Source organism: Coptis chinensis, chromosome 4 (genome assembly GCF_015680905.1).
Source record: "Coptis chinensis isolate HL-2020 chromosome 4, ASM1568090v1, whole genome shotgun sequence".
In the NCBI taxonomy this organism is placed as follows: domain Eukaryota; kingdom Viridiplantae; phylum Streptophyta; class Magnoliopsida; order Ranunculales; family Ranunculaceae; genus Coptis; species Coptis chinensis.
Window position 1 is genome coordinate 8,829,114 of NC_141459.1, and position 72,089 is coordinate 8,901,202.

At 38.9% G+C, this 72,089-nt stretch overlaps 3 protein-coding genes, 1 long non-coding RNA gene and 1 pseudogene across 6 annotated transcripts; 2 read left to right on the forward strand and 3 right to left on the reverse strand.

The window, feature by feature from the left end:
- Positions 1 to 18,309: 18,309 nt before the first annotated feature.
- Positions 18,310 to 30,797, reverse strand: LOC147501693 (U-box domain-containing protein kinase family protein). Of its 2 annotated transcripts, none has more exons than XM_086606723.1 (9): positions 30,450 to 30,797; positions 30,239 to 30,351; positions 29,914 to 30,044; positions 29,224 to 29,623; positions 28,848 to 28,988; positions 28,221 to 28,751; positions 27,409 to 28,110; positions 18,868 to 19,064; positions 18,310 to 18,720 (listed from the first exon to the last, which is right to left on the reverse strand). In XM_086606723.1, exons 1-8 carry the CDS (start codon positions 30,610 to 30,612, stop codon positions 18,885 to 18,887), a joined length of 2,361 nt encoding a protein of 786 aa, XP_086462849.1. In that variant the 5' UTR covers positions 30,613 to 30,797; the 3' UTR covers positions 18,310 to 18,720; positions 18,868 to 18,884. The 2 variants fall into 2 exon arrangements, with proteins under 2 accessions (XP_086462849.1, XP_086462850.1); XM_086606724.1 differs by having other exon boundaries at positions 28,848 to 28,958; positions 30,450 to 30,764.
- Positions 30,798 to 33,100: 2,303 nt separating this feature from the next.
- On the forward strand, positions 33,101 to 37,267 carry LOC147501694 (VIN3-like protein 2). Of its 2 annotated transcripts, none has more exons than XM_086606725.1 (4): positions 33,101 to 33,375; positions 34,816 to 35,485; positions 35,830 to 36,149; positions 36,220 to 37,267. In XM_086606725.1, exons 1-4 carry the CDS (start codon positions 33,357 to 33,359, stop codon positions 37,059 to 37,061), a joined length of 1,851 nt encoding a protein of 616 aa, XP_086462851.1. In that variant the 5' UTR covers positions 33,101 to 33,356; the 3' UTR covers positions 37,062 to 37,267. The 2 variants fall into 2 exon arrangements, with proteins under 2 accessions (XP_086462851.1, XP_086462852.1); XM_086606726.1 differs by having other exon boundaries at positions 33,215 to 33,375; positions 35,833 to 36,149.
- Positions 37,268 to 48,941: 11,674 nt separating this feature from the next.
- Positions 48,942 to 50,630, reverse strand: LOC147501695 (uncharacterized). The gene is made up of 5 exons (XM_086604373.1): positions 50,486 to 50,630; positions 50,038 to 50,334; positions 49,835 to 49,951; positions 49,311 to 49,622; positions 48,942 to 49,223 (listed from the first exon to the last, which is right to left on the reverse strand). The coding sequence occupies exons 2-5, from the start codon at positions 50,164 to 50,166 to the stop codon at positions 48,942 to 48,944; spliced, it is 840 nt and encodes a 279-aa protein (XP_086460499.1). The 5' UTR covers positions 50,167 to 50,334; positions 50,486 to 50,630.
- A 5,909-nt stretch (positions 50,631 to 56,539) lies between these two features.
- Positions 56,540 to 57,856, reverse strand: LOC147501696 (ubiquitin-ribosomal protein eS31 fusion protein-like; annotated as a pseudogene).
- Positions 57,857 to 66,740: 8,884 nt separating this feature from the next.
- On the forward strand, positions 66,741 to 69,283 carry LOC147501697 (uncharacterized). Its single transcript, XR_015219852.1, has 3 exons — positions 66,741 to 67,164; positions 67,479 to 67,746; positions 68,457 to 69,283. It is a non-coding gene; the product is annotated as an uncharacterized LOC147501697 (long non-coding RNA).
- Positions 69,284 to 72,089: the final 2,806 nt, after the last annotated feature.

Genomic DNA, 72,089 nt, shown 5'->3' on the forward strand with positions numbered 1-72,089 from the left:
TATCACTTTGCGGAAGCGCATCTCGAATGCTCTGTAGTGTTCTAGTGACACTGTGCTGGAAGCGTCTCTGCTCCTGCTAGAAAGATTGCTACTCTTCCCTAATGTTATCACTGAGCTGCCATGATATCTTGTTGTTATGCGCTGGTGGGACGCGTCTTGAGCTTATTTCCTTTGGCCTCCATGGAGGAAGTGAATTCCATTCATGGGCTGGGTGAACACTTGGGTGGCACCTTCAGCGAAGTAGTCCACTCGTTATGTAGGCTGCGCTTGCTCGGCTGCTCTAGCGGCAAGGGGATACCAAAACTTCGGGCCGCAGATGGGCATAGATGGGACCTAAGGTAGCGACCACGACCTCCACTAAAAGCCCAAGACTTCAAAGCCCCGATCTTTACATGATCTTCGTGACCAGTACTGGTAAAGGGGTTGTCGACTTCTTGGGTTTGCAGAGTTGCTCGAAAAGGAAGGAAATGATGCAAAAACCATTCTTCTGCTCTTGAAGAATCCATAAAAGAGGGAGCATCGCCATACCTATATCTGAAGGTTTGGCTGAGCTTAGCAGGTTGTAGGCTGTCCACTGAGATACTGCTAGTTGGTTCTTTCGTAGCGAACTCTAAAACACATAGTGAGACTTGGGGTTTCACCCCTGGAAGAGTCTAAGCCATGAGCATTTCGACTGTCTTGTTATCTGGGGACTATTTCGTCTGAACATAAGCTTTTAGATTGAGGAATCCCTAGAACAACACTCACCACCTCCTTGGTGAGCTCCAGCATTCTGCCATCCTTAACAACCTCGATGCGTTCATTCTCCCCTCTAACCATGAGATTATAGAACGAAAGTGTAAGAGAAGGAGAATAAACCGCTTCTTCCATCACAACCAAAGATTCCCATTCTCTTCTCCTTCTCTTTGCCCTGAAGTGCACTACAAACAGGTTGGAATAGAAGAGGTCTTGAAAATTATGCTCCAGCATGATTTTTAGAACTTGAGCCATTTTAGAGTAGGAATTGATTAAATTGGGGTTGTGATTTGGAATGGGGGTTGAAAATGGAGCAGGTTGTGAAAAAATTAGGTGCTGGTGTGTTGAGGTGAGGTCGCGGTTGCGGTCGCGAGTCGAATAGGGGCGATCGCAAGTTAGTGTGGGCGGTTAAGGTTAGGGATTTTTTTATTGAGAAGATGACTATGGGTAGTCGCGAGTTATATATATGGGTTGATGGCACGTGTGAGGCACATGCCTTTTTAAGAAACTCGAAATTTTTGGCCTAAGCCCACATGAAATAAGGAAATTCCGATTCTATTCTCAGTGCCTTGCCAACTTCAAGAGCCGATCCGCACTTCGTTACTAGTCCGATCTTGACCTGTGAGGTACCAAAACGATTAGCATAAAAAATGCAACGTAACGGTATAGGGTACACTCACATCCAAAGGTGGAAAAGGAACAGATAAATGAAGGAACTTTATAGAAACTGTAGAGAAATATGTACATATAACGGAAATAAAATTTTAATTAATTTTTTTGAGTTTTGAATAAGTTTGACAGAAATTTTAAAAAAGTGGGTCGTTTTAAATAAGATCCCCAAGACTGGAAAGTTTTTTGAAAACTTAAGTCAATCCGAACCAGATGGTTGGATTACTCTCTTTCGATTGTGCTCGATGAGCGGTGGTTTGCACATGAAAACCATAAAAACTTTATGAGGTTGAAGACTGGGGCAAGTTGGTGTTTGACAATTCGAGCACAATCCTTCTCTCTTAGCTCGTCTCTTACATGCATATGAACTCTTACCTAAACCAGGAATGATTTTTGGTATATGTGTTCATATCTTAAGCTGTAGTTCTCTAGAAAGTGCTTGCACACTATCATTGAAGCTGATCCACCTAGTCTTGCTAAGTGGAGGGTTTTTGTTTGCTACAGAAGACATTTTTGAAAAGTCTTTCAGAAACGAGAGAGATCAGAAGGGGAAAAGATTTAAACGAGAGGGGAAATATTTTTAAGAAAGGAAATTTTTGAAATTTTTGGAAACTTTTGAGTATTTTAACGTCAAATTCTCGAGACAAAATAGAGAGGTGAAGGCAAAAAGATAGAATTAAACAGAGAATAGTATCACTTTGGGTTACTCTTTTTTATTATTTATTTTTTTTTCTCATTCAAAATATATCTCTATCCATATAGAGGTTTTGCCAAGAAGATAAAATTATACGTTAACCCAGTATCATTTTGGTTACTCCGAACGAAAGTATAATTTTCATTTTTTATATATTTTGGTTTTGAAAACTATGGAGAGATGTTTTAAGAAACTCGTACTCAAAAGTAGTGATTCTAGATGTTACTATTTTAAAACAAATCATAACAGATATTCTTAGGCAACTTTCGTGTCGGCTCTATGGCGAATCCAATCTAGACAGACGGAGCTTCAGCTACACGAGTTAAGGGATTTACTACGCAAGACATAGAATAACCTGACCCAGGCAAATAGCTCGGTGATATAGGCGACCATTAGTAAGCAAAGTTGATCTCAAACTGCCCCTAGATTGCGTAGTTATAGTGGTTGGTCTGTGTAAAATCCATTGCCCATTTTTGAAAAATCACTTAACTATTGATGTATCGAGAATCTATCATTAATAGCACAAAGAAATCAAACATTTTTGAAAAAGAAAAAAAGATTTGTTTTTGGCTTTTTGGTTTTTATGTTCCTAAATTACTATGACAGAAAAATACAAACTATAAAACTACTAAGAAAAATCACTATGACGAAAGTGATCCTCCCAATAGAAGGTACTAGAAATGAAATTAAGTGATTCTAATTGAGAACCATCCCATGGTTTGTCCTCCCTAGATCTTTCACCTCTTATTTTGCAAGTAGGCAAATCTAGTGAAGAAGACTAGCTCTATTTCTCGATACTCTAGTCTCTCCTCTCCTTCTCTCTAGTCAGCCCTAGTTAAAGCCATTCCAACCAGAGAGAAAGACGAAGCTCGAAACAATTAGAAATCACCCATCAAAGGAAAATGTTTTCAAAATCAAGGGCTCTAGCTGCTAACCATCCCACAGTATAGCATGCCTATGGAAAACGAGACATGCTAAACAACCATGAGAGGCAAACATAAGACACCTTCACTCAATCCTCATCGCCCTCTACTTTGTAGAGGAAATACTACTCAGCGTCAAAGGTGAAGATTGAAAGAAAAATGCTTATGTAAAAACAAAAAACGTAAAAACAGAAAGTAGGTAAATGAAAATAAAGACAAGAATTGTAAATGACAGGAATAGAAAAGATATTCTAAAAAGAAGTGTAAAATAAAAAAATAAAATAAAAATTATATACTTGCTCCATAGGGGTACATTACTCAAACGATGAGTAAAAGTGTAAACGTGGAATGCGCAAGATATCTTGTGGGACTCAAGACTTCGACACTTACATCCACACCCTCTAAATGGAGAGGTCTGGTTACCTTATTGATGTATCCCCTTAAAACAAAAGATGGAATAGAATGGGAAAGGAATACATCTGAAAAGAGGATTCAATCCTCGTAAAATGGGAAAGGATTACCTTGTCCTTGTCTGAATGGGAAATGAATACCTTGTCCTTGTCCTTGTCCTTGTCTGAATACATTTAGTGGTTTGTTGAAACCTGTTGGTGTTTGGTTTTGTGGAATGTTAGTCCATGCGAAGTTTGGATGTTGTCTCCATGGTGCATTTGGTACATTGAAAGCACATACTTCTTCTGGTTGAAGTGATGATAAGTTTGTGATCAAGGGATAGGTGGCATCTAAATAGAAATTGCATGGTGAGGTATTTATGTTCATGACATGCTAAGAAGTTTGGCCTTTTGGTTTGGTTGTGAGGGCATCTATCTTTCTTGTGAGGGTTTTGATTAAGGTCTTGATCTCAGGATTTGATTTCACCTCAAAAACACCACTAGCCTTAGCTGTACTGGGTTGGGCTGTTCTGGAATTATTTATGTCTCCCCAATGGATACTCTTTTTGGCTTGGTTTTCAAGAAAGGTTAAAGCTTTGGTTGCAGCTCTATCCAAAAAATTACCATTACTCATGATGTCGAGGGTTACTTTGTGTTATGGGAGAAGGCCTTTGAAGAAACATTGGACAAAAGTTGATTTTTCTAGTTTATGGTGAGGACATGAATGGATTAGGTCAGAGAATCTATCCCATGCTTTGGAAAATATCTCACTCGGACTCAATGCAAGAACGTATCTTGCTTCCTATCTCTTCTGTTTTCTTCGGCGGAAAGTACTTCTTCATGAAGGAGAACACAACCTTTTCCCATGTATCGAAAGAGTCGACCTTCTGTGAGAGAAGCCAAGCATGACTTTTACCAGCTAGAGTGAAGGGAAACACTCATAGCTTAACCTGATCGTCGGTGACACCCAGATGATGAAAGATATTACATACTTCATGTATCCGGCGTTGATAAGTGCTCAAAAAGTGCAATTTAACCCTCGATTATGCCTCTTGTTTAGCCATCTTAGTGGATTAATAGTGTTTGTAAGTTATGTTTTATGATTCTACAGGTGAAAGAGAGAGTTTTGTGGAATATTAAAGAAAAAAGAGTAAAACGGAGCAATTCAGAGCATTAAGGATCATATGGGAAGCCCGTGGACAATCATGGAGAAGGCCAAGGAATTGAAGCTATTAAAGATGCGACTTGGACCTATTTTAAAGCCTATTTGAAAGCCCAAGGTCAAAAGATTTGTTGCTTAGACCAAAGCCCACAAAAAGAGGACAGAAGGATAGAGCAAAAGAGGGAAAATAGACTTCCGCGTCTGGGACACAAGGATCGTGCGTCCAGACGCAATGCTCGCGTCTGAGACGCAAGGATCATGCGTCCAAACACATGAAACGACACTGTAGCCACTTCCTTCTCAATTTTGGAGACGAAGTTGGACTCTGAAAGAAGTTGATTTGTATTAGGAAACAAATGGCGGTTTGGAATGCTTCTATAACTCATTGTAGTCCCTATAAATAGAGGACCTAAGTGCCTCATGTTTTTTGCCAATTCACTTATATTATTGTCTCCAGAACTTGAGGCAGAGAGAGATTAATAATAAAAGATTCGGTTTTAACTAGTTGAGTCTTAATAAATTAGTCTTTCTAGTCTTATGTTCTTCGACTCTTCTTCTTCTCGTTCTTCGTGTTCTTCCTTCTATATGGAAGACTAATCTTCTCCTTCAAGGGAGGAGATGAAGCTGATGCTTAAGATTTAATTATTCTTCTGGTTCATAGTGTTCTTCAATCAGGTTAGTTCTTTATGTTTTTAGTTATTAGTTTCATTGCCCACACCAAGGGATGGAAATATAGAATAGGATTTATGTTTTGCAATATTAATATCATGCTAGTGTTCTTTACTTTTCTTCTAGTAGTATAGTTCTTTAGAGTTAGGGAAGTATTCTTTGTGTTGCCTTAGAAGGGGTAGCTCAGGGAGTGGCTGCCTAGGGAAAGTATTCTTTGTGTTTGCCTTAAATGGTGATTCATTGAATGGCCGCCCTATTAGGAAGTACTCCTTGATGTTGCTCTCGGTAATACATTGAATGGCTGCCCGAACTTACATAAAAGGAAAGAAGATATTAATAGCATAAACATAGAAACAACCTTAAGTAGAATTAATTGTTAACGATGTTTCATCCAAGAGGGCATTGGCACTCGCTCGATTGCCTAATTGTAGTCTATTTGTAAGAATAACCATGAAGCAGAAGGTCATAGATCAAAAGTATTGGTGGATTCAAATCTTTTGAATTCCCTCTCTTATAAATTCTCAATAGTTTAGTTAATTTAGTTTAGTTTAGCATTAGAATCTAAAATCTCTACAATCATAGTTTTTAATCCCTCAAACCTCCTTTCCAGTCCTGTCCTTCACATAACATACACTTAAAAGTAGAACAATACCCTACTCATCCTTTACTTATTGATGGATAATTAGGTTTTGATACGCTTCTATTTTGTTCAACGACCATCATCCATCTACATCATCCATATACCATCTACACACACAAAAGGAGTGCATGTCAGGCGTAGATGCTCGTACGGTAACTCGTGTTCTAACTCATGAAAGATGGGTAGAAGATTGAACACGTTTGGTGGAATCCTAAAATCGTTTGTAAGCGGTGTGAGTCATATACAAGATGGAGGTCCATCTTGCAACGGTGTGTAAAAGTTGGAGAGAGGCTCTTCAGCTTGCACTACCTCGTCTGCCATCTTATGAGATGGAAGACTAGAAACAGGAGATTGCCTAGGTTGATGAACTCTCCTATGTGAGTATGTTTTATTCTTACTAATACTAGAAGTGCCTAAACGCAGTATCATACACTTTTAGCATGACCCCAAAACTATCATAACATGCGCTAATGGTGCAATGTATGCTCAAGAAATCGAAATTTGTTTTTGCAAGTATGGAGTTTTGAAAACTTTGCTTTTGGTATATATTTTACTATGCCCTGTTCAGAGGAACAGTTAAGTGCAAAACTAGGATTTTGGCTCTACACGCGTTGAGGGAGAAGATCGCTACTTCACTAGATGGTGTGCCACTAAGAATCTCACCCACGGTATTTCTGAGGGAGGGAGTGAGGAAGGTGGTTGGTCCACTGGAATATGGTAGTTTACTACTCTCTTTGTTCATGTTAGATGTTTGTCCTAATGGATGTGACTAAATTAGCTCTGCTTGGTTGATTTTATATTTTTAATTTGGTCTATGTAACACACATTTCATGCAACGTCCGTATTAAAGTGGGTCTTAACCCCACTTTTTGTTCTTTTTGGGCTTGGGTTCAACCTTAGCGTTAAATGTAAAGACGAGACTGAAATGTAAATCACACAATCATCCAAGCATGCTTAGTAACACACAAGTATCCTCTTACACTTTGTAGCGAGGAGGTTTAGACATTACTGCCCAAGGTGTGCGTACACGACCTTTGGGGTGAAGGCGACATCGGTTGGCGCTTAATCTGAGAATCAAGCCCAACCTTTCGAGTTTTACCCTGTTTTAAGTTACAATAAAGGTCCACTTAAAAATCCCACAAGTTGGGTTTTTGACAATTTATACAACTTTGCCTTCAAGGGCCCAAACTTAAAACTAAACTAATATTATATTAATATAATTAACTAGTTTTAGATTAATCTTTTAGATTAACTAGAGTCAAATGGACTTAGAGTGTTGATTACCAAGTTGATCCATAGTGTGTGAGCTATGATTCTCTCCTTGCCTCACACACTTGGACTTCCCAAGGCAATTAAAACTCTAATCCTTTGGTAAGTGTATAACTTAAACCAAGTTTAACTCATGTTCATCATAAGAAATCAATTAAAAACCACTTTTTCTAAAAAAAAATTTGTTTTTGTTTTTATCTTTAACTATTACAAACAAGTTCCACTAATTTATCCTACTCTATTACGCAATTTGGGCTCGGTGTACCACTGTTCATCATAAACCAACCACGCAACCAAAAAATTGGACCCACGTCACTGGAGGTGATTGGGCGGTCGCCCCTTGGCTAGCCTGCAACTTTGAGTTTGTGAAGTTGTAGATTGTAGAAAGTATACTTCAAAGATTTGTAAGAAGTTGAGGTTCATCCTAGATTGTTTAGAGTTGAGAGATTGGGAGTTTAGGGAAGAAAGTAGACTCTTAGTTTAGGACTTGGCTAGTTTAGTGTGAATGAAAATATTGAAAAGCAAGCTGTTGAAGATTGAAATGACTTAAAACATTAAAAGAAAATGATTAAATGAAAGATTGAAACAAGAAGAACAAGGAAATATTGATTGATTGAAATAAACAAGATAAAATAACAAATACAAGAAAATGAAGAACAATAAAGTAAAACTTGAATTGAAAAACAAGACTAGAAAATTAAAGCAAACCAAATGGTTTGGATCCTAATATAACGGATGAGTTCAATCTCCTTTGCTTTTTGATTATATACCCCTCTTTTTGCCAATTACAAATTTGTCCTCATCTATTCTAAACTAGACACCTCACCCCTTTCACTTTTGCTTTTGCTTTATAGGTGTCTTCTTGACCAAGATAGGTTTAAGGATAAGTCTTCATAATTTGAGATAAGGGCATCCATATTTGGTATTCTGATTTGAGTCCTTTGGCTGTTGACTTTGACTGTTAACTTTGACCAATTGACTTGACTTTTTCAGCACTTTTTCATAGCAGCTACTGGTCTTCATAATAAGCGTGGTTAATGCTCATTTTGGTGCTAAGACGCATTTTTTATGATAAGTGGTCTGAAATACTCCTTAACCTGAAAAGGGCAGTAAAAGCTATGAATTGTCTTTTCGTTAAGCATAAGAGGGACTATAATGTATTAATAAAAGGGCAATAAAATGCATATTTAGGAGCTGATCAATTTGGAGGTATCATTGTGTGGTACATGTGCAATAGGTGTTGGTACCAAATCGTTGGGACACCTGTCATCCCACACCCTCCTCCGAAGAATATATGCCCATTGGAAAGAGTCAGTTAGTAGAGGTCCTATCTTAGAATGAATGAAAACTTGTGGCCACAATATTCTTTATATTTAGATGTGGATGGTGACTACGATAGTTATTGGGATCGCATCTCAAGGGGTCCTATATTGCCTGCTAACATGTACAGAGCTGCTAACATAGACTTTGTGAGACATAAAGCTATTAGAAGTGATTTGTGTATCTCATACCCTGTTGAGCCTTACTCTTCATCTCAAGGTCCTTACGAGCCTTTTGTTCTAGCTCATTCCGATCCGGATAACCCATGAAGCTATGACATAGTTACATCTCAGATAATGCATGTCTCCATACCTATACCTCATGTTGATCAAAGTTATTTTCCGAACCTTGTCCTATATTTTGACACTCTAGATGAGGTTTGAATTTGGTTTATATTTTGAAACTTGAATTATATTTGGTTTATAGTGATGATTTTTCTTAAAGTTATTGATTTTTTTTGTAGGCTACACTTAAAAGCGATATCTTTGAGTTCATGACTAATGATGCATGGGATCTGTGATTCAGTTATGACTACAATCGGCGAATACTATCATTATTTGGTGGCGAAATGAAGAGAAGCAAAAGTCACATGATATCGTCGTAGAGTTAGAAGAACATAGTCTAGAAATGACATTCGCGATAATCACGGCGAATAAGTAAATCAAAGAAGAGGCAACCTAGCGAGGGTTCGAGTTGAAATTAGTTTTTTTATTTTTATTTTTATTTTTATGTTTGTATTGATTGATGTTTGTATGGATTATGTTTAATGAATGAATTGAATTATGTTTGTTTAATGAATGAATTTTGGTTAGTTGAATAGATGTGTGGATTGTTGAGTTGTGGAATGAATGGTAATGGATTGTGGAGTGAATGGAATGGAATGGATATGAATTTGTATATGAAAAGAAGAACAAGATTTCTCAATTTTTGCATCTGCCAGGTACAGACGGCAGAGTTTTTGTCGTCCGTCTATTTAATTAAAACGGAAGACAGACGACATATAGTTTCTGCAATCTGTACATAAATAACCAACATACGGGAGAAACTATGTCGTCCGTCTCCCGAAACTTATTATAGTAGCTGCTAGTGAAGGTCTTAATTTTGGCTAGGTTTTTGACTCCTTCCAAATTTAAGACCCTTTTAACAGTCCCATTATAATGACATTTTTGTGGTTGGGGTGCTATATTTGCCTTTAGCAGCCCATATATCTTTCCATTGGACTTGCTCTTACAACATACATATGCAGACTATTCAAAACCTTCTGTTCGGAGCCATAAAGCCGAACAATATATTTTCTGCATATAATAACTTAAGTTATATATCTCTATCACTAACATTATATTAGTTAACAAGTCCAAATTTATGAGTATTGCAGGTTTTGCATTATCGCGATATAAGCTTTTAGCGAAGTTGTACTTCTTTGGTTAATCAAAAATGGAAAAGTTGATGGATGGGATGATCCTCGTTTGCCAACTGTGCGAGGCATTGTATGTAGAGGTGTGAAGATTGAGGCTTTGAAACAATTTATTTCTCAGCGGGTAAGAAGACATTAATCAAGTGTCGATTACGTGCATATTTGTGCATCTTTGAGAACACAAAGCCCACAGTTTGACATGTCTAATTTTCCCTGAAAGGTTGCATAGGTTAAAATATATATTTATGTTAATGTGAAGTTGCGTACTATCTAACTTCGAAGAATTTCTTATTGCATTGTCGTTTAATATCAATTGATAGTTTTCTCAAATTTGTGATTTCCTTGTAACATTTTGCTTTTACTGCGAATATTGTTTACGTTGTGCAACTGCATTGATCTAATTTTCTTTGCACATATCTTCCCGAAGATTACTTCTGACTATGTTGTGTACCTTTATCTTGGATTCATTTATGATATAGGGAATGTCAAAGAAACTCAAGTTCTTGGAGTGGGAGAGACTGTGGGTCATTAATAACAAGTGGATCGATCACTTCTGCCCCAGGCATACTGCCATCCTTGAAGAAAAGCGTGTATTGTCGACCCTAATGAATGGTCCCAATGAATAAGTTGCAAGTCACATTACACGACACGAAACTTATGTTTGGAAATTTGCCCTTCATTATCTCCATTAGTCATTCGTCACTTTTGAGAGAAGGGCAAATTTGGTTATGTTGATCGAGCTGAAGTGGAACTATGAACCTTCTTTTTATTGATAAATTAGAGAGATAGATTTGAGAGAATATTTACTTGATTTATTTCTAATTCTCATACAATGGTTTATATAAAGATTACAAGTTCCTAAGATTGATATCAATCCTTACTATACACGTAAATAGAATAAAAAAATAGAAACAAATAACAAAGATATGTACAATTTTAGAAATAGATGGTGCGAGTATGCTTACTGGAATAGAGGCGCGGGCGCGCTCGAGTTATACGATGTCAGAGCGCAAGCACGCTCTTACTTCTAATACTCCCCCTCAAGTTGGAGAGTGAATGTCAAGAACTCCTAACTTGCAAATTAATCTCAGAAAGGTGTCTTTGCCGAGAGGTTTAGTGAAGGTGTCAGCCACCTAATCTGAGGATGGAACGAACGTAGAAGATAATAACTTGGCATGTATCTTGTCGCGTAAGAAATGGCAGTCCAATTCGATGTGCTTCGTTCATTCATGAAAAATTGGATTTTGAGAGAGATGGAGGGCGGCCTAATTGTCGCAGAACATGTTTAAGTTCATTGGAGAAGGGTGAGAGATGCCTAAGTCATGTAGAAGATAATTCAACCATTGAAGTTCACACGCAAGGGTAGCCATGGAACGATATTCGGCTTCAGCAAAAGAATGGGATACAGTGCTCTGTTTCTTTGTTTTCCAGGATATAAGGCTAGAACCAAGAAAAGTGTAATAACCACTAGTAGAATGACGAGTGACAGGGCAGACAACCCAATCAGAGTCACAGAAGCCAAAGATGTGTAAAGAACTATTAGCGGATAAGAGAATCTCTTTGTTGATCAAACCTTTAAGGTAGAGGAGTATACGATGAGCAACATCTAGATGTGGAGTCCATGGGGATTACATGAAACGGCTAAAATAATTAACAGAATAAGTGATATCTGGACGTGTAACTGTGAGATATAAGAGACGCCCAATCAAGCGATGAAAGACAGTAGGATCCTGAAGTAACGTGTCATCATCGGTATGGCGGTTGATGTTTTGTTCCATAGGGAACTCAGAAATACGACCACCAGTGGTACCACAATCAGACAAAATGTCCAAAAGATATTTGTGCGCTGTGTAAGAAATAATCCTTCTTTGGAACGAGCCACCTCAATACCCAAGAAATATTTAAGATGTCCCAAGTCCTTGATATAGAACTTTGCCTCTAAAACTTGCTTCAAGTTCTGAATGTGAGATGGATTGTGGCCTATGATCAAAATGTTGTCCACATAAACAAGAACAAATGTAAAATTAGAACCACAAATATTAGTGAATAGAGAATAATCAAACTTAGATTGAGTGAAGCCGGAAGTGATAAGAGTGGTAAATAGTTTGGCAAACCATTGCCGAGAAGCCTGCTTGAGTCTATATAAGAACTTATTGAGGCGACAGATCCTGTGCTCTCCCTGTTTGGCGAAGCCAGGAGGTAAGGTCATATAGACAATTTCATCCAAATCGCCTTGGAGAAAGGCATTGTAGACATACAGCTGATGAAGGGACCAATGTCTGATAGCAGCAATGGAGAGAAGTAATCGAACAGTGACTATTTAGCAACGAGTGCAAAAGTGTCATGATAGTCTTGGCTTTCAATCTGATTGTAACCCTTGGCAACAAGACGAGCTTTGTAATGTTTAATAGAACCATCTGAATGATATTTAATCTTGTAAACCCATTTGCAACCAATAGGCTTATGATGAGAGGATAATGGAACAAGAGTCCATGTGTTATTCTGTTCCAAAGTTGTAATTTCAGTAGCCATAGCAGCTCTCCATTCTAGAATTTTGACAGCTTGAGAAAAAGATGTAGGAACAACTGAAGAAGACACTTTAGACAAAAAAGATTTATGACAAGTAGAAAAATTAGTGTCAGAAACATAGAAAGTCATAGGATATGGAGTGGAAGACCGTGTTACCTTAGAGTCCAATTGGATAAGGTTGGCCGAACGATGGACTGTAGGTGTCTTGGTAAGAGTAGAGCAGTGATAATCTTTGATGAGAAGTGGTGGGGGGTTTCACACTCTAGTAGATTGAGGTGAGGTAGGAGGGTTGAGTTGTGGTGGCTGAGGGAGTTCCAAAATTGTAGGTGACGAAGTAACAGATGGAAGATTGTCAGGAGGGAGGCCGCGCGCGCTCTGACTACTGGAGTTACAGGAAGGAGGGCGCGGGAGCGCTAGATTTGCGTTGGATCAGAGGGCATGCACGCTCTGACTACTGGAGCTACAAGAGAGGATTGAATGTCGAAAGTTTCATTGTCTGGGATGAGTAAGGGATAAACAGGCAGATGTGATGGTGGGGAAGATAAATGTTGATAGGGGAATGCATGCTCATGGAAAATCATGTCACGGGATGTATACATTTTTTTGGAAGATAGATCATAAATGCGATATCTTTTCTGAGCATAAGGATAACCAATGAAGATGTCAGGTTTACCTCGATGATCAAACTTATTTTTAATGGAAGTGTTATGAGCAAAACATAAACAACTAAAAACACGAAGATGGGCAATAGAGGGAGGTGTTGTAAACAAAAGCTCTTGAGGTGATTTTCCATTTAACAAAGGGCTAGGAATTTTGTTAATGAGATAGCCTGCGGTGAGAATGCATTCACCCCGGAAGATAACGGAGATGAGCTTGAAAACATAATGCTCATGCAACGTTGAGTAAGTGACGATGTTTTCTTTCAACAACAGCGTTTTGTTGGGGAGTAGCAACGCAACTACGTTGGTGGATAACCCCATGTTTGGGAAAAAATTGTTGCATGCTATGGGATATAAATTCGGATCCATTGTCGGATCGAAGGACTTGGATTTTATGAAAATGGTCATCAATGTTGCCATGGCCAGATATGAGCGAATTGAATCTATTGTAGAATGAAATTGAGTATGAATCATGGAAAAAAAAGATTGTAAATGTATGGCAGTTTTAGATTTGACAGTCATAAGATAAATCTATGTAGCACGACTAAAGTCATCAATAATAGTTAAGAAAAAATGAGCATTGGAATAGGATTGTAAATGAAAAGGACCCAAATATCATAATGAATTATTTGAAAAGGTCTAATAGTTTTTATTGAACTCTGAGAAAAAGATAAACGTGATTGCTTAGCTTGCGGACATACATGGCAAGTAGCATTATTGAAACTAGAAATAAAAGGAAATTGCTTAGCTAAAATCTGCAAAGGAGTGGAAGAGAGATGTCCTAAGCGATAATGCCATAAATTATTGGTGGTGGAGTTGTGGGATGAGCAAATAGAAGCTAGTTGAAGATGGTAGAGTCCCCCATTAAGCCGTCCTAATCCAATCTTTTTCTTCGATAACTGGTCCTAAAAAAGGCAAGAATCATTAGTGAACGTGATAGAGATAGGGTGAGACTTGACTAGTTCACTAATGGAAAGTAAGTTAAAATGAAAGGCGGGAACAAACAGAACGTTGTCAAGACGTAATAAAAGAGAGAGAATAACACTACCAACATGAGTGGTTAAATAGTCGGTTTCATTCGGAAGTTTAAGAGTAGAATGTATTAAACAAATATGATAATGAGAAAACAGATATAACGATTAACAGACATGATAGATTGGTAGCACCAGAGTCGATGATCCATATGGATTTAGAAAAACACGAGAGAGAAATACATGTCAGGTTTGCTTGTGAAGTGGTGCTACCCCGAATCGAAAAAAACCGAGAAGTTGGTTGTATTGTTACGTGGAGAAAATAGGAGAATTGGAGTCCGTAGCAACCCGAATTGGCTTGGCGAGCATGGGGGATAACCGTGCAGTTTGTAACATGTACCAATATGATGTCCAACTTCGGTTATAGTGATTACGGAATGGACGGCGTGCGCGCTCTAGTTATCTTTGTTATTATCGAGAAGCGCCAGCAGATTATTCTGAACCAATGTTGTGCTATGGAGGTTAGACGGGCCTGATTTGGAAGAAGAAACCCAATTGGTCTTTTGAAAGTGGGTGCTCAGGGCAACATCGTCACGGAGCGAAGGAAAGAGAGTGCATGAATCTCTTGTTGCTTCTCTTCCTATCGGATTAAAGAATAAATCTTAGACATACGAGAAAAATGATCCATTAAGAGAATTTGACTGCGAATGGATTGAAAACGAGCATGTAGGCCTTGCATGAATTTCATAGAACGACCATCTTCAATCTCTTTGGTAAAATTAGATGCATGACCACAAGTATAAGAAGGCATAGTAGACAAAGAACTTAATTCATTCCATAAAGATTTAAGCAAAGTGAAGTAAACAGATACCGGACGGTTGTCTTGTTTGAGAAGAGTGACGGAATCCTTCAGTTGAAAGACCTTGGGTGTTGTAAGTACCCTCCGTTCTGCACTACAGTACACATGTCCATACACTAGGTCGTTCTCCATCAGTTCGTACCACTCTATCAGAACATACCAACAACCCGAACCTAGGTCGTCCCCAACATCAGTTACAACCATATATGGAAGCAAATCATCTAGCGCAATCCTAGAGCTCAGTCAACTCAAACAATCAATGAGTCATTTACTTTGTAACACCAGAGTAATGACGAATCATCAAGGTGGATCTACACTTCATAACGGCTTGGAGCATATAAGGAAAGTCAGCTCAAACATCTATAATTAGAGAGAGATGAACTACGTAAGGCTTGATTCAAGTTTACCCCAAGAAACTTGATACGTACATAACTCTTATCCCAAGAAGAGTGCAGCCATTCCCTATCACACAAATCATCATGTCGTTGTCCAGTAAATACCAAATATCTACATTGGTGCCGGCTGTCGGTTCGTTCTCTTAAGAAAAGAACACACACCCTTTTCTCAAGCCCATGAAGCTGGTCAGAAAAACCACCATGGACCCCTCACTTCAAATGTTGGCAGATCAGATGAAGACACTCCAAGAAGCTTTCATCACCTTGCAGCAAGAAAACCAGACGATGCACGAGCAGGCTACCACCAACGCCAACAACGGCACTCCAGTCGCAGTAGAGAACAACGCTGTCACAGCCCTCACCACCACCACCAATCAAAGGTTAGAAGACTTCGAACAAAAGTTGGAGAAGTCAAATAACAAGACAAACGCGATCTAAGATCGCTTAGAAAATACTCTAGACGTACAAAGCATCACCATTCACAACTGAAATCAGGGACAAACAACCTCTTTCAGAGTTCAATATCACCCACTTCAGAGCGTTTGGATGCAGAACGTTCAACATCACCCACCTCAGAGCGTTTGAATGCAGAACGATTTTCTGCAGCTCCTCCAGACATCCTCACTGAAGCAGAACGGCTATCAGCAGCCCCTCCAGCCATTCTCACTCCAGAAACAGGTGCCTTCCTTTGGCTTTCCATCTCCATCTCACCGTCTGAGCTAGAATCAGAGATGTCAAAAATGAGCTTACGAGCCCTCTTCTTTTGCTCCACCTTCTTCCGGTTGATCTTCTCCCCTCCACGTTTCTTAAAGTAGTGAGAAACCTCCCCCAAGATAGCTTGTTTCTCCTCCCAACTCAAACAAGCAAACTTCTCTACAATGTCAAGCTCAAGACGACCTCGAATGGAAATCTCTGCACAAATGGACACAAAAACATCAAAACGTACAACATATCAAGTACAATACTTGCATCGACCCTACAAAATAATTATCTACCAGACCAGCTTTACGGCGGTTTTCGGCTCACACCTAGGGGGTGTAATTACCCACAACCAACAAAGGCCTACTCCCCCAGTCCTCCTTACTCACCCCCACAATTAAAGACGATTTTCCCTTTACGACCTGCAAACTAAAATTCAGTGCAACCGATCTTTTCACAGAGAAATGCTCCAACACATCTCCTAAACGGATGTTATAACCCCGCTCATTCAACAAATCTAACACATGGAAAACCCTCCAACTATTCTCTACGAACTGACATGGGGCTTTTCCACAATAGTTCAAAACTTCAACAGTAAGACGGAAAAACGGCAACCTCATCCCAGCCTTCAACTGCCCATAACAAACCACCAAACCTCTACAGGTGTGTTAGTTTGTGAAAAGCGGTCACCTAGATCTTTTCAGATTTTGGATGTAGAGTCGGAATAGAGGATGCTTCCACACGAATATCTAGAGTAATAGAATTAAGAATCCCGGAAGCAACAAGATCATCACATCGCGACCACTTGACTTTCTCTTTGGGAGTAGTGGGAGGTGTGACAGAGCCATCGACAAAACCAAATTTAGTTTTTGCTCGAAGTGCTCAAGAGATAGACCGGAGCCATGTCAGATAATTGTCACCGGATAATAGAGGGAGATACGAGAACAGCCGTGGGGCTATCGAAATGGTGCATAAGGAAATTATCATCGGATCCTGGAAGAGAGTCATTGTTGATAGTGTTGGGTTGGGTTCAACCATCAATAATGGGGAGAGAGCAGAAGCTTTGAGTGGCTAGGGTTAGGGTCAAAGTTAGGCTCCGATACCATGATAAATGAGAGAAAGATAGATTTGAGAGAATATTTACTTGATTTATTTTTAGGTCTCATACAATGGTTTATATAGAGATTACAGGTTCCTAAGATTGATATCAATCCTTACTATACACGTGAACAGAAAAATAGAAACAAATAACAAAGATCGTATAGTTTTAGAAAACAGGCGGTCTTGAGTTTGCTTACGGGGAATAGAGGCGCGGGCGGGATCGAAGTTATCTGATCGCGCGCTCTGAAATCTATTATTTATTTAAGTTATAAACAGATCGAGAAGGGATTAAGGACAACAAAGCTTTGGCACCAGTGTTGTATAGTTGCTTACCAACTTCGGAAGTCATGAAAAGAGCGCTTCGTCCGTTAAAACAATTGGCCTTGGCTTTTTTAGGACCGAGCAAAGCAAAGTGTTAATCGAGAAATCATTTTCAGGAAAGGACTTGTACCAGCAAAAAATTGACCTGTGTCCATATCACGAAGTCGAAAAACTTTGTTCTTATAGCTATTGATTGAGCTCGTACACAAGAGTTTTTGGAATTCATGAAATTCGACGACAAGTTAAAAACTCGAAGCATTGTATCGAGATTTGGCAGTTGTTATTTTCGTCAACACTTTTTCAGGAAGTTGAAAAATGAAAGTATTGACGATCTTTTAGTGAGTGTTTGGTTCTCATTTTTTCAAAAAAGTATTTTTTCTTAAAAAACACTTTTATGAAAAAGTATTTATTCTAAAAACAGTTTTTCAATAAATATGTTTGGTTGTGACTTTTCTTAAAAGCTATTTTATCAAATCAGATTTCACACTATGTTTTACCGATATATTTTGGCATATCATTGGCAAGATAAATCACTAAAGTCTAAAACATCCCAGTTCATTTGCCTTTAGCTCCAAAAGTGTTTCCTTCAAAGAAAAATAGTTTTTTAACTTAAAAAACAAGTTTTACCTAATTATCATAAAACAAGTTTTTGGGACCAAAAAGTGTTTTTTGGATGAAAAACTATTTTTTTTTTAAATAGAAACCAAACACATTTATTTTTTCAAAAAATGTTTTTTCAGTAATAAACACTTTTTAGCAATAAATAAATAGGATCCAAACACCCCCTTAAGCTTTTTTTATGAAATTTATGTTACAAGCAGCATTTTATTTCATACATCTCGTACGTGTTTGTTTCCCTGGTTAAATATTCTGTTGCCCTGATGCAACTCATGCAAGAGAATATTTCTTTCTTTCTTATATGAAACTAGACATACAATACCTATCTCGTAAAAAGTCCTCCCATCCTGTAGCTCTTCCATTTAAGTTCGATCTATACACATTACTTTTGCTTTTAGGCATTTTAACACAATAACCTGATGATTCTGTACATTAAAACTATGATATATAGTACATAGGTAAGGAAACACAGAAAATGCAGTTGTGTTGGACGCTTCGGCAAAAAAATCCTATTCCTTAAAGTGTTCGCTTCGTGCTGCAAATGTGCTAATATATTTCAGAACGTGCTGAGCTGAGAGAGCCATGGGAGAGGGAGGATTGAGCCATAAATCCTGATGGCAAAAAGAAAAGTAGTCGCAAAGAAGTATGCTAAAGTCGAAGCAAGATGTTGGAAGCGATCCATCACTGTAATAGAACAAAAGAAGAATTCAGTAATAATAAGAGGACAAATCCATCACATCAAGTGACAGAATCACCGAAGTATGTATAGATTTCATCTGTTAATGTATCTGGATTCTGGAAGCAGGGCAAGCTCTTAAAGTAGTCATTTACCTTTGTGTAGGCACACTTCATGTGTTACGCCAATCGTTTATGAGAGAGCGAAGGGTGTGATTTGGGGTGAGATTGGTGTGCTTCAAGTTTAAATTGGTCATAGGAGACGTTGTACTCCCTGTCTTTAGCCATTCATCTATGGCTTCAAACTCATACGAAAATCCATCTGCTGCCACATATGGATCTTTCATCACTTCCTGAAGAAAAGAAAATCAAGAAATTCATTCATTGTTTCATTGAAACTCGTACCATTTAGTTGGGGTCTCCGCAGGGGCAGAACCAGGATTTTAGGGGGGGGTGGCTCCGACCATATCCAGATGCCATTGGTTATTTTAGACCCGAGACAGGCATGGTGCAATGGTGCATGGTACTTTGGAAGTTTTGTCAAATAAGACTAGTGAAGGTCAATTACGGTTACAAGCTTAGCTTAAGGCTTAATTTGGTAAGTGCAAACTTGGCTGGAAGTCCTTATGAAGTTATGAGTGGTGTGGAATTTGATTTGCGTAAACTATAGCCAAGTACCAATAGAGCTAACATGAAGTCATTTGAGAGTTGTGAGTTGTGAGTTGTGAGGGCATTTGAGAGCTGTGAGGGCATTTCGGTCTTTACATGTTTTAATTCCTTTTTTAGAAATCTTTTTTCTACTCGTAGAAAAAATTGTTGATAAGGTTTTTCTTTGGAGGGAAAACTTCCCTTTCGAATGGGTTGACCGGCCTGACCGGCGGTTAACCCATCCCTCTGATCGGTTGAGAGGTTTTACAAACATGGATGAGACTTCAACAACAGTTCTGGGGGCTGAAATGAGTAAAGCTCTAGTCTTTTGTCCTTGGGGTTTTTTGAATGAGGAAGGAATACAGAATCTGGGTCTGCAAATCGAGGTTGTGGAGAAAACTTGCCGGCAAAATGGAAATGTGACTAACAAGGGTCAAGAAACTTCAGAGAAAATCATATGCTAGGGCCACAAAGTCTACTTATGGGAGGGAAGTTGATCTGGCCGCTCTGCGGTGCACAGTCGACAAAGGTGAGTACCCTACTATCACTATTCAGGCAAAGGGTTGAGAAAGGGTTAGAGTTTTGCAAGCTAGCTCTAGTGGGGAGACTGGACATGTCTAAGCTTACTATGAATGTTGTCAATGAAAAGGTTAAACAATTGTGGAAACCCGAACCATGAATGGCAAGCAACGCCTTTGGGTCGAGGGTACATCATGTTTCGATTTACTAATGAGTTGGACTATCACCGAATTTGGGGTCGTGGAACACAGGTTTTATGATCAAATTTTGCGGTGAGCAAGTGGACTCCAAACTTCTCCACAAGCAAAGAAAACCACTCCAATGCATTAGTCCGGATCCGATTTCCGGGACTGAGTCTTGAATCTTGGGAAATCAAAACCTTATTCTCTCTTGCAAGGGCCATTGGAAGACCGGCCAATCCACACTGATGAGAACACTGCAAAGAGAACCTTGGGTTACTATGCTAGTGTGTTAGTGGACTTGGACTGAATGAGAAAATTCGACAAGATCACGGGTGGAGATGGAAGGAAAGGATATCAAATTTTGGCAGAGTGTAGAACACAGTGCGTTTGCCCAAATTTTGCAATCATTGCAAGAGGGTTGGTCATTTGGTCACCGAATGTAGGATCTTGAAGGTCGAATGAGCAAGAATAAGGAAAAGGAAAGCAATAGCACTCTTGAACTAAGCATGGATGGCATGCCAAAAAACGAGGAAGCGAAATAGAAAGAGAAATAAGGAAATTGAGGTAATCGATGTCACCGAGCATACCAATCTCGAGATGGAAGTGGGGCAGAGTAGTAAGGAACAGGGAGCAAGTGCCTCCAACCACTGAAACAAACACCGATGCAATGAATGGTTATCTTTGAGAGCAACAACAAGTAGAAACCCGATCACCGGGATGGAAATAAGAGTAATAAGGAGACCGAGAGCTTACGGGAAGAGGATGATTCTAAGGCAGAAAATGATATGGAGGCACGGCCGGAAGTGGTATAGCAGTTGACTCACAAGGTCAAGTTCATGATATGAGGCAACAAGAGGGAGAGAAAAGGGGAGAAGACCAGGCACATATAGAAAGCCAATCAGCAGTTGGAATTACTTGTGTATTGCCTATACTTGCCATAACGCCTTCACACTCACGAGACTACGATGGTCGTGGTGTTGAACAAGGGTTGAGAGAGCACGGGGACTCAACTCTTGGAGCGAGGATCAAGTTGTTACTAGGGTTACCCAAGATAGCCCAACCGGAGGACCAACTACTCCAATCATGACTAGTAATAATTTTACTTTACTAGGAGTAGAAGACCGTGAACCCGCGGTCAATCATTGTAGTACAAAGGGAATGCAATGACGAAGGCAAATGGGCAAACTGGAAAGAAGAAGGCTGAAAAGAGGAATACCAAGGATCACTTGGAAGCTTCTACAACCCATGGGCATGGGACTAGATTTCAAGCAAAGGTGCAAGACAGATCTCTCCCTTTTTCGAAATGAGGACCTTTTTTTGGAATATTAGGGGAGTGGTTAAAAATAAAGCTAGTGATAGACTGCGAGAACTCATGAAGTCTCATAATCCGGATATTGTTTGTTTGGCTGAACCTCTAGTTAGGCCACAAGTACATCTGCTTGATTCTTTTGGTTTGAATTGTTTTGAGAGTACCTTGATTCATAACGATTCCTCGAATAGGATTGGTAACCTTTGGGTTTTTTGGAAGAGAGGCATCTCTGTATCAGTGGTTATGGCATCTGACCAACATATTACTATTTTGGTGGATGGGTGTTTTATATCTTTTGTGCATGCAAACTGTTGGTTGGGCAATAGAAGAGAGAGTTGTTGGGTGATTTGAGCAGGTTTAACCCCACGATGCGTGGTTGGTGATTGGTGACTTCAAGTAGTGTCCAAATGGCGGAGCCGAGGGGGCAGTGCATACGCTCACCCTCAATTTTCGACCAAAAAAAATATATAGTTTTCCTATTTCCAAGTTAAAGACCAGGAAATAGTGATGGTATTTAATAGCATGAGACCTAGTGTTCTTTGCGGACTATTGGTGTCAATGAGTGGGCGAGCCCCACGGGCTTATCGTGTTAGGTAAGATATTCTCACCGATGGATATGTTAACTTGGTTTATGGTTTTTCTTAAAACAAATAATTATGTCAAGGTATTAAATCTCAACTCTGCACTATTTTTTTACAAACTAGAATTCTATAATTGCAACAAAACATGTAAATTGTTTTTCATTGACATTACCACTCCAATTAGCATCAAACTAGGCCTTGCGAAGTTGTATCGATGAGATACAAGGATAGAAGAGACTATAAAGTTGGAACACCTATGTTCACAGATAACAACTTCATATGCAAGATGTAAGCATCCCGAATTTGTATGCAAAAATACACCGCAGATTAAAGTAGATAAACAAGAAGAAGAAACCAGTTTGGATAAAGATATATAAAAGCTGTGGATGCAATTCATGTTCTGAGGGATGAAATTGTAGAGGTTTATGAGGTGGAGAAAGATGCTATTACTAAGAAAGATGAAGGTTGGGAAGAAGCACTCATTTAGGCCTAAGAAAAAAATAGATGATAAGGTAGCTAATAAGGAAGAACAGGTTACACCTTTATTTGGATGGTACTCATGCAAAAGAGAAGAGGATACAAGCTAGTGAGACAAGTCCAAGAAGGAATTCAGAACATAGTACTAAGCGGTTTATGAGCACTTCTCCCAAAGGCAAGAATCCAAGGCTGGTAATGGCTCATGTTCCTTTGGACACCGGGTAAGGCCGAAGATCGAATTAAAATGTTTTATAACTTTTCACCGGTAATGGCTCATGTTCCGCCTCTTTAAATCTAAATTGTATTAGTCACATGATAAATGTCTATGACTTGTCGTAACCAAAGTTAAAGCAAAAGCGATATCGCACTATGGATAGTTGATCCGAGACACTATCTTGGACCTAAAGATTGACTTGTAATTCTAGAGATGATGATTGAAGTTCCAAATTACTATTTATGACCTCACAATCCGGTAAAAATAATTTCATGCATTATATAATTCCTCGAAGAACTTGGAATAATCTCTATATATAGTCCCGACCCCTTTCAACCAAAAACAGAGCCCCTCTTTAAACAATTGCATCACTCTATGTGACGTTAGTAAAACCTAATCATATCTAGAACACCTAAGAGAATTAGGAAATAAAAAATGTAGATGCACAAGAATTGTTGAAATTATTCATAAAAATCTAGACATTAGTACATAATAACACTAATGGGTCTAGAGATTTGCACTACCATTCAGTTTTGATTTTTTTCATTTCGTGTGACAAATAATAATTTCAAATAAGAGTTGTGAATAATTAGTTTAAAAATTGAGTTTTTTTTTTTTTTTTTTATGTTTGGTTGGGTTGGGGTTGGCTCACCCTCACTCAATTTTCTGGCTCCGCCACTGGTAGTGTCCTAAGAACTGATGAGAAAAAAGGAGGTAGACAACCCAATAGAGTGGCTATGCAGGAGTTTAATGCCTTTGTGAACACCGCAGAGCTGTTGGAGAGTAATTGGGAGGGCACTAAATATACTTGGTGTAACAATCAAAGAGGTGTTAAAAGGGTTCTTTGCAAACTGGATAGAGCCTTTTATAATGAAGCTTGGAACTTTAGATTTGGTGGATGGAAATGTACGGCAGGAGCTCGACAGGCATCTGATCACTCTCCTTTGCTGGGCATGCACCCTAATATTCTGAAACCTAAGAATACTCCTTTCGAGATTCAATAAAATGTGGCTCTCTCACCCCACCTTTTTGAGTTAGTGAAGACCGACTAGACACAAACGCTTTGAGGGAATACCACTTCCTCCTCTCCTCAAGGTTATGCGCAAGCTACATAGACTGAAAACAGACTTAAAGAAATGGAATTTGGAGGTTTTTGGGCACATAGATGTCTCCATTAGAAAAGCAGAGGCTGAACTCCTTCGAATGCAACAACTGGTTGATCAAACAGTGGATGATGAACTTCTTATAGCAGAGGTTATACAGAAAGAGTTTGAATTGGATACAGCCAGAGCTAATAGGTCTTCCCTTTCGAGACAAAAGAGCAGAACTTGTTTTGAGGATGAGGGGGACAGAAACACTGCATACTTCCACAATATATGCAGGGTCAAACAGGGGGCTTCTATGATCACTGAGTTGGTGACAGAGGATGGTACTGTGCTTGATGACCATGAACAAATTAAGCAGTATGTAATAAGCTACTATGAAGAGAAGTATAGGGAGGTCCATATTCAAGAAGACATAGAATTATTGAGTGTTATACCCAAACTGATTGATGAGGAAGAGAACTACAGTCTAACAAGAGTGCCAGCTTATGAAGAAATTCAAAAGACTGTTTTTAGCATGAAAATGGATAGCTCACCTGGACCTGATGGATTCCAAGGACATTTCTACTGCAAATGTTGGGGAATCATAAAGCAAGATGTGTGCTTGCCAATACAATCCTTCTTTATTCAAGGCTGTTTACCCAAAGGATTAAATTCGAACTTTATTGCTTTAATCCCAAAGGATAATAATGCCAAGAAACTTAGCCAGTATAGACCGATCTGTATGGGAAACTTTCTCTTCAAGATTATTACTAAGCTTCTACAGTTGCGTCTCAATGTGTTGGCTGATGATATCATCACTAAAGAGCAAACTGGTTTTGTACCTTCAAGATGCTCTCAGACAAGCATTTCCATGACCTCTGAGCTGATGAATGAGTTGAAGAAGGATAGATTTGGTGGATCTGTAGCTGTGAAGTTAAACATAACACAAGCCTATGATACAATGAGTTGGAAGTTTCTCTTCCAAGTTATGAAAAGTATGGGTTTTTCAGATATCTGGATCAACTGGATAAGAACCATTGTGAGTTCGGCACAAATCTTTGTGTTATTTAATGGTGGACCTGTTGGTTTCTTTCCTATGCACCGAGGGCTTAAACAAGGTGATCCTCTGTCACCATTATTGTTTGCTATTGCTGAAGACACTCTGAGTAGAGCTATCCATTATCTCAGGGGGAAAAAACCATCTAAAGCCACTAACTGTCATTAAGAAAGTGGCAGCTCCGAGTCATCTTATCTTTGCAGACGACATCATTATCTTTGCAGACGGAGAGATAAGAGGGATCAAAAAGCTCAATCATATCCTGAGGAGGTACCAGAACGCAGCTGGACAACTTATCAGTCAAGACAAAAGTAAAGTTTTTTTCAGTAACTTTACTCAGTCGAGAAAACAGGCTGTGTTGTTGGAGTTGAATATGAAGGAAGGTTTCTTACCAGAGAAATATTTGGGAGTAAGTCTACAACAAGGTAGAGTTACTAGGGCCTGTGTGGCACAGATCTTAGATAAGATTCGGAAAAGGCTTACAAGTTGGAAAGGAAAGAGGCTGTCTTTTCAAGGGAGGGTTACTTTGATCAAGTCAGTGCTATGTAGCATCCCAGTTTACACCATGTCCATCTATGAATGGCCAATGGCTATGGTCAAATAAGCAGAGGATATCATGAGGAATTTCCTATGGTCGGGTGATCCAAGTATAAGAAAGGGGTGTCACCAAATCGGTGGGGGGCAGTATGCAAGCCTACACAGGAAGGAGGACTAGGGATTGAAGGCTCGAAGCAAATTAATCTGCGGTGTTAATGAAGTTGGCTTGGGAAGTATTAAAGGGTGAAACTGATTTTGCTTTATTCATGAAAGCAAAGTACTTCAATCAAGATGGAGAGTTTATTCAATCTTACAAACCAACCTCTGTTTGGCCGGGGATAAGAAAAGCTCTTGTGGAAGTGAAGAGTAGAACTCAATGGGTGATAGCAAGTGGTGACAAGGTGGATATATGGAGGGACAATTGGTTGGGTAAGCAATCACTGAAAAGCATGCTCAATATCAATTCACTAGAATTAAAGGGCTGTCGAGCTAAGGTTTGCGATTTGCTTGAAGGTGATAACTGGTGCATCCCTGATGTGTTACAGGAGATAATGAATAGAATTCACAAAAGTTCAACTGATGTTCTGAAATGCAATCCTACCTTTGAGGATTATGTAATTTGGTGCCCTGATCTGCGAGGAAACTTCTCGACGAAATCAGCATATGATGAAATAAGAAAGAGGAGGCCGACTATTACATGGAGTAAGAGCGTCTGGAATAGTTGTATACACCCTCGAACCTCAGCGCTGGCATGGAAAATTATTAAAAGGGGAATTGCAACTGATGAAAGAATTCAGAAAACAGGCATCTCTCTGTCTTCTTCTTTTTTGTTGTGTGGAAGTCTTTGGGAAACTACACAAAGATCTCTTTTGGCAATGCCGGTTTAGCGCAAGAGCTATGGGATTGGGTCAAACGGGTTTTCAGTAACCACCTTGCTATTAATAGTTTTCCGATACACTAAAGATTAATCGAATTGGAGTCCTTTGTCGCATGATCCGTGGAAGTCTTGTGTGGTTGCATCTCGGTAAGTATATGGAAAGAAACGAAACAAGGTGCGGTTTTGATGGGAAGAAGCCAAAGCTTGGAAACCGCAAGTCGTTTGTTAGATTGCAGGTGAGAATCACAGTAAAGCCTGTCAAAGGGCCATTGTTACAACACCCTCCCCGGTTCACGATCCTTCATCTTTGGAATGTGGGTATTCAGATGAGAAAAACACCACAAGTTAAACAATGCGTGGATTCCACCGAAACCGGACATTGTGAAACTTAACACCGATGGGGCATCAATAGGGAATCCCGGCCATCCGGGATTGGTATCGCTTCGAGGGAACATGGGTCAATTCCTACTTACACTAAACATGAACATTGGGCGAGGGGGACAACTATAGAAGCAGAGTGCATGGCTATCATTGTGGGTGTCGAGACAGCCCTTAAACAAGGATGGAAGAACCTGTGGATCGAAACTGACTCTGAGGCAGCAGCGTGAGCTTTTGCAACTGGGGATGTTCCCTGGATGCTACAACCTAGATGGATAACATGCACAGAGGGACTTCAAAGGTGGAGGATTACAACCATTTGGAGGGAAGGAAACTTCACGGCGGACTTGCTGGCCAAACAGGGAGTATCTTTGACGGAGAATGAGGAGTGTATCACTGTTGGTAGGCCAATCTGGCTGCACAAGTGGGAAGCTCCATTCCAAATTTTTTTCCGATTTGTATGAGTTTGTAATAGGTTATGATATAGACATGACTTGTAAAGAATGAAATAGGAGGGCAGCATGTTGCCCACCCTATAAACCATCCCTTTTTGTACTTCTGTTACAGTTTTAATGAATTCAAACTTACCAAGCCAAAAAAAAAAAGGGTTAACTAGTATTACCCGACTAGATGAGAAATTAGGGTCTCCCCCCTAAATACACACAAAAAAAAGTCAAAGTGGGTTGACCAAAAATTTTTTGTGTGTATTTAGGGGGGGAGACCCTAATTTCCCATTTAGTGGGGGGGGAATCCTAATTGGCTCATCTAGTGGGGGGTAATACTAGTTCACCCAAAAAAAAAAAAGCTAACATGAAGTCCAAACAGTACATTACCTGAAAAATTGGGCAGAGAAAAACATCTGGTATATCCTTTTGTCCATCCACACCAACCTCCAGCATTTCCCATCCTCCCTTCGTGATCTCGATTGCTTTCTTCATCAACTCCTCTAAGTCAAGCATCACTATTGATATTTTACTATCCGGGCTCTCCATCGAAATGCACCTCATTGCTATACATGCAAACTCCTCAGCCAGATCCAATGGCCAATCTATAGCCTTCTCATCCAAAATACTAATTATAGTCCCACACTCAATAGCCTTGGTCACTTTATCAACCATCTCATTTTCATCTGTTCCCGTAAGCAGCAGCAACATGATATATCCAAATGCACGTACATCAAATTCAAGTTGTGAGTCGGTATGGTAGTTTGGAATCATTTTAATATTAGTGATCTTGGCTACAAGATTGCGATCGAGAAGGATATTAGATGGGCTGAGGTCATTATGCGGAATGGGCTGAGGCTGGGCTGAGTGGAGGAAACCTAAGCCTGAACAAATTTGAACAGCAATCCGTATACGAATGTACCAGGATATAATTCGGTTTGTCCTTCTTCCAGTGCTAGTGTTCATGTGAGATAAGATATTATCTTGCAAGCTGCCATTGTGCATATATTCGAAGACAATGCATTTCGGTTCGAAGCAGGCTCCAAGTGTTGAGATAAAATGAGGATGCCTAATGTTGCATAGTATCTCCATCTGCACATAGAAAGAGTGATCATTTCATTCATATAAGCTGTTTTCTTAGCTCCATCCGCATTTCTTGAATACCAAGTCAATATAATAGCCGATGTATGTATCGTCCCTACCTTGTTATGAAGCTGTTCAAGATCATATATAGTCTGCATTTTGATTGCAATCGTTGAGTTTTTTATTCTTCCCTTGTAGAAAATGGAGAATACACTATCCGATCTCAACTTCATACCCTCGGCAAAATTATCAGTGGCATCTCTTATCTCGTTCTCTGTAAATTCCCTATATTTCCTATTTGTAATCCTCGAGTGTGTGGCCGAAGTTATTGCATATTCCTCTTTGCAAAACTCAATCCTTCGAAGAAAGACATCTTTTTGTTCACGCAATTTGTCAATCTCAATGAGTATTTCTGCTCTCATTGCAACTGTCTTCTCTAACTCAGATTCGGCAAGTGGTTTTGCTGAAGAGGAAGAACTAATTTTTCTTGCTAGCTCTGTCTGAAGTTCTACAGCAGAATTGAGCCTATTCTTGCTCTCTTCTATGTCCCTTGTGATTTCGAGAATTTGTTCTGTAGCTGCATCTAAGTTCCTCTTCAAATCAATTTGATTGTCAATCTCCTTGTCTATACAACATTGTAGCTCTTCAGCCTGCAAGAGATATAAGATGGCAAGATGGCATATATATTGTGCAAATAATTATGAAGAAAAATAACATTGAAATGAATTGAGGCCCAAAAGGTATACCTTTTGGTTGCACAAGGAAATAATGCGTTCAGCTCCTTTTTGTCTATCGATATTGATTTGGGTTTCTTTTCTTTTCTCCTCAATCACCTTCTGAGCTTCTTCTAGCCCTGCCTTCATTGTTTCATTATTGTTGGAATCACTCTAAAATGCGTCACAAGAAAACATGAGATTATCTAAATGTGGCACATGAAGATCAACTGAGATTATTTAATGACAAGAAAGCAAGTTATTTATCTAGAAAATTGTTTGAAATCAAATTGTTTGCAAGTTGTTTAACATGATTATCAAATTGTTTCCGAGTTATTATTTATTAACTGATAAATTCTCAATGTTTGAAATCAAATTGCTTGGGGAAAATTGCGGTTAAGAACTTTACCGCTCTTGAACCAGTATCATCCAGCTTACGCCCTTCTATGGGACTAGTTCTGTAACTACTGTCGTCTTCTTTATAGTCTTCATCATTCACAGTTAACTTCGACAATAATTGTAGATAATTTTCAATTTCCTCAGGGTAAGATTTCTGCTGATCACGAGAATCACTAGGTCCCGCTTGATGATTATGGTCTCTTTCGGTGAATATCTTACCCAACCAACCTTTGAAATTACCTCTTTCTTTCATCTTTGCCACCATCATTCCCTGGTCATCTTCCAAATGTTCTTCATCTTTTTGTTCTTTGAGAAAGACTAATTTTCCCCCACATACTATGAACAAATCACAATAATCAGGTTTGAACTTGTGCACATAAAATGATCCACTAATTGCACTCCTTGCTTTCCTGTACCAGAAAGATTACAAGTCAAATAAGGTATTGTATAAATGATCACAATATTAGAAGCAAAAGATAGTTTACTTGTCTAATAAGCTATATATAAATAGTAAAGACCACCACTAATGTTGACCTTTATTTTAGGTGTTGGTATTTGATATATTAAAATGATCAACTGTATCTTATACCATTCACAGGGAGGCAGCAAAGATGAATCTGGCCAGTAGTTATTGCCTGTTCAAAGTCAGCATTGAGGAAGAATTCATAACTAAAAAGATTTAAGCAAACGCGTTTAGTACCTTGTTGAAGATCTCATTAAAGAAATTCCCATAACCAGTTTGGTGATCTGAAGCCTTGTTATTAACCCTACGACAGCCTTGTCAATCGGTTGCTCTGAGTTGTCGAACTTCAGGACTTCAACTTTGATCACCTAAGAATATATAGCAGAGATATGTAAGTTGCTACTCTGGTTTTCATAGCTTCAAATTGTATTTATGCATAATATTGAAAACACATAATTTATCATTAATTATTTTAGTTAAATCAAATGTAACAGTCTCTCTCCACATTTTGGCAACACTAGGAATAACAAGGAAATTAAAGATCGATACATTAGTACTTTACCTTGCCACAAAAGGCCATGTACTTGGATAATAGTTTGCTAATCTTCTCTTGCTCAAACATCCTTAAAACCTCCAACTTTTCATCATTTACGGCACTTGCAGGCAGCTTTCCATCTAAAAGCAATACAAAGTAGAATCAAGTGAGGTCGTCCAATGGCAAAAAGATTTTAAAACTTACGATATGAACTAAAATAAAGTTACATAAAACTTACATGGGGTATGAACAAAATTTTTGGAAGGACCATTGATATGGAGAATTACAATTGAAATTAATTGAGAAGACCAGTTCTTGAGTGTCCATTCCAATGTACTCAATCCTTCTTGTAAGTTGTTACCGACAGCGACATAAACTTTCTCCACTATCCTAGTACCCATTGTTAGCTCACAAGTTAATCTTCAAGATGTCAAACTACTTCATTTCTTTGGAACTTTGGCATGGACGCGCGACATTAGAAAACAAGTTACCTGGGCATGCTCTTTCAGGGAAATTAATGCAAAATTAATAAAGTTCGAGGAAGAAAGAAAATTAAACGTAACGTGTGTTGATATACGGTGTGATTATGGTATATGCTGGGATTGAAAGAGATTGCTTGGCTTTATTTTAGGGATATTTTATATTGGTAGGACGGCCATATTGTGACTTTTTCTTGGTTTAGCGTGGATTGCTAGGATATATATACGTTCTTTGGTTTTGGTTTTGATTTTTCAACTAGTTTGAGTTGGACATTTGATTTGGACATTCTTGCTTATTGCTTCTTTGAAGTTTCGTATTCTCATTTTTACTGAACGAGGTATAAGTGTACGTATAACCTTATATTCATCAGTGAATGTTGAAATTTTGTTGTTTATATCGTTGCTTAAGAAGTAAATCGAATATTAAACACCATTCATCAGTCAACATAGAACCCTGCATGGCCATAGAAGACTTTCGAATTGATCATGAATTTAATAACTAACTTGCATAATATTTTTCACAACCTAGCTAGATATATGACCTGGGCAGCCGACACTGCTTGTAGGCAAACAGAGGATACTTGTGTCATAAGAAGAATTCTTCCATGTTGTTATACATACTAGTAGTGGATAAACTATCTGTCTATCTGATGGTGTGTTAATTTAATCCCCGAGTAGTGAAATCCAAACGGGTTGAGACTAAAATGAATGAGAATTATCAGGTGGAAACAATGAGTCGATATGTACATCCTCTAAGTGGAACACACCTTTATCTGAGCATGATAAACCGCTAGTAAGTCCATAACAAAAGATGTCATAAGCATTGTTAGTGAAATAGATGCAGGGATCCCATTAGCAGAGTATGTACTTGCATACACCATCAAAAAAAAAAAATTATGTACTTGTACCCAACGGAAAACGTCACTGGATTTTTCAAGTTTACACACTGGTAACTTTGTAGGGACATAAATAGACATCAACGTTAAATACGATGCTACAAACTCTATGGACCATCAAAAGCTCACCAGATGGTTCCACTAAACAGCTCATAGCACATAATGTCTTCAATTAATATCCATGACAACAGGTCATTCTCTTACTCAGCTCGTCTTCCTCTTCTCCCTCTTTGATCAAGAACAGTGTAGGCCAATTTTCAGTATTAAAATGTACCATTCTTCGTTGTTGGATCTACAGGTTTCAATAAGATCATAATTACTACAAAAGGATGCAACTAAAATTTATGAAGTAGTAATGCTCGGTGTTGATGACAAATTGATTTAGCGAAATGGAACGGTAGTAGCTCATACCCTCACAGTATCAGTGGTGTGTGGTGGCACATATTGTGGTGGAAGGTTGATTTGGCATTAGCAAAAAGGATAAAAAAGAGAGGTACCATCTTGATTTGCCATTATCAAGTAGCCATCGGATGAGCGGCAACTACCACTATCAAGTGGCCATTGCCAATCGCTCAATATAGAGACTTTGTGCGACCTCATCTTGCAAGATCATCAACAACGGAAGTAGATGAATTGAATGTAATGCAAAATCTCTGCTGCAAAAAACTTTCATGATCAACAAACTGCAGCAAAACGTAGGTAATTTCAAGCTCTAGGGCATCACCAATGGGGCCTGGATACGGGCAGTTTTCTCCTAATTTAACGGACCTAAAAAAAACATCTTCCAAGGCAGCCTTGATAATTGTTCTCGTTCTTACAAATGTTTTAAAAGACCCAAAACCCAAACATTTAATAGAAAATGTACACATGACTTTACTTAAGTAGGCTCGTGACTTCATTTGCGTTTTTTCTAATCTAATTTCACGGTGTTATAAAGAGGGGTTTATCTTTTCGGTTGGAACAGCTATCACTACTCTTTATTGCCTTCCAAAAACTGGGGTGGCCCTCCAAAAAGATGACGTGGCTCTGGGTTTTAAAGCTGTGTGATGCTTTTAGTCGGGGTAATATCATTGATTTGTCATTGTCCATGGACTCTATATTTAGTACTCCAAACTCCAAAGTACGGTTGCAGGAGTCCTCGCCTGTTTTATTTGTATTAAAAATATATAAAGATCATTAGAAGTGATAGTGAGCAAATATCAGCTGTTAATAATGAAAAATAAATTTAATTTGCAATTGTGCAATAAGCTTGTTGGACACGACCTTTTTCAAATATTTTTTCAAAATAAAAATGTAGACTGAGTTGTGATTTGGTTTGTCGATCAGAAAAAAGATCGTCCGTGTGAAGATTATTTTTAATTTTAATTTTAATATATAGTTTAATATCGATCATACTACCAAAGGGGTAAATATTATTTTTGTTTTTTTGCAGCCAGCTGAGCAGGAGTTGCTCGCGTGCTACACCAGTAGATACCAGCCCCATAAACCGACAAAATAAAAATCTCAAAAAAGTAAACACAACGGTCGTTTCAGTTTCTCAATTACCAAGAAACTAAAAAAATTAAAAAACTCAAAGTCTCAAACAACCTTTTCTATCCATTGGATTCTCTACCACAACTCATTTAACTTACCATTTCTAGTAAGAATTTTTTCTCTCTCCTGTTAAGCACACAATCTTTCTTCTCTTTATGAAAAAAAAAAGAAGGCATCTTTACTACTTCTTCTTCAGCTCTTCTTCTCTTGGGTATTCTTATTACTGTGTTTTGAAGCATGGAATCAGATTTCTCAGGTTAGTTTCAACACAAGCATTGTTGTTAAAACATTTGTGACTTTATGTTGGAATAAAGATAATCCCATGTTTTGTTTTTTGTTTTACTTCACTTGTTTTATTACTAGTGTTTTTAAGTACACCTTTCTTTTTTGGATATGTAGTTCTGAAAATGCATGTTGACATGTAGAGCTTGGGTTTTTTTTTTTTTTTTTGAGTTGAGTTTTTTTTTTGTATAACAGATAGAGACACTCTTACTTTATCCTTTTTTTTCCCCCTTCTTTTTGCTTGGTAACCTTTGGTTATGACTTAAGAGTTAGATTACCAAATAAATGAGAAAGGAGAAAACTTTGAGCCAATGGTTAAAATAGTAGTTATCTTAGAATTTTACTGTCAAGAAGGAAAATTTATAGTAGTCCTCATTGTAATGGTTGCAAAAGAATGCTCAATCTGCATATGCAAAACAATTTGCAAAATAGGTGGATTGCTGAATTCTTATTGATCTTGTGCCTTGTAGTAATATTCCATAATTTGTAGGATTGTCATCTTTTCACTGAATTTCATAGGTAAGTTTGGATGATACCTGCAAGGCATACATTTTTAAATCCATATAAAAACTGGATAATTAAGAATATATTAACAAATAAGATAATCTTCATACATAGAAGGGAGTCTAACATTTTGCTTGATGTTTCCTTGAGTAACTTTCCATGCATTTCATAACTTTGAGCATAGAAGGTATTAAGGCAACTCTCTCTTGCAGTTGTCTTGTAACTCGTTACACTGCCTCTCGTGTCACTTGGCAGCGGTTTTTAGAATACTGGATCATGAGTTGAACAACGCAGATCTAACTTCTGATCCACACTCTTTTATACCTCTTTCTGAAGGATCCAATGTGGGTGCTCTTGCTTATGTAATTTGTGCTATATACAGATGAGACGCCTATAAATATCAGACAAGAAGAATGATCTGCTGTTATAGTGCTTAATTAACATTCAAATTGCTAAGAAGCATTATTTATTGATCCACATACGTGTAACTCACTAGTCATACAGTCACACACAAACACGGGGAATGGGCAGTGGACTATTGAGAGATGTGTTGGTGCTGTGGCCTCCAATAATTTGTCTTGTCAATAAATGTTTTATGAGCTCTGAGGTATGATGTGTTTACTATGGGGAAAGTTGGGCGGGAGTTAACAGTTCACACACAAACGTGTAACGGCGCTTTAATATGAGATGTATAAAAGATGTCTATATCCATTCCCATATATACATATCCAAGTTAGACGAGAGAGAGGTAATGTGTGAACTGTAAATAATTCGGGTAATCAGCTACATGTGATTCTTTGTCTGGTCTTTAATGGTGCTTTTGTTCATCCTATGTTAATTATTACTTGTCCAAATTTATTTCTTCTACTTATTTCAGCTATTCCTTGACATAATGGTTTCCGTTTTCCAGGTTTTGTGTTTGATCGTGAGAAATATTGTCAGCTGAGTTTGGAACAGAAGAGAGAACTGGTTCATGAAATTGTGCAACGTTCACAGGATGCTCCTGAAATCCTCAGGTCTTGGAATCATGAAGAGATTGTTGAAATAATCTCCGCTGAAAAGGGGAAGGAGATGAAATTTACCGGCTATACGAAATCCAAAATGGTAGAGCGGCTCATCAAATTCGTCTTAAAGAAGTCACATATGGATGGTACTGATGGTTCAATTGCTATTTCACTGGCCAAGACTAAAGTTGGCTCAAAAAGGCAAAGGAAGAAAGATTATTCATTGGTGTTGGAAACTGGTCACTCGGACAACTTTTCTCTTGAGAAGAATGAGAATAAACATGTTACCTTGTTTTGCCAAAACCTTGCCTGTAGAGCTACTTTAACTCCACAGAACAAGTTTTGCAAGAGATGTTCTTGCTGTATATGCTATCATTATGATGATAACAAAGACCCCAGTCTTTGGTTGACCTGCGGTTATGATTCGCCTAATCCAGAAGATTTGTGTGGGATGTCTTGCCACTTGCAATGTGCTCTTAAGCATGAAAGGGCCGGCATTATGAAAAATGGGTTCCCTATGAAGTTAGATGGCGGTTTCTATTGTGTTTCATGCGGTAAAGTAAATGGAATAATGGGGTAAGAGTCCTTTGCAATCTGAGCCTTTCTTAGATTCATTTCCTGTCATGTGAATATAACTGTAGCTGTAAATATTGCATGCTATATCACTTTTGATGATTGATTAACTTATACGTGAAGAATGACAAAGCACAATTAAGAACATTTGAACTATCAAACCGCATGCATAGACCTCTCTTAGTGCTCCAATTGTTAAGCACAATATTTGGTAATGATACTAATGTTTGTAAACAAAAATGTTATCATATAAGTGAAAGATGCATGATAACAGGAGATTGTTAACCTGTAGTCTTGTACTTGTAGCCATTTTTGCCGTTCTGATAGCCATAATTGGTGTCACTCAGAAGCTGGCGAAAACAGTTGTTGGTTGCCAAGGATGCTCGAAGAGTTGATGTACTATGTCAACGAATATCACTAGGCCATGAAATTCTTAAAGGAACAGAAAAATACAAAGAACTACAAAGTATTGTAGATACTATAGTCAAGAAACTTAAATCGGAAGTTGGTCCTATAGACCGTGTTTCCTCAGAGATGGCTCGTGGTCTTGTCAGCAGACTCTCTTGTGGTGCAGAGGTTCAACAGTTGTGCACTTCTTCCATAGAAATCAGCAGTTCATTGCTTCCAGAGATGTGTCCCGATCAAACTGATAATGAAGGCCGACTACGTAAGTTTTGTAATTTGAGATCCTTTGATTTATGGTTTGATGTTTACTGTAATTTGCTATGAATGGTCAGGTTGCAATATCCTATTTGAAGAAGTCTCACCCGTTTCTGTTGTCCTTGTATTGGAATATGGAGATAAGCTGTTGGTAGACTTTTTAGGATGTCGAATTTGGCATAGAAAGTATGCTGTTGACTATCCAGAAAAACCCACTTACATCGTATTGAGGCCACAGAAGAGGTTTGTAATACCAGATCTAGATCCATCAACTGAGTATTTCTTCAAAATTTCCGTGTTCAGCAAAGCAAAAGAATTAGGTGCATGGGAATCTACATGTGTCACACAAGCTCCAAGTGGATGCCTATCTCTAGGTCTAGACGCTGAACCTGAAAAGGAGCAAGTTATAACAAGTCATGACACTTCACAGAGGGATTCAACCAACTCCAGTGATAATAAATTAGCTGACAGTGACAACCACTCGAAGGTTCAGTTATCAGATGACATCAGTAAAATTGATGGGAGTAATGTACGGCCTCGCGATATTGGTAGTGTACCTTTCACAGGCTCTGTGTGTGTTCCACCAGCCACACCATGTAAATCTGATGGAACTCAAGAGGTACCGGGTTCTACTACTAAGAAACAATCAGCAGAGAGTAACTATGAATATTGTGTACGGGTAATCAGATGGTTAGAACGTGAAGGACACATGGAGAAGGACTTCAGAGTGAAGTTTCTCACTTGGTTCAGCTTGAAATCCACAATACGGGATAGGAGGGTGGTGAGTGCTTTTGTGGACACATTAATTGATGATCCCTCTAGTTTGGCAGATCAGCTTGTTGACACTTTCTTGGATGAAATCAGGAAGGAGAAGAAGGTGATTCCTCGATTTGGTTTCTGTACTCAGTTGTGGCATTAAATATGATCAAAGGATCTATTCTACGGGGAAAAATGATGTGCAACACCTCATTTTTCTGTTATTTTTTAGGTTAATGGGAAGATGGCAGTATATTTGAAAGTCCGTATGCTCAATCTGTATTTCGTAGCCGATCTTTTGGCATGCGCGTATGCCTATTTGTACAATGCAAAATGATTTTGCGTCAAATATATTTTACACTTAGACTAGGTTTGAGGGGTTAAATTGTCTTTCCAAAGGGCATTCCATCAAAAATTTCAAGCTAATTTAACTTGGCTACTAAGCCAAATAAATAATCCAGAATATATTGCATTCAGACAAAGGTAATTTGTGGTTTCCTCACCCGATGTGCAGTTGTGCACTGCTACATATATAGACATAAAATGATAATCAACAGGTCAGCTGCGTAATTGTCATTTGTCATTTGTGTTGCATGCCATTTAAAATGGGTGGCATCTTTACAAAGTGTTATGGCATTTATAAGGGTTGCTTTTTTGGCATTCCTCACAAGTCATATTCCATTATTCCTACATATTTTGCCGCCATTTCACACGCTTTTGATTCCCATTCTAAAAAGATGAAAAATGAAGACAGAGGTGCACACTGTTACTTGCCAAGTACACAACACTGGGGACATGAGCACAAAAGACTGTTCATCGGCCACTTGTTTCGATTCTCTCACACTTTTGAGCTTGGAGTTCGTATAAGGATTAAGGATCAACACTCCTACAATCTGGAACTCTGGAAGAAGGGATAAGAAGAAAATGTCCATGGGGAACGAATTCTCAAGTAACTGAGGACTTTTATTGTTTTAGGAATTGCCTGTTTAAGTTCATTTTCTTTGTGGGTTTTATTTGTTTATTGTTTTTGTAGCGACCCCAATTTATGATGGCGCGTCCGGCGGATGATGGATTCAGAAAGAGGACATACATTGGGGTGAGAAGCATTCTATAAGGGCCGCGGACATAGGAGTCAAGTATGAAGGCTGAGAATCGAGGACTGACAGTGGAGAGCCGCGACTTGAAGGGATAGTCCGACACGAGTTGTACCATCGACACCGCGTGCCTAGCAGGAGCACGGGGAAAACCCTAAGGTCGTACAGGAACCCTCCACGCGGCAATCAATGGACCGAGAGATGGAGGGATAGGTGGAGGGCCTAAGAGAGAGATGAGGGATTATAAATAGAACGAGAGAGGAGGAGAGAGGGATAGGTCACAACATTTGGTGTCGTCTGTGGAGAACAAGAGTGAAAAATAATGAGATGGCAACAAAAAGAAGAGTGGGTCGACCGAAAAAGACGACGGTTGCCGAGATGGATGTGGAATCAATAAGGAGTGAAGGGGAGGAGCAAGGTAGGGAAGAGACAGTAATGTCAGAGGCGGAGGAAACAAGGTTGTTGCATGAGGAGATAACGAGGTTGAGAGAAGAAAATGAGGGGTTAAGGAGAGAGAAAGAGACAATAGAGGAGTCGGAAAGGGAGGTGTCGAGAGCAGAGAAAGAGGAGGAAGGGGGAATAGATGCGGAAGAACAGACGGTGGTGGGGCTCACCAAGGAGCAAGTCAGAGAAATGATCGCCAGCGATCTGAAGGCTAGTCTGGAACAGGCCAAGGGAATGGGAGGTGCGGCAAGTCAGGTGATGGCAGGGTTGAACCGCAACCCACTGGCAGACGCGATTTGGAAGTCGGAGGTGCCGAAGAGGTTCAACCAGCCAAGGTTTGAGAGGTACGATAGGACTGGAGACCCCGCTGACCACATTCATCACTTCCGACAGCAGATGCCGTTGTGGCAGGAGCCGCGGTATGACGGGATGAGATGTATGATGTTCCTGGCAAGCTTAAAAGGGGGAGCATCTGACTGGTATTACAGATTACCTTCTAAGAGTATTAATAGCTTCCAGGAGTTGGAGCAGGCGTTCATTGAGCATTTTATACACCAGAAGAAGCGTGTTGTGGACATCGCGGCCTTGTTCAACGTAAAAGCGCGAGGTCCGGCTGAATCGGTAAGGGACTTCTTGTGTAGATTCAAAGCGGAGACCTTGAAAGTGGAGAATCTGGACGAAAGGACGGCAGTGATAGCTTTCGAGAGAGGATTGCTCCCACGAACGATGGCATATAAGTCGGTAGCCAAGAATGAAATTGCAACATTACAGGATCTGTACCTGAGGGTGGAGAAGTACATCGTCACGAGACACCATCTGTATGAGCCGAGAAGGCCAGGGAAGGCGGTGTTATCGCTGGAAAAAAGCGAGGGGCGTCGGCAATATGAGTCCTCGGACAAAGGGGGCAATGGCCGGATACCGAGGATATTCATCGCGGCCCGAGAGGAGTAGAGAAGAGGCTAGGAGGGAGAGTCGAGACAAAAAGCCCTATTGCGAGGTAGAGCAAGTTCCACTGAACAAGTCGTTGAGCGAGATACTACCGTTGATTCAGAATTTGCAGGGGTATGAAGGTCCGCAAACCAAACCAGTGGAGGTACAAGGCAGACCCTATTGTGCCTATCATCAAATACACAACCATGAGACGGACGGCTGTTACGCGTTAAGATGGTTGATTCAGAGGATGATAGGAAAGGGGTTGTTGAAGGTGTTTATAACAGAAGAAGAGAAGGTAGAGCAAGCACCGACCTAGGGGAGGATATTGGGGACGATCAACGTGATCTTCAGTGGAGAGATATTGAGCCACAATGCACACTGAGACAGAATACGGCGGGCAGCGAGCATACAGCAGGTCCATGAATCAGCAGGACATTCACGGGCGACCTCCTGGTCCGCGAATGGAAGGGGAAGTATAATGTTCACCGACGCGGACCTTTAGGCCATCGATTCCCCACATGAAGACGCGCTGGTGATCACAGTGGCAATGGGAAATTACATGGTAAAGAGGGTGTTAGTGGACTGCGGCAGTGCAGTAGATTTACTGTTTAGAGGGACAATGGAGGAAATGAAGATAGAAAGGAAGTAGTTGAGACCCTCGCCGACGAATTTGTATGGGTTCAATGGAAGCATGACGGAACCTTTAGGGGAGCTTCTGCTCCCAGTGACCACGGGACCCGTTACAGTGTTCTCGAGATTCAAGGTGGTGGATGCCGACTCACAATACAACGCCATCCTGGGAAGGAGGTGGATTCACGAGATGAAAGCAGTCCCCTACCTACTACCAAGTGATTTGATTCCCTATCCCTACCGGGGTATATGAGGTCTACGGTGATCAGATGACAAACTAAAAACAAATTCTAGAAGTACACGATGAAAAGATTGATCCGCGGATCGGGAGGAAGAGACTTCGTTCGGGGAAGAAGCGGAACATAGCAATTCTGATTAAAGCCGTCGGGGAGGGGTCGGCGGAGTCAATAGAGGGACCGAAGACCTTGGATGAGATAGAGGTAGTGAATTTGGGGGAAGGCGACGAGGAGAAGTTCACATCAGTGGGGTCCAGTTTGTCTGAGGAATGGAAGGTTAAGTTAGTACAGTTTTTGTCTGCCAATAAAGATGTGTTTACGTGGACGATTGAGGAGGTCACCAGATTAGACCCAGAATTCGCATGTCATAGGTTACATATGAGGGAAGACGTTAAGCCAATAAGACAGAAGATGCGAGGAATTAAACCGAAGTACGCCGAAGGAATTCGCGAGGAGGTCGCGAGGTTGAAGGTGGTAGGTATAATACGAGAGGTGTCGTTTACCGACTGGTTGTCAAATGTGGTCGCGGTGCCTAAAAAGAATGGCAAGGTACGTATGTCCGTCGACTTCACTGACGTGAATTCAGAATGTCCCAAGGACAGCTACCCCATGCCGAGAGTAGACGAGCTGGTGGATAGAACTGCAGGGTTTAAAGTGTTTTCCTTCATGGACGCATCAATGGGATATAACCAGGTCGCCATGTATGGGCCAGATCAGGAGAAGATAGCCTTCGTTGTGGAAGGCGGTACATATTGCTATACAAGAATGCCGCTTGGATTGAAGAACGCTGGGGCCACATTTCAGTGGCTAGGGGAGAAAATGTTTGAAAACAAGATCCGAAAGGGGATTTAGATTTATATAGATGACATGGTGGAAAAGAGCATGTCGGAGGAAGAACATTTAGAGGGTTTGAAAGAGACGTTCAATATCTTTGCGGTCGTTATAATTTAAAAGCTTAACCGCAGAAGTATACGTTCAAGCGTTACTACGGGGAAGTTTCTGGGGTACATAGTTACTTACCGGGGAATAGAGGTCAATCTCGAGCAGATAAGAGCCCTAGTGGAGATGTCGTCGCCTCAGGAAGTCAAAGAGGTGCAGAGACTTGCAGGAAGGGTCATGGCTTTGAATAGGTTCATCTCAAAGTCATCGGACAAGTGTAGGCCGTTGTATCGGTTGCTAAGAAACACTCTGGATTTCGAATGGACCATGGAATGCGAGGAGGCGTTCTAGGAGTTGAAGAGTTATCTAGGTAAGGTCCCTCTGCTATCGCGGCCGGAACAGGGAGAAAAATTATACTTGTATTTAGGGGTCACGGAGTATGCAATTAGCTCACTACTAGTCAGAAGTGTGGGTAAGTTAGAAAAATCGGTGTACTTCCAAAGTAAAACATTGCTGGATGCCGAGACCCGATATAACAGAGTCGAAAAATATGCCTTGGCATTGGTGTTCTCTGCCCTGAAGTTGAAACCATACTTTGAAGCATACTTTGTAGTGGTGGTGACAAATCTGCCTTTAAAGCAAGCATTGAAAGTAGAAAAGTCTGTGAGGATGCTGAAATGGGCAGTAATGTTGAGTTCTTACAAGATACAATATCGGATCGAATAAGCGGAGAAGCATGGCGGTGGGCGGAATTCTTAGCAGAGTTTCAAATGGAGGATCCCACCGGGGAGAAAGAGATGATCATGGAGCGGAGAAGATCATTGAACAGACTGGTTGGACCCACAGGATCGAAGAAATGGGTGGAGAGTGTTCGCCCGACGGTCACCTACGCATTACACTTGCGATGGGATAGGAGTTGTGCTGGTCACGTCGAAGAACAACAGAATGGAGTTAACCATGAACCATGAAGTTAGGGTTCGCGGCATCCAATAATGAAGCAGAGTATGAGGCGGTAATTGTAACGCCCGTATTTAAAATACGTATTCATCTTATTAATTAATTAATTTAATTATTTATTTAATATTTGTTGGATTTGGATTTGGGATATGTGGGCCTGGTTTCTGGGCCCGAGTCTATGTTGGACTTGGGTTTCAAACCCAAGTATATAATCATATTGTTCTAGAGAATAGGCTTCTGGGAGAATAAAAAAATAATAAAAATGGAGGCGGCTTGTTTGCTCGAGCGTTGGAGCGCGACAATTCGGACGATTAGGGATTCGTCGGGTTTTAATACAGGTGAGTAGATATTTTATGGATTTATTTTATAAAATTCTCGTTACTGTCGATTTCTTTTCGGTTGAAATCTGTCGTATTATTAAAACTTAAAACTTTAAAATTTGATATAGAATTGTCGAACTGTGATACTATGCCTTTGAACTGTCGAAGCTTGGAGGCCGTTAATGGCTGCGTGAGCCCAGAGTCGTCCTGTACCTTGTTTGAACTTAAATACTGTTGTAGTTGTTGTTGCTTTGAACTTTTGATTGTCGGATGATTAGTCGTAGTGGGTGTTGGAGTATTGGAGATTTGGGTGTGTTGTTAGAGCTTGAAAAGCCGTTAATGGCGGCCAGAGAAATCGCCAGTAAAGTTTATGTTAACTGTTTTTGTTGTTTTGTTGTTGATTGAAGATGGGTGGTAGTAAGGGGATGAATGTTAGGTTGTTGGGTTGATGTTTGCGTGATGTCGGGGGAGTGAAGCTTAGAGAAATCGGTAATGGCGTCCCCTGTCATACTGTGGGTTGAACTGTTGTAGTTTTGTTTGTTTGGAAATTTGTCGGTTTGAATGGGTTGTTGGTGAGGGGGTGTGTTTGAGTGGGTGAAGGCGGTCGAATAGGGGCTGTTGGAAGCTTTGACAGGCGTTAATGGCGGCGGGAATTATTTCCAGATCTAGTTTTGGTGAAGTTTGGATTTTAGGATTTGAGGTTTTTGCCTTAATTAAAGTGGTAGGGGTTTTCGCAGGGATTAAAACCGCTTGGTTGAATTGGGTGATCGAGTGGAGGTCGACGGTGGCGATCCGGTGGTGGAGGCTGCTGGAGGAAGGAGATGATCGGTTTGGGCTTGGGCTTGGGCCAAAGCCAATGGGTTTTATTTTGCTGGGCCTTAGTTGGTTTTGGTTGGGCCAAAAATCTATTTTAGTTTTGGGCCGGTTTTTATGTTAGTTGTGGGCCGAGTTCTATTTCGATTTTGGGCCAAACTAATTAGTTGTTATGGGGGCCAGTTCTAATTTTTGTAACCATGGGCCGGTTTTCTTTTATTTTGTGGGCTAGGTCATTTTGGTTTTTAAGTGGATCTGTCCCCTTTAGATATTTCTAGTTGGGTCCGAACCATGACCTTCGCTATGAGCCCATGCACCTTTGACCTTAGCCATGAACCATGGCTATGACCCTGAACCTGTTGAACATGGAAACGACAGTTTGACTTTGACAATGATGTGTTGACTTTGATTTTGATCGTTGACCTTTGACCGTTGACTTTGACCTTTGACCGTTGACTTTTTCCAGTTTTTCACATATTTAAGAATATGGACAAATGTAGTAATAAAATATTGTCGAACATTGTATAACCTTGTTTGTCATTATCTAATTAAGATTTGACGTAAGTAGTGTGTAAAGCATATAAATATTGGCACGTAACTAGAGGGGAATTCTGATAATAAAAATTTGATATATATGTTTTTATGAGTATTAAATTATATACGGACTTAGATTCATGGACTTTAGATTTTTGGGGATTTGATTGTGGACTGTGGACTATTTAATTGTGCTACGTTTTATATTGTAAATTGTATGGACAAATCAAATGCTAAAATGTTGTGGAAGCTTGTATAAATTTGGTTGTCATTATCTAATTAAGATTTGACGTTGATATTGTGACATTATATAATATCTTGGGATATATATATCTTGTCTTGGGATATATTAAATGCAATAGTTTTGGAGGAATAAATGTATAAACACTCCATTATTTTATCTGTGAGATGCTAGTATAGTATTTGTGGATATTTCCCACGGGAGTGGCGTAGTACAATAATATATTGGCACGTGAAAGAATAAAAGTGGTTATGAGATATAATTGAGATATTTCTAAATATTGTGGCTTAGTGCAATAAGGTATTTGACTTGCACGTGATATAGTGGAATTATTATGAGTCATAAATGTATGACACCTGAATAAATTATGTAACGAAAATCCTAGAACCTAGCTACCACAACTCATGTGATTTGTCCTGTGTGGGCGTATGTGATATGATTGGCCCCTGTATAGGGTGTATATATATGTGATGTTGATTGACCCATGTGTTGGGCAATCGTAGCCGAATGGTGGCTTGATTATTCCGTTTGCAAAATTAGAACGAGATGCGCGATATTTTATGCCGAATAGTGGCAGTACTTACATAATGGCTTTCGTGTGAGGGTTACGGTGTCGCGGCATCCCGCCGAGGCGCTTACGCTACGGAGTGGTTCATTATGTAAGGGGAGGCATGTGGATGTACATGTTCGGCGTTGGGAAGCGATTGTGGTAGCCAGGGAAACTAGGTAAGACATAGATACGACGTGATTTTAGGGACACGCAAAGAAAGCCTTAATTAATATAATTATGGTAATGTGTTGGTTAATGATATATCTTTAAATATATGATTGTATATGGCATTGCAGAAGGGTGGGTCAAACTAATTACTTGTGCAGAGATGACCCACTCTGTAATTGAGCTTGAAATGAGGTAAGTATAGAATATGCTTGACTGGTTGTTAGTTTAGTTAGAACCTAAGACGTCTCGTGGAGGAACTAAATGCCTTTTTATTATCTGCGTATGGTTTGTTGTGTGGTTAGTGGGAAGTTAAGGCGCCTCAGTGGAGGAACTACCTGCCTTAATTATTGTACTTAAGGATGTTGTATTAGTCGTGGAAAGTTAAGGCGCCTCGATGGAGGAACTAACTGCCTTATGGATTGTATATGTATATGTATAAGTATATATTATATTTTAGAGCTACTCACACCAGCATTTTTATAATGCTGACCCGATTTGCATGTTCGCTTATCGGGTGTGTTCATTAAATGAGCATAGTTTATAAGTCTTGACAAGTTTCATGTTGAAGAAGGTTGGTTGCTGCTTGTGGTTTGCATTAGAGTCGCATTCAGGATATGTTTTGTTTTTCCTTAAGGTGTAATAGATTTTTAGTTGAGACAAATGTTGTTTTATATTTTCAGTTGTATTTAAATAAAGAGTTATTGAAAAGAGATTTGTAACCTAATCTTATTTGTAAATTTTTGTAATGAAGAGGACTTTGGTTTAAGTTAAAAAATTTATTGGTTTTTAATTATCCGCATATTTAAACTGTTTATGGGTTTTTGGGAGTTGAGAGTGCATCACACCTCGAAGATCGAAGAGTCGGAAACAAATATTGTTTTTCCGAATTCTGTCGAAATTCGGGGTGTGACAGTAATAGCGGGCATGAGAATGGCAGAGGATGTGGGGGTAAAAGAGCTGACAGTGTATTCGGACTCGAATTTGGTAGTGTGCCGCAAATGGGGGGTTTGCCGAGCGATGCCCGCGGATGGTAAAATATTTGAAAGTGTTGCAAAAGAGGGTCACCAGGTTTGCAAAGATCAAGTTCATACATTTGGGTTCGCAAGAACAGACATGCCGATGCCCTAGCATATGTGGCTGCCGCAATTCCTGAGTCTGAAGAGAGAGTGCTAAAGATAAAGCGACTGGAGAAACCTAGTACAGAGGAAGTGGAAGAGGAAGGGGCTGAGATATGTCAGGCTGAGGAGGAAGAGGAGGGTTGGATTAAGCCCATCAAGAGTTTTTTGTCGGGGGACGTGGTGAAAGATAAAAAGGAGAAAAATAGATTGGAGCAAGCTTCTCGGAGGTACGTACTGATAGAAGGGGAGCTGTATCAAAAGAATTTTAACGGGCCTTTATTGAAGTGTCTCGGGCCGAAGTTAGCCGTAGAGGTGCTGGCGGAGTTACATGGGGGAGACTGTGGAAGTCACTCAGCAGGCAGAACAACGGCACACAGATTGATAACGCAGGACTACTTTTGGCCACACATGAAGAGGGATGATGTGAACTACGCTAAGTGATGTGAAAAGTGTCAGAAATTTGCTCAAATGATCTTTGCGCCAACGGAACCACTACATAGTGTGTCTAGTCCGTGGCCTTTCGCAATGTGGGCAATGGATATAGTGGGTCCGCTGCCCATGGCTAGAAGCAAAAGAAGATTCATGTTGGCGGCCACAGACTATTTCACCAAGTGGATCAAGGAAATGGCCCTGCAATAGGTCAAGGAAGCACAAGTGATCAAGTTCTTGTGGGAGAATATCATATGTAGATTTGGGTTGCCATATATTATCATAGCGGACAATGGAACCCAGTTCACCGGATCCAAAGTGCAGGCGTTCTTACAAGCATACAAGGTGAAGCAGGGGCTCTCAGCTCCATACAATCCAGGAGGCAACGGGCAAGCAGAATCTTCTAACAAGACCATTATGAACAATCTCAAAAGGAAGCTAGAGGATAAGAAAGGCGTGTGGGCAGATGAACTGAGTCATGTTCTCTGGGCATACAGGACAACGCCTCGAACATCAACCGAGGAAACTCCTTTCTCTTTAGCTTACAGAGTCGAGGCCGTGATTCCCTCGGAAATGGTGGCAGCCATAACGCGGACAAGAGCAGTGGAAACAGGACTGAATGAGAGCATACTAGCAATGGATATGACTTTAGTAGAAAAGAGAAGAGACGCGACACGAATCAGACTAGAAGAATATCACCGCGGCCTTCAGAGATGGTATAACAAGAGGGTCAAGCCGCGACAGTTCAGAGTAGGGGATGTCGTGCTGCGACGAGTGACACACAGTACCAAGAGAGAGAACGACGGAAAGCTGGGACCGAACTGGGAGGGGCCCTATACAGTGGTCTACGTAGGAGGAGCTGGTACTTACAAGCTGCGAACAGCGGAGGGAAAAGTGCTAGAAAAGCCATGGAATGTGAGAATGTTAAAAAAATTCTATGCTTGAATGTAATGAAAGTCCATAACGACACACTGGAGCTGTTTGTAAATATATAATACAATGACACTTTTGGGGAGTAAATTTCGCCCTTACCACTACAACAGAATTGTAAGGGAAAGACACATTCTGGTGCGTCTTTTCTCATAAAGAACGACACAGGCAAAGTGTCGGACTGTGACCCGTTTATTGGGCTGTCTTTTATTTTAAAAGACGCATACAAAAGTGTCGTCTGGCTCACCAAATTGCCTTGTAAAATGATGCTTCATTGTGTGTCTTTTTATAGCTTTGTAAAAAAATAACACAAAAACCTGATTGTTTAGGCTCACAAGAGCTTTCCTGTAACCAATAACCCTGCAGTAACCTTCCAAATAAAGCAATGACAAGACACTAAAATATTATTTTCCTACTAAGTTTTGTTTTGCTTTGGGGTTTTTTTAAAAAAATATCACAAAAACCTGATTTGTAACCTGATTTGTTTTTTATGTAGTTCAATCACCTAGTATTGAGCTAATTGAATCACCTATTACAACAATAAAAAATGTTATTTTCCTACTAAGTTTCGCTTTGCTAGTTGCCTCGATCTAAATCCTCCACAGCTCACTAAATGCACAAATCCTCCACAACTTGCTAATTCCACAACTTGCTAATTGCCATTTTTCTTCACGATTCACAAGCAACATTTTAGATTAATAACTTCAACCAAAAATCCGGTTACTTTTCAAATAATAAGCTTATGATCTATAGGAGTGACTAGAATTTAAAGGACAATCAATTTTCTTGATTTCCGTCTTCTACACTACGACCGACAAAAAAAAAAAAAATGTAAAACCCGTGGTGTATGCACAAGGAAGTAATATAAAACCGAAGTAGGCATAGGTCGGTCCAAATGTAGTTACAAGGTACTATATGCAAAATTCTGACAAATAACTCCATAAATGTAACCTAGAATCAGATGGTGTATATTCTTTTTCACAGTTGTACAAATTCTCATGCATGATAGCTTACTTATCACAAAAGACACTATTTAACTAACATTGAACTAATGTAGAAAGCTAAAAAGTTCCCTAAAAAGCTAAAAGAACAAATTGAAGCACGTCAACTAAAATATATAAAAGTTATTTCTCAACATGCCAAATATAAACCAAAGACAAAATAGATTACATTGAAGACATAAGATAACCTGATCATAAAAGGACAGAACCAAAGCTATAAACACACAACAAATAAAAAGATAGTTTAGATAAAAATAAGAGATGTCCACATTCAAAATCAAAATTTGACATAAATCCATAAAAAGAGTACATGCAGACCAAATGAATAATAGAACCATGAAGAAAGTGGCAGTTTAGTATTTGTATATATATTTATCACCTGAGCAAGGATTCTCTTTCTTTCAACAGTTTGAATGAACTGGTCACCAACTTTTCTTTGAAGAACATCATTAAGTAAACTTCCAAGTAATCTACAATCATCTTCAAAACTCTGAAACGATATTTCCTCTCAAATATAATCGGTGAGTGTCATTCATAGTGCAAGCTAGCTAGTTTCTTCACTAAATTGATTATGAATTGCCATTCTGAGTTCCAGTAAGGGAAGTATATAGAAGTTACCGACTTGATCAGAAAGTAAAATGTTTTCATGCACTGACACAACATTGAAATCCTAAGAGAGTAATAAAAGGAGATGAAACACCAAGACCATACTAACTGTCAAAGATATTGAGTTATATAGGAGTAAAGATAATAAACAACGTCATGCCTAAATAAAACGAGTAAAAATGGCTGGCCATTTGACTTTTGCAGGAAAATTTAGCTCTCCAAATGTCTTTTTTGACCCAAACAATCTCTCGCTGCGACTGAGGACAAGAGAAACTTGGACATTGTATATTTCCAGGGAGGAATCGACATTCATATCAGCAAAAACATTCGTTTTTGTTGCTCGTCCCTTTGCAACCACTTCCCTATGCATGTTCAACAATTCACACAACTGCATACCATGTGAATAGTGTCCACAGGATTGTGTATTTGCTGGTTCCCGTACCTACAAAACAAATATACATTAGCAAAGAATATCAAACTAAGCAAAAAGCACTTACGAAATCCAGCCAATGTAAGTTAAGTAGAGTACACTAGATGTTGATGTATCAGCAACAACGCTCTTTGTACATTGATCTTTTATTTCCATCAGGATTTGGGTGAGCGTAATCATATGTTTCTCTATAGTCCCAACCCGCTCTTCAACCATAGTGCAATGTTGAGTCTCTTGGTGAAGCTTCTCTTTAGCAGGACCTGATGCTATGAGAGAAGTTTTTGACACACCAACACCCATACCAAGCACACGACCATATTGATCGGGACCACATACTTGTGCAACTGGATCATTGTCCAAGTCCAAGTCAATGCTAGATGGGTCATCTTCAATTATAGCATTAATTCTTGCCTGTTACAATAGAAAAACACCTGTGAATCTATTGTCTAAAGTTGTATTGAATCAGAAGTTCATAACATATTCCTTACATTCTATACTCATCCCTTCTATGAGTTCTATCTGTGCATTGCTATTACAAATATGCCTATAATATCTACGCAAATATACAGCAGGAAAGGAGACATACAACAAAAGAGTAATTAGAACAAGAGAAGGTACAAAACAAGGCAGCATAAGAAAAGAACCATCCTCTCTGGCACAAGAAAAGAACCATCTTTGCGTGTATGGATAGCCATGTATGAAAGTGTTCGGGTGATCTTAACATTTGGATTCTTCTTTTTCTGGGAAAAAAAAAGTATACAATAACCGATTTGGAATAGAAACTGGTTTTATGACTTCACATAAACTGAGATGTAAAGGAACATACCAAATTATGGATGGTTCTTGCTGCTCCTCTCCTTCCTGATGTATGTAATGATTTCAAGGCTTTTCTTGAGTTCTTGCCCACCAACCGCATTCGCTTCCTAGAAGGTTTTGCTTCATTATCTACAAACATGTCCCAATCTTCGCGCTTCACTCTTTCTGGGCAATGCCTCTTCCTTTCATCGTCATTGTCATACTTGTCATAATGTTTAACTCGAAGCCGATGCTTATACTCCCTCCAAGACTTATCAAACTTCTTGAGTTGACATTTCTTATACACTTCAGCAATACCATACTCATCCTGCACAACATATCATTTACTTGAGAATAACATTTACAAATCCATTCACTTTATCAAGAACAGGGTCCACTCTCTTGCTCCTAATAAAAACCATGCACCAATGTAGAAAGACAACAAAATTAATATTAAGAACTTAACATCGTAAACTAACCTTAATTTTCTTCCAAATCAATCTCTTAGTCGGAGAAGGCACATCCTTAAAACTTTCATAAAATATAGGACAATGGGTTTTCGCGGTTCCACCAAGTGCACTTGAATAGCTATACGAATCATCTCCAACTGCTTGTCCAACCACATCAAATTCAATTTTCTTATTTCCTATACAATCACAAAATCCAATCACTTTAAGTAAAGAACCCAAAAATTATTTTCGTTCATTCCATGAAAAAATGCTATGCGTATGTGATTGAGAGAAAAGTTTATGTACTAGAAGATTGTCCATCATGTTGGCCAGAAACTTGGAAAGCACTTGATGACGACCCTGAAAAAGATAAAGTATACTCATTCAAAATTCATTACCAGTAATTAACTTTAAAGAAAAGGTTAAGCTTGTTTCTCAAAATTCATTACCACCAAGTTGCTAAAAAAATCGTGATATAAACGAAGGCATTGAACCTTGATGGCACATCCTAGCTCCTGATCTTGAAATTGAGAATAACTTTAAGCAATCAGGTAATGGTAACTTAGCGAGATTTTTAATCGTAAGATCAGGTAGGTGTTTCACATAGTTTTAGACTATATATTGGTCAAGTAAATCAACAAAAAGAAGATGTATGGAGTGGATGATCAGTCAAGTATCTCAACAAAAGGAAGATGTATATAATTTAGACTATATATACTAGTAAACGGGCACGTGCGTTGCACGTGCTAGGAAAAAAAATTGGAGAAAAGAATGAACGCATGTAAATTAGAATAGTAAATTAAAAAGTTCAATAAGAAAAAAAAAAAAAAAAAAAACTTCAATACCCTAGTTGTATTCTTAATTCGATTCGAATTATTATGCTCTACCATCAGCCCTTTTGTTGTTGTTTAAATAAGTAGGTAGTTTGGACAGAGAAAGAATTTGTAGCTAATTTAAAAAAAAAAAAAAAAAAAAAAAAATTATGTATTTATTTATTTATTTAGAAACGATCACATTTGGAAACAATTAGAAAAAAATGCATTAGACACTGTTAATATTTGGAGTGAATTGAATGTGTAAATAATAGCTTTCCGGAAAATGGTTATGCACCAAGATTACAATTTAAAAGCTTTCAATATAATGTTGATCTTATTTCATGTGCATGGAGATTGAATGATTCAAATGTTGGAGTGTTGATTTTTTCAAACCATTTGTATGTATGGAGGCGATAAAAGGAAGAAAATATGGATTCTAGCTAGTTGTATCGCTGAATTCTTACATTGGTTATTGGTCCCCATTATGAAAATATTATTAGCACCCAACGCCACATGCATAACTTTTGCAGGTTTTGGGTTTCAACTTGATTAACATAATGTAATGGAATATTGGTTCTTTGATAGTCAAATTAAGTGTAATGATTGAGTAGTTAAGACCAGGTGCAGAGTGCATGGTGAAGGAGTGCAGAAGCATTATAAGTAGGGCAGGGATTCGGTCGGGTTCGGGTCGGATATGGCTATATCCGAATCCGAATTGGAATAGTTTCATAATATTTGAATCCGAACATGAACCCGATTGTATTCAAAATTTAATATCCGAACCCGACCCGAACCCGACTAACCCGATCGGATAACACTAAAAATTAAAAAACAGCCCAAAAATTATATCCGAACCCGACATACCCGAACCCAAATCCGACCCGATTACATAAACGGATATAAAAATCGACCCAAACCCGATATATTCGGTAATCAGGTCGAGTCGAATTCGGGTCTACCCGACCCGATTCCCTGCCCTAATTATAAGCGTGATTCATTGTGCATAAGCACTATGCTATGTCTAGTTAGATGATTATAGAAACATTTTGTCAAGCGGCAACAATTTGATTATAGAAACATCCTTAATACAAACCGGTGTATTGGGAAAAATGGTAGTGTTCTTCGTAAAGAAAAAAAATTGTTGGACTAGTATTAAAAACTCTAATATTGTTTCCAATAGATGGAACTTCTATATGTCAAAGGTGTCATGTTGAATAAAAACCTCATCTTCAAATGTCTTAAAACGAAGTTTTCTTCCATATGTTGGTTTCCTATCATTTAGTACTCTGGAGTCAAAATAAAGAGTCTCCATGCATGTTCAACAAAATTTTCACCATAGATATAACTTGACCATCGTTTGATTCTATGACTGAAGAAAATTTAAGGCAACAGAAAACAGTAGTATTAAAAGTAAGTTTATTTATAGTAGTGCAAAAAATAAACAAACTACATGACACTTACACATGCAAAAAGAAAATAATGAGACTGGAACTAAGTGTATTGGCAAATCTTCTTTTTTATGCACTTTCTATTCCCTAGGACCGCACAACAAAGAAGTAAACAATGGATATTTTCAATTGTTTATGTTTCATATTATGATTTTCGATATAACTATGCCAAAAGTGAGAGGCTCCAAGTTTTTATGGGAGTTACAGACCGGAACGAAAAGTGAGAGGTTACGATTCATTTACGGCTTGAAAGGTTTCATGGTGTTGAAGAAACTTTTATAGCAACTAACGAACATACACTAATTTTTTTTGTGTTAAAATTAGAAGGGAAAAACGTTAGCAGTAAAAAACCAGCAGAGCGGCTTTTAATCTATTGTTCTGCACGTAGATGACAAATAAATATTTAAAAAAAAAATACGGTAACATACTTTTGTGTGCCAAGTTTTTTTTTCTAAATTATTTTATAAAATTATGTTAGAGTTGTCAATTACTCGATTATAAATAAATTTTGTTGAAGACCCTATCTTACATGGCAAACATACAAAGTGAAGAATAACTGCTTTGTCAAAATGTTAATAAGAAAAATACAATAATTACTCCCTTGGTAGAGTGGAAATGAAAAGAGAAAGAAAAATACAAACACGCTTCTACGAAATAAGCAAATCCCTTAAGAGTAACACTTGAGATCCTTGACTGAAATGCATTACTTTTAAGGCTCTGCAAAACATATAAAAGTTGGTAAAAATTGAAAACTCGTCAAAGTCTCATAATTGCCGATGAATTGGAACAGACAGAGTTTGTCAAAAACCAAGATTGTACTGAAGCTTTTGCACAAACCTTGCGTTGGACAAACAACCAAAATTCTACATAACATCCACTGCAGGCTGGGATAGCATAGCCATCACATTCAAATTTGTATGTACTTTAAGTTTCTCCGAAATTGTGCATCATAATCAAAAGAAACATTTTCTTGAAAAACTTGCGATGTATCAAATCCAAATTGCTATTTCATTGTTCAAACGGGGACAGTGTCGGAATGAGAATTTGTGCTCCCAACTTTTTCCTAAAGTGAAAAGGCAATAAGCCAATAACAACGTACCTGCGGAAGTACTCAACAGAGAAAAAAACCAAGTAAGATGGTTCTTCTGTCCTCTATTGAAACACATCATGATAACATTACCAATAGGCAATATGCAGTGAAGTAATTTGAGGTACACCTATCACTGAACCAATATCACATCATATCACTCATTAAAATTCAAATCAAGTTATGGTTCCAGAACATATTAACCAAATGAAATAAAAGTCGAGAAATAATTGAGGGAAAAAGAGTATAGTAGATTTAAACATGGTTTCTTAAATATCAATAGCCATTATCTTTCCAGTAGAGTAGATATTAATGCCATAACACATCTAAATAATCAAACAAAACAACTAAATATTCATTACCAGTACAAAAAAAAAATATAAGCTCATTAATATATCAAGATATTTTAAAATAATTCCCAGTCAGACTAACTATCAAACACTTTTAACCACATTTAATTAACTACTAATAAATTCCCCAACCCCTAACACAGAAGAAACCCTAACCAACTACTCTTACCCAACCCCAAATTCTCATATCTAAAGCACCACAGATCCTCTAAGCCAACTGAATATCTTGGGTATAACAGTAACCCTCTTAGCATAAGATACTACGCTACCTATTCATATACATAAGTCAATGCAAAGTGCTAACTGATACCACAATGAAACGTTTACTGATCTTAAATTCATTAGGAGTAAGACTTAGGTAGTGTAATACTTGAACATTTTGCACGCCATTAGGGAGTGGTTTGGTTGCTGCCGCTGCCATAAAATGCATAATCGTTACCTTTGGCTGGAGAATTTAATGTTTACCGACCTTAAATTCATTAGGAGTAAGACTTAGGTAGTGTAATACTTACGTTTTGCATGCCATTAGGGAGTGGTTTGGTTGTTGCCGCGGCCATAAAATGCATAATTGTTACCTTTGGCTGGAGAATTTTCAGCGAGCCAACATAAATTATACTCTCTTTGAGATCTGAGATAGGCGTATATATATCTGATAAACTACATCTCCATAACTTATTATAAATTTCAAAACTTAACAACCTTTAAAAAAATCATTCTGAAAAGAAAGCATTGGATTTTAGATTAGATAGTCCTAAGGAAACAATAAGTCCATTTCGGCAAATCTAGGAGCAATATACTTGTTCTCTCTGGCCTATTGAGATAATGTATCCCTTAAAAAATGCCATGTTAAATGGTGTGACAACACATCACGTGGATATCCGAGACAACTTGGACAATCTTAACTTGAACTATATATAATAGAAAATCAAGATGCGTTTTTTTCTACTTATAATGGGCATCTCCAATTGGGGGTGTAAACCATATAGAATGTAAAGTTTATACTCCAAGTGTCAAAAAAACTCTTTCCAATGGGGGTGGTATACCGTAGGTAATAGACTATTAGTTGATAGAGGAGGGGGGAAATTCTCTGTCTCGCTATAAGTCGATAAATAGCTCGGGCGACACTTTAACCAACGTCTGAACAAAAAATTCCGGACGTCACTTTAAGTCACGTCCCTTTCTAGTTCTAAAGTCATAATTTGCAATTTTTTAACTCGGACGTTTAAATTAAAGAGAGCGTCCGAGTGTAAAATCCAATTTTTTTTACACTTTTCTATTGGCCGGGGACTACAGAGTGTGGATATTTATAGGCTATACAATAGTAATGCATTATGCAATTAGAGTTGTAAAATCCTAATAACACCTACATGGAGTCTACGTGGAGGCCCCCATTGGAGATGTCCTAATAGTTATACTTATAAGATAGTCACGGGAGTATAGCACTTCAAATATACAAAGCTACGGTAATAATGTGTCTACTGGATCAATATTAGAAAGCAGATTGATAAAAATAGAAACATCTGAGATTGATCAACATGTTACTGGGTTTGCTTTTTGTGAAAATTATTTTCCAATTTTTTTTTTTTTATTTCTTTTTGGAAATTTGGGAGTTTGTTATTAGAAACATGTTGTGAGAAATTAGAGAATTGGATTCTATCGTTCATGGTCGTTCATGGGAAGTTTGCTTGGTGGTGGGGTGGGTTTTCTTGCTTTGCTTGGTTTCTAGTTTGTTCCTTTTCCTTTATGGGTAATTACGTGTTAAAATGTGTTTAATTAACACTAAACATTTGTTAAGTATACTCTAACTGGAATAAGATCCATACTTCATCATTGAATTTGAGCTTTTTTTGTGTTTTTAATTGAGTATCAAGGATATGGCCTAGTCATTTGGATTAGTGTGGGAAGTGGGTACGGTCGGTCTTTGAGACTACTTAGTGTCGATGTCTTCCCAAATGAGCGAGTCGTGCTTTAGCATGTTTAAGTTTGGCATATACTAAGTTCAGGGCCATAACACTTAGTTGCTTGGATTGTAAGCAACAACATTTATACTCATTTTCGTTTTTGTTTTTTTGTTTTTTTTGTTTTTTCCAATTAACCTTACGAGCAAACTACAATACGAGGTCGAGCATAGCCTAAAGAATTAACAATTTACAACAAGAAATGGTAATTGAGCAATTGAGCCGATCACGAGCCTAGTCATCATTATTCATCAAGTAGACATGGTAACAGATATAGTACCCAATTAAAATCCTAGAAATGGTTTAATTTAAAATCCCAACCGGAAAGCACCGCCAACATAGAAAAAGTTACAAAAAACAAGAAAAACCAAACATCAATATCGATCATCCTTCCACTCGTATTTCCCTTAACCGGCAAAGATAGTTTGACTGCAGTTCTACCTGTACCAAGAGGAGATGAATATAGTAGTAATCAATCACCACCAGCCTTCTGATAAACATAAGTCAAACCACACTTGCTGCAGTAATGATTGGCCATAAAAGTGCCCGCACCACACTCCTGATTAGGACATTCTTTCCTCGGCCTTCGCGACTTTACCGTAGTCATCCACTTTGTAAAACTACAAAGCATCAAGCTTAACCTTCTTATGCTTATGCTTAATCTTCTCGGGCTTGGTGTGAGTCTTCTTCTTCCTCTTCTTCGCACCTCCACGTAGACAGAGGACCAAATGAAGCGTTGACTCTTTCTGGATGTTGTAGTCGGCTAGTGTCCAACCGTCTTCTAGCGAAGATTAAACGCTGCTGGTCTGGTGGAATTCCTTCCTTGTCTTGGATCTTCGCTTTCACATTGTCGATGGTGTCACTTGACTCGACTTCTAGTGTTATCGTCTTGCCCGTCAGGGTTTTCACAAAGATCTGCATCTTTTTTTTTTCTTTGGTTGTAGGTTCTCGAGCAGACTACCAGCAACTATCTTCTCAAATATCCGCTAAGGTTTAGCATTTTATTCCTGACGACTTTGAATGCCAAAATATCGTTAAATATTCCAAAAACTTGCACATACCCCGCCAAACAAAATAACTAAAATGATTACTAAGGTGCTATGTCAAAAGCATGCCTATCTAGCTAGGCTAACCCCTAGTGCTTATAGCTCAACTGCCTAAGGTTGCATACACTGACCAACCGGCGTAAGTGCCTGTAACAGTTATGCAAAAGGCTTCAAGTACGATCAATATTTTTAAGCTCAGTTGAGTTGTAACTCACATTGGCAAGCTTCTACATCGTTAAACTGATTTCACAAACGACGTAGCATGCCCACATAATTGATCGGCCTATTTAAGCCATAACTGGAGTCCAGGCCCTTATGGTAGATTGGTCTAGATGCCCTAACCTAATAGGCTTAAGTTTCTGATCACTTAGTGCAAAAAGAAATACAATAGCCCTACTATCATAACACACATTAGCAGCACTTTATTACCATACGAACTGCTTTAACAATATAGGATTGATAACCTAAGACTCCACTATTTTGGATAGTATTTATGGTTCTACCTTTTCCTTAGTAACTGGCTTTCATGGTTTTCATGTGATTATAGGTACTCTTTTTATCGTCATGTTGAGCTAGAACTACCCCTAGCGCTGTTTCAGTGATAGAAACATAAAGGAGCATAGGCCTTCATGCATAGGTGTTGATAAGACAGGTGCATTCATGAGGTACAACTTCAATTTCCTTCAGTCCTCTTGACAACATATACACTTTAATAGCAAAGATGGAAGTGAGGTAACTCACACATACAAATTGATAGACAACTCTCTATGATGGATGTTCATAGAGTTATAGTACCAATAATCTACGAATCATCACCTAGACCTAAAACATGCTTGATATCTAGACATGCCCACTTTGAATGATGGAACACAGTTGCATACAGATTCGTTCATTCACAGACTAAATGCTATTACCATATTCTCTTTTGGATAACTAAGATACACAAATAACTTTATAACACATGAAAGTAATGCAATAGTATGTGTATATGACTCTAATGGTTCTGAAATTGTCTAAATAAATAATAATAACCTGACAAAGGGGCATCGATTAAAAAGAAAAAAAAACACGATATAGGATTAGTACTAAACCTAAGGACATCGAATTAAATTGATGATGTTGAAATCAGACGTTGTATGTAATTTCAGTTTCAAACTTCAAAAAATCATACTAAGATGCAAAACAAATCAATAAGGTTGCAAGTGATAGTTTGATGGAAATTGGTAGTCAAAAATTTACCTTCAGTACAATAAGATGAGAACTCTTGCATATGTTCATTGACAATGGATTGATGTAGTCCCCTTTTGATAGCAATTTCCATCCCTCTTTCTTAAGCATTGCGAGGCATTCATTGTCAATTTATGCTTTTGCATCTTTCATAACATTGGGTTAAGCATCGTGTAGGATGTTTTTTTAACCTTGTGTTGTTTTTTTGCATTCTGCAAAATTTAAACATGACGAACCAAAACAAATATTACTAAATACAATCAAAATATTTTATAAAAAAATAAAAAACGAAGGGAGTAACAAATTTGCATAGTTTAGTTTTTTGCATATAGCGAAGGTCACATACAATTAATTCCATTCAAAAGAAATATATATGGTAAAGGTCTTTCCACTATAGAAACCGCAACACGTTCATTCAACCAAATTCAAAACAAATCATTAAATTTTCAATTAAAGCGCAAAAAAAATGAAAAAAAAAATGTATATGACAATGTCTTACCAAAACAAAAGAAATATATATGGTAAAGGTCTTGCCACTACAGAAACCCGCAACACGTTCATTCAACCAAATTCAAAACAAATCATTAAATTTTCAATTAAAAGCAAAAAAAAAAAAAAAAAAAATATATGACAATGTCTTACCAAAACAAAAGAAATATATATGGTAAAGGTCTTGCCACTACAGAAACCCGCAACACGTTCATTCAACCAAATTCAAAACAAATCATTAAATTTTCAATTAAAGCGCAAAAAAAATGAAAAAAAAAAATTGTATATGACAATGTCTTACCAAAACAATTAGCGCCTACAACAAAAAGTACAAAAAGTGATTGAGCAAACAATATAATCAAAGTAAACCGTAATCGAGAGTCTGTGGTCCGGCTTGCTGAGTTTGGTCTAACTTTCAGAGAGTAGTACAGTGCACAATTTCTCATGTTCATTTACAAAGGACTTTAGTCTTTCACAAAAAACAATACATAACTAAAGTCTATTCATCACACCACATTGCTCATGTGAAGATCGAATTTAAATTCTCAACTGGAGGATAGTCTACTCCATGCCATGCATGTTTCTTGGATTCTCCTCCACACCATTTTGTGTATATTGAATATAGCTTACCAAGTAATCAAATTTTCATAATAATAATATGACTACCAAAACTAAAGTATAGTTTTAAATACAAATTACCTTGGCAAGATGTTTAGCAAGCAACAGGACCCCTGAAACAATGTATAAGAGTGCATACGGATTTACTGCACACTCAAAACCCTTGAATTTGTCAACGAATATATCCTGAAAGAAATCGACAATTATTGATTAGCGGATGATAATTCTTGGCTAGGTGTGTGATGGGTGTTGCCTGTATGCTATGCATGAAAGTCGAAATGGACGGATTGACCATTGTAGAATTTATAGTAATTATGGTTTAACGCAACATAGATCAAAATATCTAGGATTGCAGGCAATCCAAAATGAAGACGTTCAAGGCAACATAGATGGCAGTAATGATTTTTTTGAAATTAGTAAAAGAGGTTGCATACATAGACAATTGGAAAGAACTCTTACTGGGGACGAGAACTTGAGATGACAATAGCAACTTTCAACTAAGGAGGGAATCCTTACTTTCAACTAAAATTCATACTTGCATGCGAAAAAAATTCAACTTAGGACAAAATGAGTACTACCTACTAAGAAGCTAAATGAAGAAATATAAACATTAACAACTTATGCCAAACTATCTCCCACCCCCCTCTTATTCTTTCTAAATCCAAAAGTTCCTACAAAATATGATACTTGACAACAATGCAGGGCTGTCTTTTTCAACAAATATACTTTGACATAACAGTTATAATAGGTTAAAAACATTAACGCAGTAGATTTTCAGTTTTATACCAGAAAAACAATATTAAGAACAAAGGGGATTCAATATTATACCAGAAGCAGGAAGAGCAAGACCTTCAATAATAATCAAAGAACCAAGACCCAACCAAGTTAAAAGAAAAGTAGTCTCATAACTGTTCGGTTCTGGAACTTGAGTTTCTTTCTTCTTAGTTAAAAATTATGGTTTCTGTAATGGGGTTCTTCGAATAATCGTTGCTCTTTCTCCACTTCTCTTTTTCTTCTTTCCATCTTTACTTTGAACTGTTGAACCAAACCCGACACTTGGCTTCTTGGTTTGAAAATCTTCATAAAGTTTTGGTGGAGTTTTAGCGGGAATGGGAATAGTAATAGGGAGATGGGAAGAGGGCTAATTATTTTGAATGAGAAAATTGTTTTGTGGGTGAAGAGATAGACGAAAAAAAAAAAAATTGTTGCGAAGAATTAGATTGTAACCGATATTTTACTTAAAACCTTTCGAAAATTTATGGGTATAATTTACTCAAACCTGTTTCTGAAGATCGCCATGGAACATTGTGCAAACCTGTTTCTGGAGATTGCCATGGAACATTGTACGTATAATTTTATCGCTTTTTTGCCAAATCTGGAAACGGGGTCTAAATGGTGAAGAAAGATAAGTGATGGAGTTTCGTTATTTTTTATAAACGGGTAAAGAACTCGAAACGGTGCGTTTGTTTCTCGTTATTATTGGGCTTATAATTATGTCACTTCGTTTTTCCCAGTTTACCCTTTATGTAAAGAGCAAAAAAAGAGTGGTGGGTGAAACTTTGGGGTACCCTTGTGATTTAAAAGATTGGTCTAAAACCGGTAATACGGGGACTAATAAACGGGGCAAGTTTTCCCATTATATATAAGATATAAGATTAGCCAATTAATTTTCAAGTACCTGTAGCAACAGGATTAGCCAGTGAATCAGACTTGCATGCTCCATTTATCTCACTTCCCCTCTCAACATATAGTGATCCTTTTCCCTTTTCAGCATTTCTTGTACCTTGGTTTGAGCCCTTAACACAAACTATTAGTAGATAGCATATTTAATGAAATTTATTGACCTTAGCAATTTAGTAATGAAGATACCTTTGTCGTTGAATCGATAAATCGTACTCCACCATTTTCATTTCTAGTCAACGCAGCATATATTGAAGTCTTTTCTTTTTCAATTCTTTTCGTCCCTTGCTTTGAGCTCTTCAAAGTAATACAAGCTTTTAGTAAACGACATTTTCATAAAACTTGTATACCTTTAGTAATGACATTACCTCTCCCCTTAAAGTAGAATTATATATTCTTTGATTCATATCTCCAGCCAAAACATCCTGTTTTGAAGCTTAATCCTTCTTTGCTTTCTTTCTCATTTTTGTCGGGCTCTTTATATAACACAAACCGTTAGTAATCGACATACTTCATAAACTTATATACTTTTAGTTAATGATATTACGTTTGTCATTTCTTCATTAATATCTCTAGGCATAACAACATGTAATAGAGCTTTTTCTTTCTTAGCCATTTTCCTCTTTTTGCTTGGGCTCTTTGCATAAAACAAAACCAATAGTGAATAGCATATTCGTTGACACTTAGTGACTTTCATATATTTAGTTATCAAAATATACCTGTGTGCTCTAAAGGTCTGCCATATCCTAAAGAAATGAAAGAAATTATTCACAATATTGTAAGTCTGTAATAGTATAACAAATGAACAGATGTACAATAACAATTGCTCAAGATGTAAGGGAGTATAGGATTCAGATTTTAGAGATACAAGCTTAATTAACTTGAATAGCAAAAAACAACTTTTAAATTATATGCAATCTATAAACAAGACTAATACAAACATTGCCCACTTTCAAAACAATCTATCATTTATCCAACACCGGAAAAAAAAATAGTGTACTCAATGGTTCCTACTTTTCAACAAATATAAGAAGAACTGAGAGCAGAGAAATTAAATCAGGTACTTATATTACTAATTACTTAACAAACAATCGATTAAGTATGCAAGGGATTGATAGCAGTTAGATACTTAGATATACACTTGTTTCATCAAATATAAACATATCTAGACAATGTGAGCCCTAACCGATCAAAACTCGATTTCAAAGCTAAATCAATTTTCAGATTCAGTACAAAATATGAACAATGACAACAGATTGGAACTACATACACTTGATTTGAATAAAAACAACAAAGCATATCACAGTTAAAGATGATAAATCAAAACCTGTAAAATGAATTTCAATCAAAACCTGTAAAATGAATTGAATCCTGCAGTTTGATTGATAAATGGACTAAAACAGATGTAACAATCTACAAGAAAATTTGAAGAACCTTTCAATTTGGAGATTCTAGGGTTTTTGATTTCGCCGAAAGGAGGAGCAAATCACTCTCAGGAAGTAGGAGACACAAATTCGAAATGAGGTAGAAGAAAAAATAGAAAAAGAAAAGTCAGCTTTTGGCGGTTGAAGAAAAAAGCCCAAATGTGTTTTTGGCAAATTTGAGAGGGAAATTTGAGAGAACCTATGTATTTGGTTGAAAACCTTATCACGTGATGTTGCTCACGTGCATGAGTGAACAAACGCCCATGAAATTCGAAATAAAGACGCATGTATACGTGTCAATAGCAAAGACGCTTAAACAGGGTCACTTAAAGTGTCTCAAATATGCTGATTTGGTGTAGTGTACGCATAAATTTAACAGTCAGGCTAAACACGGTTTGAGGGAAAGAGATGCCCAAGGATGAGAGGTCCACCTCAAGTTAGAGCCGCGGATCCGGGAGAGCCATCCGCAGAAGAAAGGCATACGTTGCACCCAGGGGCAAAGAGGGAAGCCCAACGGTTGGCGAAGCCACTCCAAAAGAGAGGCCGCGGTGGGGATGAGCCCTCCGCAGACAATCTGCTCAAATCGTGTCCACGGCAGGTTGAGCTACCCCAACGGACCTCGTAGTTTATGAGTGCTTGCAAAGTGAAATGAGATATTCACGAGTGAGAGGCTTGGGTCACACATGGGGGCAAGAAGAGAGAAGGCCCCAGTGTAGATACTGACAAATGAAGAAAGAGAGTAGAGATGGAAAGGGATGAATAGCAGCATTTCAGGCAAAACAATAATTAAAGCTAAGGGACCATACGTATAATGTGGGGGAGTAAAACAGTTCCAAACCAAACAAACACACAAGTAAAAAATAACAATGGCACACTTAGTCGGGTAAGTTAGTTACAAGACAGCTAGCAAAATGACATATAGCCAACATGGGGGCTAATCTAAGTTCGGCAACAAGTCTTCAGCGAGGGGTGCATGGTCGAGAGCACTTGAAGCTTGGCCCGGGGAGGTGGCCTCACAAACAGGGTCTTCGGGCAGTGGATTGAGAGTGGCAACATCAACTGAATCAGAAACAGTCTGTTCCGTGGCAACTGGGACCGTGACAACCATATCTTCTGACATGGGAGAGGGAGGTTTTTCTGGGAGGAGTCGGCCTTCTTTGATTAAACGTGCATGTTCGTCAGTGAGCTTCTTGACCACATGCTTGTCGGCTTGAGCTTTGAAGCTTATCCGCAGCTGCTCCATGTCTTGAGTGTGTTGCAGAAGGAGAGCGGCGGTATTCTCAGTATGTTGGAGGACAAGGGCTTCCCGCTGCTTGTTCAAGCGGTCATTCACTCCGTCCATAAAGTCCGGTGTGAAGCTTCGCAGTCCTTAATTCATCTTCACCGGTTTGGCCATGTTCAAGGGTGCCGCGGATCAGCTTAAAGCGTGCAATGGGTGGCCCTCAATCCATTGGGACCCAACCTCCTCCTCTAAAGATCCACGATTTACTTTGAAGAGAAAAGGTCGCGGATCATGTAGGTCATGTCCAAGCTCACCTAGCAACAAAGAAGCAGTCAGAACAACGGATAAAGCAGAGAGTGGAAGGTGTGAAAAGAGGGACATACCTTCTCCCAGCCGGCATAGAGGGAGGTGCGATGTTGTTCAAAGGTCCCAGTATCTACATAAGCCAGGTCGCGGGGGAGATGGGAACCATAGAACATAGCTGAGGCCACAGCAGTATTTTCCAGAGCAGAGTTCTCCACATTGACAGAACGGCCGCGCACCTTGAAGATGGGGCGGAAAATTTCCGGAGCCGCGGACTCTGGGAGAGATCGAGCAGTTTCCTTGCCAGGGCGCTGCATCTGGGAAGAGGGGTGAGGCGCCGCGAAAGGTCTCGCGGGGGGAGAGGATCTGCTGCGCTTGTGTGGGGGCTCTTCAGATGAGAGATCTGTGGACATGGGGGGCAGCTGGGGACAGCTTGAGAGGTGAGGACTTCGCCATTTCATCGTCCGAGTCACTGTCAAATAACTTAATCTTGGAGACATCCATGGGGGAAGGCGGGGAGTCGACAGGAGGGGAAGTTGGAGGAATATATTGATCTTCCCAGTCAGCAAGGGAGCGGAAGGAAGAAGGGGTATATCGGCAGGACTGAGAAGGAAGGTGGGTAGTGGATTTTCTGACTATCTCCGCTAGAGCACGAGCCTTGGCCTGAGATTTGGTTGTTTTACGAGTAAAGCCGCGACTGCGAGGCTTACTCTTGGGAGGATGGGACGCGGATGGTGGAGGAGGTGAAGGCCAAGGCTTTCGTTCTTTGGGGGGAGGTGGATGATAGAATGGAGCAGAGTATTTACCCAAAGTATGCAGAGCGGGGTCTGTCAATAAGGGGGTTCCATGGGAGGGATCTATGCCGAGAACTTCAGCTTGAGAAGAGCCCAGGTTGCGAATTTGTTCAAAGACCGCGGACTTCACACCGGTGTAAAAGCGAGATTTCGAGTCGGTCCTCCAACCTGCGTAATAGAGAAATAAAGATAAGGAGTGAGTCCACCGCACAATCGATATAAGAAAGAGATGTAGTAAATCTAACTCACCGCGAGGCAGGAAGGTGAGATGATTGAGAGTCACTTCAGATGGAATATCCGCGGACAAGAAATTACCGGAGACGTACAGGGGGTAGTGGTGCCAAGTTTTGTCTGAGGTAGTGAGTTTGAGGACGAAGGACTGTTTACCGGGACGGACACAGAAGGAGTGATATCCAACGCTCACGTCTTTGGTGCTTTTGCGAATATAGTAATGATAAATTATGTCGCGGAGGACTATTCAGGGCTCCTGGTGGAGGTTGTAATGGTTCGCGGCATACATAATACGCCAAAAATTGCCTATACCCTAGCAGGGGGGAATGTTAAAGTGGTTACATACTTCGACATCTAGTAGAGACAGCGGTAGCCGCAAGCTAGAGACAATTTGACCAATCCGTGGCCACGAGACATCCAGGTCTGGGGGGAACCAAATGGGGGAAGTGAGTCACGTCAGGCACGTGCTCAAGGAGGATGTCGTCTGGTATACCATAGCCAACCCTAATCGCTTCTAGGTTAGGTCGACGGGAGCGTGGGGGAGGTGGTGGAAGTTTGAAAGGCCGCCCAGTGATGGAGGGGGCCGTGGTGGGATCTGACGGAGGAGAGGACCCGCGAGGAAGTCGGACCCTCTAATTAGGAATCCGACATGGAGAGAGAGCTAAGGAAGATGAACAGTTCACGAAAAAAAGTGCAAAAGAGAAGAGGAAAGATTACCAACCTGATGCGTCAACCCAATAGCAAGAGCAAGCACCTGAGCAAGCAAGGTATATAGAAAGGAAGGGTGAGAAGAAACCTAGAAAGGGGAAGGGGTTGAATGCAAAGAGGAGAGAGAGTAGTGTAGGAAGAAGGTAGGAAGTTGAAAAATGGCGTTTGGTGAGAAAGAAGAAGAAGAGTGAGGAATAAATGAGAAGGAGAGAGGGAGCGAGTGGAAGTTGAAATGTGAAGGGGGTAAAAGGGTAAAAGAAGTAGAGCGGAAACCAAGGAGCTATCAGTTGAACCAGAGGATGCGTGACACGTGGAGGAGTGGGAAACGAGGCAATCCGAACCAAGCACGCGTGGGACACGTGTGCCAATGATAAGGAAGCGTGAAGCATAAGCAAAGAGAAAAGGCGGGCAAAATGAGTTCTCGAGCCCATGAACATTCAGGAGGTTCGCGGACTCGAGAGGGGGCATTGTAGCGACCCAATTTATGATGGCCGGCGGTCCGGCGGATGATGGATCCAGAAAGAGGACATACAATGGGGTGAGAAGCATTCTATAAGGGCCGCGGACATAGGAGTCAAGTATGAAGGCTCATAACCGAGGACTGGCAGTGGAGAGCTGCGACTTGAAGGGATAGCTGACCTGGAGTTGTACCATCGGGACACGTGCCCAGCAGGAGCACGGGGAAAACCCTAGGGTCGTACAGGAACCCTCCACGTGGCAATCAATGGACCGAGAGATAGAGGGACAGTGGAGAGCCTAAGAGAGAGATGAGGGATTATAAATAGAACAGGAGAGGAGGAGAGAGGGATAGGTCACAACAGTTTTCCTCTGTCATAAACAATGATGTTTTTTATTGTTTGTACATGAACAATTTTTATAGAACTAGGAACCTAATAAACAATGTTTCTTATTGTTATATTGATTTCTTTCTAAATTTTATTGTGGCTGTATGTTGCTTAGGACCCTAATATGAAGAATCTCTTTCTATGACCGGGTTCATTCCTCTCTAGTGTGTTGAGATTATAATCTCAACATAGTGAACCAACCCCAAATTTTGGTACTAAATCAATGAATAAATAAAAATTTCAATGGTCGGAATGGAAGATATGAACGACAGAATGAAGCAAGACCAAAATTATTGGTTTATGAAAGGATCATAATTTTCCAGAAATTAGGCATTTTGTCCTATGGTTCACGGCAATCATCACAACCTCGGATGTTTCTTTTTGCCATGAACAACGTTGATGGATGCCATATAATATTCACAGTTAAGAATCGATCTCCCTTGGTGAAAGGAAGGAAGAATGAGGTATACATCTATGCAGCATTCACGATACTTCTCTGATTTTATGAGAAACAAGTAGTTAGAGGTTTTCGTTGAAGTTGTTGGTTATCTATTCAACCTTTTGGGACTGCAGTACATATCTTTCCAATCAATTCTGTAGTTCATCAATATATAGAGGTCCTTCAGCAATGGAAAAATAACTATAGTTACCAAATGATTTCTCCGAAAGGATATATTAATGACAATAGTCTGTATTTGTACGGGTTGTTTTAGGTTTCCATCCAAATTATGATTCTTGATACCCGTTTGTGCTTATTTGTCTCACCTTTGATAACCAGGGGTCTCAAAATGCTACATATATATTCAGGAGCTGGTTACAGGAATATACTCAAAAGGTAGGCATTCTAATTCCAAAATATGAAACTTACAAGGAAGGTACTCTGCGTGAACCCTTGCTTCAAGTCAATGGTGATTGTCGATAACATAAGATATGATTCTTTACCTGGATTTTCCAACTGTAAGGATGCAGAACAGTCAGCCGTGGAAATTGCTCTCATGGAATTAGCTAAATTGGGTTCCAAGACTGAATGGATTACTATTCCCCTGGTAAGTTCATTCTTACACGATTGATATATGCTGTATTTGATGTTTTGGGACAAAATTATCTTTAAACAAACTCATTAGCTCTTGTTTTAAAGCAAATGCTTATTAGGCTAGATGTCCTGAAAGAGTGTATTCTTCCGCTCAAAATCAATGATTTAGTTAATATGCCAGACGACATTTCGTTTATTAGAATAAAGATCATTATGGTAAGGGAGAACATCTAAAATGAGAAAAGGAGAACAAAGTTCAACCCTCTGTTATTCTCTTTTATCTTTACCATGTAATTTCCTCATGGACTGATGAAAAGAGAAATGCTGTTTCCTCTCGACAAGAAAGTTAGTATACCTAAGTACTTGGCTAATTGGTCCACCGATTAATTTGAATAAATTTATCCAACGTTTCATGTATGATTGTTTCTAAAAGCTTCCATTCCCTGTTGTCATCGTCACTAAATTTACTTGGTGTTACAAGATGATCGGTCACTATTCTGTACGAAGCTGGATGTTCAACCCAGGCTCAATAGCTAGTATATACCTATTGGTTATATCATGGTGTAAATATAAAGTTGAGAAAATGTCCGTGATTTGTTGAAAGCCATTATCATCTGCTGTAGTACCTCATAAGTGCAGGAATTCCATAAACATGTTTCTTTCATGTATTAAAATTGGCTATCTTCTTTTTGAGTCCTTAGACAGAAGTTTGATACATTTCAGGAGGAAACGAGTTTATGCAAAAATTTACTACAGCAATATGCACAGAAGATGAAATATGCACTGCCAGTTTACATTTGTCAAAACAGTGCTACACCAGGAAAAATGCCTTTCACTTGTATTGTTGAGATCGGAGGAATCCAATATACTGGAGCTGCTGCAAGAACAAAAAGAGCAGCAGAGATAAATGTTGCAAGGGTTGCTCTTTTGGGAATCCAATCAAACCCGAAGGGCTCCATTGAGAAATGCATTGATAATTCCAGGTATATGGTTCTGCCATGCAAAAAGAAGACTACTTTGGACAGTATACATAACAAAACCACAGCATCTCTCAAACCACAGAAGGCTCATTGTAAGGTGAAGTCAAGAAGAAACCTACCTATTCATTTAATTAACGAAGTAACATCTTTCTTAGACGAACAAGGAGGTAGAAGAAGTACATATCAAGTCTAAAGATGGTCTAGGGGAGTAGAGGCACGAGAGGTTGGGTCACTTGGGCGTGAACTTATTAATTGCAAGAAACATGCATATAGAATCCAAGTAGGGAATTCAGGGAAGCGGGCTGTGGGTGGAAATGAAGTATGGACACTCAAATAGTTGTACTGAAAGTCTGATAGAGTGGTTTTTTGTTCAGAAAATAGTACATTTCATTCCCAAGCTGAAGAAGTGCATTTATGTTTTGACCAAAACTCACAAGAACCATTATTGAAAATCATATCTCAGTGTTGGCTTCCAGATTTATTGGCATTGACCTGAAACCTATAAGGTTTGTGAAGTGTATTCTGACTCTTATGGTGATGGAGGCGAGTAGTTCAGCCAAAAGGCCCCATTTCTAGAGGATTAAAAAAGATTGATAAGTAGGCTAAGTTCAGTTTGAAGGTGAAAACATGGTGATAATTGGTGCATCACGCATTCATGCTTGAGGCTGGTTCAGAACGAGGTTTTGGTGATACTGAATTGTTTGAGGACTACTACAATTCTAAATGTTATTGGTTTGGACGCCTTACAAAAATACGGTAAACTGAATTCCAACAATGAAAAGTCCATTTAGTTAATTTTTCTAGTTGTATACTTGTATGGATGCTTCTGATTTGATTGGTTGTTTCTTCTTGACTTTCCTTTACTCTCCATTTGATTATATTAGTTGTAATTAGTTTTGTCATCCCCTGTTCTTCCTTGTGTTGTACTGGGGCTTTATTTCAGATGGTTTAGAATTCTCAAATTCACCGTTAGTGTATTCTGGGCCTCAACTATTTGAACTCATATATGTAACAAACACACAGCACCTGGTCTGGATTACATCACACAGTACTCTAGGGAGCGAGGTCACAGGTTCGAATCTCCTTGGGGAATGTTGTCGTGGCCAGACTGGCATTGGTACCTGGTGTAGTGGTGTTTATGCCTCCCCCTGGTGTTGCGAGCTAAAAAGTCGAGTTGCCTAATGCAAGCAAGGTCTGAACCTATGCATGCAAATCACTAGATTCTTGCCAATGTTTTACTGACTCCAAACTAGACCAGAGCCAGCACACAGGCCTGAGGCCGAGCCCGAGACTCGAAACTTGTGGCCTTTGCAAGGGGGTGTCATAATACAGAATGCAAATCTAACATATATAGTAGTTCACGATTAAAAATTGGGTTATTTAGTTTTTGGCCCCACTTTATATATGGATATTAGCGTTTGGCTCTCCTAAGTTGGTTTATTCGTTTTTGGCCCCAGTTCTGTTAGTTGACTGGGTCAACTTTAACTGCTCAGTGTGTTTTGCTCATCATAATTTTAAAATGGCCTAAATACCCCTCACACGTGACACACGTGACTTTGTTTTTCATTAATTTATCTTTTATTTTTTTTATTGAACTGATTAAGTAAATTACTAAAGGCTAAAAGAAATAGGAGTGGTGTAATCTTGTTCGTTCACTTAAATTCCATCCAATAGCTACTGCTACTCTTGAACCAAATCTTGTTTATCTCTCAAATCTCACCAAATCTTTTCAAAATCTTGCCAAAGAGACCCCCAATAAGTGATCTCAAGCACTCCAAGAATAGATGAAGTTCTTGTTGACTTCATTGGTATAACACCCCGTCTTTTTATTGCATTTCCTATAATAATATTAATAGTAATAATAATAATAATAATAATAATAATGTAAATAGAAAACAGAAATAGGATATCCAGTTGTTAGGATAAAAGCCCGTCAGTAAGTAGATAGGTTTAAAACCCTTGTTTTTCGGAGAGGTTTGAAAAATTAGAAAATAGGGGTTTCTCACGTAGAGTTTTTTTTTGGAGAAAAACAAAACGAGAGTTTTAGAAAAAAAAAGTGAGAGTTTTATTGAGAGAAAAAAAAGGGTTTTGAACGAGGAAGATTATCGTTTCGCGTGACAGTAGACGACGGGGTTTCGATTTCGGGGAGCTGTTCGGGCTGTTCGATTTTAACAGTGAGTAGTCTTTTTTTTTTTCTATTTCACCTCACCTTGAGATTTACAGTTTTATGGGTACGAGGAAAAACCTAGGTTTCCCCTCAGTATTTTTGTTCTGCATATTCTTCGATTGTTGTTTTTCTGTCGAATTGATAAACATGTTATTCTACATACTGTTTTTACATACTGTTCGTTAGTTTGCTGCTGTGATCGACTTAGTCGGGGTACGGTGTAAACAAACTTAAGAAATAAAAAGATGATTTTGAATCATATTTAGTTATTGATATACGTTGGATATAAGCTTGTTCTGCTGGAGTTTGGGTAAGCCGTTTTTATTGGGTTTTGGGTTGAGGTGTTGATGTAGATCAAGTTGCTAGGGATTGTTGTTTGAATTGGAGATTTGAAACTGTTAAACTGTGATAGGATTGAGTTTTGGTCGATTTGTGTTGGATAGGGTGCTTTGTTGGGATGAGGATTGGGTGTGCTGTTGAAGCTCCGGAAGAGCTTCAATGGTGACCAAACCGTCCTGCTGCGTTTTTGATTGTTTGGGTTGGTTTTGTTTGGATTCGTTTTGTTTAGATTTTGTTGTGAGGTTATGTTGTTGGGTTGAGGGGGATTGTTGGTGGTGGATTGGGTGTTGGAAATTTGACAATTGAAGCTTGAAAAAAAACCTTTAATGGCGTCGGTCGAATTTCTTCAGTATAACAGAATGGTGAATTGTTGATATGGGTAGTTAGGGTTTTTCTCCCTGAACCAAACCGCTGGGTTGGTTTTAATTATAGGTGGCCGGTGATGGATGTGTGGTGGTCGGTGGTGGTTGGTTGAAATTGGAGAGGAAGGAGATGAACAGTAGCCAAAAACGATTTTGGGCTTGGGCCAAAATCGTGGGCTAATATCTTTTTATTTTGGATTTTAAAATTTTGACTTTTAGATTAGACTATGGGCCTTAGGATTTGGGCTTTTGGGTTTTTGGAGTTTAGGCCGGGTTGACCAGAGTTATTTGTTGACTTTGACCGAGTTGATCATTGACTTTGACTAGTTGACCGAAAATTTGACTTTTTCCTAAAATTATGATTCGGTCTAATAGGATAAGTCTAGGACCTTTATAAATATACATGTGTACGTGTATTTACTGCTTTGTGATTTTTCAGTCTTTTGCGATACACAACGTTATGACACTTATACATTCATGAAATTAATAACGCGTAAACCAAAAATAA

Coding starts and splice junctions, on each gene's coding strand:
- LOC147501694 (XM_086606725.1), top strand. Junction 35,486..35,829: donor AAAGTAAATGGAATAATGGG/GTAAGAGTCCTT, acceptor GGTGTCACTCAG/AAGCTGGCGAAAACAGTTGT. Junction 36,150..36,219: donor TGATAATGAAGGCCGACTAC/GTAAGTTTTGTA, acceptor ATGAATGGTCAG/GTTGCAATATCCTATTTGAA.
- LOC147501695 (XM_086604373.1), bottom strand. CDS start 50,166: ATGTTTGTAGATAATGAAGCAAAACCTTCTAGGAAGCGAATGCGGTTG. Junction 49,952..50,037: donor CAAGAACCATCCATAATTTG/GTATGTTCCTTT, acceptor TTTTTTTCCCAG/AAAAAGAAGAATCCAAATGT. Junction 49,224..49,310: donor CTGATACATCAACATCTAGT/GTACTCTACTTA, acceptor TTTGTTTTGTAG/GTACGGGAACCAGCAAATAC.
- LOC147501693 (XM_086606723.1), bottom strand. CDS start 30,612: ATGGGTACTAGGATAGTGGAGAAAGTTTATGTCGCTGTCGGTAACAAC. Junction 30,352..30,449: donor AAATTTTGTTCATACCCCAT/GTAAGTTTTATG, acceptor TATTGCTTTTAG/ATGGAAAGCTGCCTGCAAGT. Junction 29,624..29,913: donor TTAATGAGATCTTCAACAAG/GTACTAAACGCG, acceptor TTTCTGGTACAG/GAAAGCAAGGAGTGCAATTA.